The sequence below is a fragment of the Mobula birostris genome, chromosome 15 (assembly GCF_030028105.1).
Source record: "Mobula birostris isolate sMobBir1 chromosome 15, sMobBir1.hap1, whole genome shotgun sequence".
NCBI classification, from domain to species: Eukaryota; Metazoa; Chordata; class Chondrichthyes; order Myliobatiformes; family Myliobatidae; genus Mobula; species Mobula birostris.
This window is the reverse complement of record NC_092384.1, coordinates 51,002,574-51,069,253: the sequence shown is the minus strand read 5'-3', so window position 1 is coordinate 51,069,253 and position 66,680 is coordinate 51,002,574. Positions and strand designations below refer to the sequence as shown.

The 66,680-nt window shown below is 42.0% G+C and overlaps 1 protein-coding gene across 1 annotated transcript; it reads left to right on the top strand.

The window, feature by feature from the left end:
• Window positions 1–7,266: 7,266 nt before the first annotated feature.
• On the top strand, window positions 7,267–60,110 carry LOC140210632 (cadherin-1-like). Its single transcript, XM_072279764.1, has 15 exons — window positions 7,267–7,317; window positions 7,615–7,714; window positions 13,987–14,180; window positions 20,622–20,780; window positions 27,509–27,664; window positions 29,548–29,692; window positions 36,208–36,380; window positions 37,284–37,412; window positions 39,217–39,399; window positions 41,382–41,626; window positions 43,031–43,173; window positions 46,282–46,506; window positions 47,352–47,573; window positions 49,741–49,871; window positions 59,432–60,110. The coding sequence occupies exons 1-15, from the start codon at window positions 7,267–7,269 to the stop codon at window positions 59,450–59,452; spliced, it is 2,277 nt and encodes a 758-aa protein (XP_072135865.1). The 3' UTR covers window positions 59,453–60,110.
• The last annotated feature ends 6,570 nt before the right edge of the window (window positions 60,111–66,680 follow it).

The following is a 66,680-nucleotide window of genomic DNA, read 5'->3' as shown; positions in this document are numbered from 1 at the left end:
GAAAAAACATCAGATGACAAAGCAAAAATGGTTACCATTTCCCACCTAATATCTGGATAACTATAACATTGTCAGTACCTTTCACATGTTTGATTTTTAAGTCACCTTCCTGCAATATCAGACTCCAATTTAACAACCTTCTGTTCTTATCCTTCATCTTAGTTAGAAACACCAACGGATTATAACCCATGTAAACCACAAGTCGTCTCTGAGCAACAGAAAAGTTTTGAGGTCCCTGATCATAGGCCTCAAAATGTTGTAAAGCCAGAATAAGTGCTGGTAATTCCTTTCCAACAGTTGAATAATTTTTCTGGTGCACATTAAATTTCTTTGAGAAATAAGCTACTGGGTGTTCAATGTCATCCACTCCCTTCTGTAACAGTACTGCCCCAGCAGCTTCCTCACTAACACCTGTTATAGAAAATGGTTTTGAAAAATCAGGTGCTTTGAGCACAGGATGATAACAGAGGATGGTTTCCAGATGTCCAAATGCCTCCTGGTAAAGGTCACTCCACTCAAATCTTTCACTCTTCCCTAGGAGTTTTGTTAGGGGGAGAGCAATGTCAGCAAAGTTCTTATATCATTTTCTATAATACCCAACCATTCCTAAAACCCTTCTCAAAGCTTTCTTGTCGGTCAGAACAGGAACTTCAGCAATCGCTTGAACCTTGGCCTGTACCGAAGCCAGCTGGCCTTGGCCCACCCCAGGTATGTGACTGTGGCACGACCAAATTCACTTTTAGCAAGGTTCATCGTAAGACTGGCCTTAGACACTCTATCAAACAGTTTCTCTACCGCTGCAATATGTTCTTCCCATGTGTCACTCCAGACCACTAAATCATTGACATGAACTCCTGTGCTTCCTAACCCTCCAATCACAGAATTGATTATTCTTTGAAATGTTTCTGGAGGATTTTTCATCCTGAAGTGTAAAACATTGTATTCATACAGTCTAGACAGTGTCACAAATGCTGGTATCTCTTTAACCCTCCCTGTTAAAGGAACACCCTGGAATCCTTTTAACAAGTCAATCTTAATAAGGTACTTAGCTTTCCCCACTCTATCAATACAGTCATCCATTCTCTTTCCTTGTTCCTTCCTGTTTCTAATTCCTTGTTCAACCATTTTACTTTCCTCAAAGTTCACTCTGTGAAGATACCATTTCATAAGCCGGGGTAATTTCATAATGACGTGATGCCCTGCACCTGTGCACCATTTCAAAACACCAATTAGTCCTTTTACTTGTTTTTTTCGACTTTGGGTCCAACTGATGGACCTTATCAGTAATATTTTCCAAAACAATGGAATTCTGACATCTGGGTGAGTCTAGATTCAATGAGTAAACATGTTTTTCCATTCCATTATCAGATTTCACAACTCCATTTTGTTCTACAACCATTCTCCTAGCTGCAATTCTAGTAAACAAGTGTCTTATTTTGACTCGACCATTTTGTAAACTTCCCTTAGCAAAGTCAAAAAGCTTACTAAATCCCTTCCAGAGTTCTCTCAGTAGGGTCAAAGGTCCTTTTGGCCTGTAACTGAACACAGGTTCCAACAAATTACCCTTCACTACCTTCTGAATCGAATCTCCAACAATAAATAAAAGGAGGGGAACCCCCTCATTCTAATTTTCCTCACTTCTCACATAATGATGTCCACCCAAAGGCATACTGTAAGCCATGTTTAAAATTTCAGCCCTGTAACCTTTCAAAACCACCACATGACTTGCATGCACAGTGACTGGTCTCCAATTCCTCATCGACATCCCATTTTTAAGGTAATATTCCACTGACTCTCTCTGAACCTCCTCTCCTGTGAGAGCCACCTCCCTTAAAGCCACTATTTCAGAACCTCGCTTCTGTTCCTTGACTCATTCCTTTCTCAACAAAGACAAACCTTTCTTATACACCTTACCCTTATCAATAGTACTACTCTAAGTCCTGCTGAAATCTGGAGGATAGAAAAGTCTGTGACACATCATAATAACTTACCTTTGGTCTTCCCATCACAGGTCTCAATAGCAACTTTGCTCATTAGCTGATTTGCTGAAACACTCTTATCTTGGAGAGCTGTCAACATGCCTCCATTGTTTATTAAACTCAGTACCATCATCAGGCTGATCAGAATCATGTATACATTACGAAAGAGACCAAATAAACTACCCATCTGATTATGACCTATACTTCAACTTGTATCCATAGCAACTTCCACTCCAAAACCACAACAACTCTTCCTCCTCTCCATAATATCACTCTGAATAACAGCATGATCTTGCAGGTAACCAACAGGAATTCTGCAGATGCTGGAAATTCAAGCAACACACATAAAAGTTGCTGGTGAATGCAGCAGGCCAGGCAGCATCTCTAGGAAGAGGTACAGTCGACGTTTCAGGCTGAGACCCTTCGTCAGGACTAACTGAAGGAAGAGTGAGTAAGGGATTTGAAAGTTGGAGGGGGAGGGGGAGATCCAAAATGATAGGAGAAGACAGGAGGGGGAGGGATGGAGCCAAGAGCTGGACAGGTGATAGGCAAAAGGGATACGAGAGGATCATGGGACAGGAGGTCCGGGAAGAAAGACAGGGGGGGGGGGGAACCCAGAGGATGGGCAAGGGGTATATTCAGAGGGACAGAGGGAGAAAAAGGAGAGTGAGAGAAAGAATGTGTGTATAAAAATAAGTAACAGATGGGGTACGAGGGGGAGGTGGGGCATTAGCGGAAGTTAGAGAAGTCGATGCCATCAGGTTGGAGGCTACCCAGATGGAATATAAGGTGTTGTTCCTCCAACCTGAGTGTGGCTTCATCTTTACAGTAGAGGAGGCCGTGGATGGACATGTCAGAATGGGAATGGGATGTGGAATTAAAATGTGTGGCCACTGGGAGATCCTGCTTTCTCTGGCGGACAGAGCGTAGGTGTTCAGCAAAGCGGTCTCCCAGTCTGCGTCGGGTCTCGCCAATATATAAAAGGCCACATCGGGAGCACCGGACGCAGTATATCACCCCAGTCGACTCACAGGTGAAGTGTTGCCTCACCTGGTAGGACTGTTTGGGGCTCTGAATGGTGGTAAGGGAGGAAGTGTAAGGGCATGTGTAGCACTTGTTCCGCTTACACGGATAAGTGCCAGGAGGGAGATCAGTGGGGAGGGATGGGGGGGGACGAATGGACAAGGGAGTCGCGTAGGGAGCGATCCCTGCAGAATGCGGGGGGGTGGAGGGAAAGATGTGCTTAGTGGTGGGATCCCGTTGGAGGTGGCGTAAGTTACGGAGAATAATATGTTGGACCTGGAGGCTGGTGGGGTGGTAGGTGAGGACCAGGGGAACCCTATTCCTAGTGGGGTGGCGGGAGGATGGAGTGAGAGCAGATGTACGTGAAATGGGGGAGATGCGTTTAAGAGCAGAGTTGATAGTGGAGGAAGGGAAGCCCCTTTCTTTAAAAAAGGACATCTCCCTCGTCCTGCTACACAGTCTACTACAAATGACTGAGAATCCCCACATTCCACTGGTACCAAGGTTAACCCCTTACTCACTGAACCAAGGTCATCTGACACAAAAGGACTGCATTCCCTTTCAACCATGTCAGACACCTCAGACCCTAACTGAGTTTCAACACAAGGTTCAGTACCCCGTGAATCCACAGGTACTTCAACAACCTGAACACTTCCAATCGGAACAACTGCCTCTTCAGGGCTGTCATCACTTGTCCCAGTTTCAAATTCAAGGTAATCTCAAACCTCCCAGCTACTCTCTGGCAAACTCTCTTCTGGAGTTAACTCAACCTCATGGGTTAAAACTTCTTCGTCTGCTTTCTCAGCAGACCCCTGCAGGGTAGGGGCATCCTCTGCCACTGGATATGCCCTTACCTCATCAGGAACACAACTTTTAAATTCATCACACAAAACTAGCTCTTCCGAGCTGTAAACATCATCAGAGTCCAATTCTAAACCTCTTTGCTGCAACCTCTTCCTTTTAAACTGTCTCTGCCTTTCTGCCACGTGATCTTCACGTTGCCATTTCTCCCTCTCGAGCTGTCTCTGTCTTTCTGCCTCTCTAGCCTCATGGACCCTCTGTTTTTCTGCTTCTTCTCTCTGTTTCTCTGCCTCTCTGGCCTCTTTCTTGAGCTGTTTTAATCTCAATTCATGCTCCCTTCTTAATATTTCCAACAGAAGCTGAAGCTCATCCTTAGTAGGTTCACTTTCCACGAACACCTATAATGCCTCCTCATCAAATGTTCCATTTTCTATATAATATTCAACTATTTTCCTTTGAATTTCTACCTTACTCACACCCTTCTTTACCTCAATTCTCAATTCTTTAGCAATGTCCTGCAACTCACACTTTTTCGCAAATTTCAAAGTCACCAGGTCTGGTGATTTCAGAAAGTTTCTAACATCCATTTCTGCTGTTTTTCCACACAACCAAATCAAAAGTCCAAATTCAAAAGGGATTCTCCCCAATCAAATCAAACCAGCCTCCCGACCAATTTGTTCATATCCCAGACGAGCCCTCAATTAATGTCACGTACCCCATGATGGGGATAAAGAACCAGCAGAAATAGAAACCACTTTGGAGTCTCGTATTGCTATAACTAATAATATTTATTAGTAACTACGCAATACAGTAATATAAATGTAAATAAATCAAACAGGTTAGCAATGATTATATATAAAAGTAAGTATGGAATATATATGTATGAAAACCAAGCTTCTTTAAGTCTAGGGGTAAAAAGAAACAGTCTTAAGATGTTGAGTAAAGTTCAGTTCAGTTCAGTTCATGGTATTTAGTTGAGTAGTGATGGAGAGAGTGAGAGAGAGAGTTGAGTCCTCAGGTGAGCTGACGCCGTCAATCTTCTCATCGTCCTCCGAAATCCTTTACAAGTCACCGACTGTGACTTTAACCAGGGGGACCGGTCTTCTGTGGTGGAGCTATCACCCAGGCGAGGGTGGACACATAGACAACTCCCCACCAGTCAACCCCTTCTCCTCAAACTGGAATAGCAATTTGGATCGATCCGCCTGATCGATCCTCCAAAATCCACTTTCCCTGCAGGCACAACAATGCTCATTCAGTGTCCAGATCATGTGTCTGAGGTCTGTATCATCTGACCTCCTACTTATTTCACCAGGCTGAGCATAACCTGTCATTCAAAGAGTCGCTCCTTCCTTTGTCTGTAAAGGAAATGCACAAGCAGGCAACAAGTCCTTGAAGAAATATCAACAACCGGTTGAAAATCATAACATCGGGTGTCCATTAAATAACAAACACTGCCTTCGGTCACCATAGCAACTTACGAGCTGCTCGGTGCTGTCTCCAACTCCAAACTCAGTAAAAATCCAAAGTTACTTCCAATGCCTTAAAGTGACAGTCCAACCGTTAATCTTCAACTCTCTCTTTCTCTTTTCAAAAGCAACATATTGGTGGTAAATAACTCTGTCTCTCTCTCCTTTCCAAACAAACCATCAATGATAAATGTCTCTCTCTGTCTCTCTTCAATCAGTTAATAGGGGCACTCCTGGATCCCCTCACACATCCCACATCCCAAGGAAGCATGGGTTGGGAGGTGAATTGATATGGGAAATGGCTCCTTGTGTATGGGTCAATGGTAGAATCTGGGGAGAGTTGATAAGGAGAATAAAATGGGATGAGGGTAAATGGTACTTTCAGCATGGACTTCATGAGCCCAAGGGCTATTTCTGAGATGTGTGACTCTAAGATCTGTCCCCATTGAGACATAGAACATTCTTAAATGCTTGACCAGGGAAATGCAGAATGGATATTTGTTCAGCTAAAGAGTCACTGCAATGAGGAGAATTCTCTGAAAAGGTTTAGATATATGGAATTCCCTAGTTTAGACAGGGGTACACAAACAGTATTCCACAGACCCGTCAGTTAACGTTTAGGGTCCAAGGTATAAAAACAGTTGGGAATCCCTGCTCTAGATCATCAGGCATGATCAGTCATTACATTTAAAAAGGCAATCAATAGATTTATGAATACAAATATGAGTAAAATGGTGTTGTGATAGATCAGGCATGATTTTGTTAACTGATAGAGCAGATTCAAAGGAGCTACTCATATTCAATGAAGTCTTCTTCATTGCTCAGGAAAGTACTGAGGATTCCACAAGTTCTTCATTAAACAAAAAGTCCTACAGCACATGACAGTGTTGAACAGAACGACATCTTTATCTTATGCAATGGGTTTTGTTTGGTTGACCATAACTGTTTGCTTACTACAATCAGACATTAGCACTGTAAACATCTGTCATAAATTGGCTTCCTTCGATGCTTCAGTGCCTCAAACAAGGACCAAATGGTAAAATACAATAAAAACACATAGATATGAATCATTATGTCCAACCTCCCCCATCATTTAGTTCCCTCTTCAGGACTTCCCTGCTGGGCTGTAAAAGAGAGATTGCAGTTGTTGAGTGGATATCCCAAAGTGGCTAACTACTAATGAAATATTAACTCCGTTACTAATGTGATGCAAAAATATGCCAAAGAAATCCCCCCAAATAGTTTCCTAGAAGCTAGTGGATGTGTTTCAGTAGGCTCACAACGATGTAGGATTTTGTTTAGTTTATTCACTCCATGTGTAACTTCCCTCATTGGCTACCACTTGATTGCTGAATCAACTTGACTGAATGGCTAAAAATATGTGGAACCACATGTTTGTATTTGAATAGTTTGTCCACTGAAGGAAATGTTCAGATAAAGCGACAAACATCAGATATGAAGAAAAAAATGTGGATGTTAAAAATCTAAAAGGGAAACAGAAAAATGCTGGAAATACCCAGCAGGTCAGTTCACATCTGTTTCGTGTTGATGAGTTTTTGTCAGAAGTGGGTAGGAGAGAAATGAAGCTTGTTAAATCGCAGGAATGGTGTGGGGGTAGGGGGAATATGTCTGCTGAGGTAAAACCAGGGTAATCATGGGTTAGTATAAACAAGGTTACCCTGTCAATGAGTGAATGACAGAGGGTCTCTCTCGTCGACTATTTACTCTTTTCCATAGATGCTGCCTGGCCGACTGTGTTACTCCAGCACATTGTGTGCGTTGCTTTGGATTCCAAGCATCTACAGATTTTCTCCTGTCCTGGACAGAGGGAAACACCTCCTAAAGTTGAAGAATTACCGAATGTTTATCAGAAGAGGAAGTCTGGGTTAAGCAGCAGCGGGGAGAGGACACAGCGCAGCGAAAGCGGAGAGAAACCCGCAAATAAAACAGAGATCGGGCACAACCCGGATCCGTGGACAGTCACTTTGGCTCCGATGAGTAGTTTCACCTTCTGCTGCCTGGGAATCCTCGCCTTCCTGCTACAGGTGAGCCGCAGTCCCCAACACTGATCGTCTCCAACTCATCTGAGATGCCGCCGTGAGCTTTTTCATGTGTGATTGTTTTTTTCGCTCGGATCGCCAGGTGTGGGTGGGTCACTCTTGCCCCAACACCGGCTTCTGGTTTCCCGTCGCAATATATTCGCCCATCTTTTTAATCCAATTAAAACCGAGATTTTCGAGTGGGGTCTAATCCAGGCGGGTTAGACAGACCTCGAGGATCGGCTGTGCAGGCGATGAGCGGTTGCTTCACGTTATCTAACATGAAACGACTCTGTCCGACAGGTTTGCAGTGGCGAAGGATCACAGCGATGCGAGGGGTTCGATAAAGACTCCTACGTTTTCGAGGTGGAGTCTCTGGCGGTGGGTCAAGTACTTGGCAGAGGTGAGAACGAGGAAAACACCCGGGTCTCATCGGGGAATAACGTCGGGTGTATGGGAAAGGCAGAGCGAGTTTTAAGGCTCAGACTGCAATTCACAGAGACAGATCAGGCGGGAAAGGATGCAAAGTATCCGGGGAGTGGATATGAACTGCAAAAAAGGGGCTCTGATATCGGGGGGCGTGGGGTACAAAGTCGGTAGCTTTTCAATGTGCAAGGCACAACATTGCATAGTGAGAGTTTGATCACCGTTCCCTCTCTACGCTGTTCTGCAGATGTATCTGTCGTTCTCGGTTACGTTCCACTGAAAGTTCGGCATATCTGCGAATTATAACTGTGCACTTTATGCCCAAATTCAGAACATCTGCTCCAGATTAGCTAAGAACTGTGAATACTTTGGTGTTGTGTTTTCAGTCAATTTTCTGTTTTGTTTCCAGAACAGGTTCAGGTATGCCGTTCCATATTACCTGACAGATAGTAACCTTCAAGCGAATTTGCGTTTTGTGTACTAGACGTTTACAACTGCAACTAGCAACTTTAGTTTATGTTCCGTACATTTCAACTGCTTTTTGTGTGTTCGGTTTTGGATCAAGTTTATACGAGATGGATGAGATACCAATTTCAAAAACAGACTCCACCCACTTTGGGAAAAGTCTTCTGGCCGCACAAGATGTGTTCCTTCATTTTGTCGGAAAGTTATTTTATACTAAACGTTTTCTACTAAAATGCTGTACTTTCCTTGAGTTGGACTTGTGTCGCTTGAGCAGTCTTTGAGGAACTAATCCGATTGTCAAGTGTCTGAAACCTTCAGAGGAGGTTGTATAGTTTTTATTGATGGGATTGCCAACAACTTTGTATTGGTTAAAATGATGCCACATCAGTCACGAAATTCATGTAATGCAGCAACAGTCCAGTTTGTAGTTTCACTTTGCATCATTACAAATGCATGGATTTTCGGTATAGTTTCACCTTGCAGCAGTTCCCTCAGCAGTAGGGTGTCACTGAAGTTTACTGAGTCTACCTAGATTTGTTTGAAATACCCACTGTACGTTGTCCTGAATGATATTAAAAAGGGATCGATGAAGTGTTTCATTGTCAAGGTTTTAATTCTTGTGAGCAAAGAGGTTTAATTGCTGGAAAATTCAATAATATCCAGAAACTACGGCTGATCGCTTTCCTCCACCACCCCAGCTCAACCTCTACAACCTATTTGTCATTGTATTCATACTTCCACTTTGAGTAGGATGTGTACACCTATAGCGTACATTTGACGCAGAATTACAAATCAGCCTTAAGAGCAACGTAAAAAGCAACAGGAACAATCGTTATCGCAGTAGACTGATGGATACTAACCTTCCAGAGACGGGCCAGATGCCCATGTCCTGTACTGTAACAATTGTTTGCTTCTCAGCAGTGGACTGATTTTAATGGGGCAAGTGGTGATTCATTCATGTCTTCACTTATTGAAATTTAGCACCGAATATTGAAACTTCCTAGCATTCTCGTTTCTTTTGTGAATATCTGTCACAGTGGGGGGTGTTGGGAGCAAGTGTAGACCCAAACGCAAGACGCCTCTTGTGAGGTTAACTTAATTGAGTTTATTGCTCAATACAAGGAGAGCATATCAGAAGCAGGAATAACGTACTGGACAAGGACTCAGGCCTTGGACTAGGCTGAGACTAAGAGTCTGGGCTAGGACTCCGAATCACGCACCGCCGGAGCCAGGGCGTGGTACTTGGAGCCTCCGGGTAGTGGCGAACTCTAGGTTCGGCCCGGGAACAGTAAACAGCGGCTCTTGATTCCCTCCGCCGGGTTAACTAAAGTTTCAAATATTCTTTCCCTCCGCCACTCAGTTATCCAGTCGTTAACTCGAATAGCCAGATTAATCAGGATATCCAAACTATCCTGCTCGCCCCAGACAGATTCTCACACCGGACCCCCGCGTTCAGTCCACGCTGGATGGCAATGATGAGAGATCACTCATTCCAACCCGTCTCCTCTGCAAGTGTGGGGAATTTGAATGCATAGGCTCTCACTGTTCCTACCTTGGCGCAGGTCCAAGTTTGTGGGCAGCCTCTTGACCCCGTACTGGAAGGTCAAAAAATCTCCTTAACACCGCCACGAAATGTCAGCTTTCGAATAGGCTGAGTGGAGGTCCATCTAGGAGATTGACCATGCACGCCAGTTTTCGCGCATCCTCACATAAACGACCAAGATGTCGGCTCGCACTGGGTAATAAAATTCCTTCAGTCACCGGCATCATTAGAATATCTGCCAGATGGTGGAATACCCTGTTCCTGTGCAGTCGCGGGAGTCTGTGGGGGTCCGAAGGCGGGACTCAGTTCTGGTCCGGGAGCGGGAGTATTAGTAGCAGAGATTGTCGGGGCAGCAGAAGAAGAGAACCTGCGAGATGCTGGGAGTGGGACCTCTCATGATCCTCTCGTATCCCTTTTGCCAATCACCTGTCCAGCTCTTGGCTCCATCCCTCCCCCTCCTGTCTTCTCCTATCATTTTGGATCTCCCCCTCCCCCTCCAACTTTCAAATCTCTTACTAACTCTTCCTTCATTTAGTCCTGACCAAGGGTCTCGGCCCAAAACGTCGACTGTACCTCTTCCTAGAGATGCTGCCTGGCCTGCTGCGTTCACCAGCAACTTTGATGTGTGTTGCTTGAAATTCTAGCATCTGCAAATTTCCTCGTGTTTACGTGGTTAAACTAACTGTAGTGTTAACGTACTACTAAACATGAGCAAGGGCAACTGTCCTGATGAAATCTGAACATGGGAGATGAACAGTAATTGAAACCATACCAACATGTACCATATACACATTCTTTTTAAACCAGTTCTCTTTATGTTTTGTGATGAAAATCATACACATATATATGGCTAGTGTGCAACAGATTTCAAGATAATAGGAAACAGTATATATGTAAGTCAGGAGGAGCAGTACTTGGCAGATGCACGGACTGCACGCCCGAGGTGTGGATAGCAGTCAGCAGCATCCAGGGGGCATGTACTCAATACGGGAGAAGATAGGCCTGGCCCGGGCTACAACACTGCAGAATACCATGGCATAGTAAACATTTGTAACTCAAGTTTCAGGAACCAGTGACACAAATCACAGGCAACCCCTGTGAATCTTTACCCTTGTTTCCAGACTGGTCTGAATTCACTCTCCTCAGCAACTGATAGGAAGGGAAGGAGAGGCCAATATTAGTATCATGATGGAACAGTGCATGTTGAACAAAATGGCGTAACTGGGCACTGGATTTGGCTCAGGACTCATTCTTTTAATAATACAACCACAGGATAAGTAGCAGCAAAAAAAAGGCTATTTGGCTTCTCGTGCCTGCTCCACCATTCAATACGATAATGGTCCTTCCTATTACCTTTATTCTCATTGACATCCAAAAAGTATCAATCTTTGTCACTGATAGTGACTTTATTATGGTCACAGGCACTGAGATACAGTGAAAATCTGCTTGCATGCCATCACTATAGATCATTTCAGAACACAAGTACATCGAGGCAGTTGAAAGGGAAAAGCGCAAAAGAATGCAGAATTTAATGCAACAGTTTCAGGAAAAGTGCAGTTCAGGCAGACTAAAAGGGAACAAAGACCAGGTGGCAACTCCAGTGTACTGTGTGTGTTGCTTTGGATTTCCAGCATCTGCAGATTCATGTCTTTTTGAAGGGCTACAATGAGGTGGATTGTGAGATCAAAATAAGAGCCTTTTAGCAGCAAGATAAAAGCTGATCTTGAGCCTGGTGGCGAGTTTTCAAGATTTTGTATCTTCTAGCCAATGAACGAGGGGAGAAGAGAGAATGAGACAGGTAGGAGGCGTCTTTGATTATGCTGCTGCTTTCCTGAGGCAGTGGGAAGTGTCGACGTAGGCAATGAAGGGGAGGCTGGTTTTCATGAGGGACTGAGCTGTGTCCATAACTCTGCAATGTCTTGTGGTCTTGGCCAGAGTGGTTGTCATACCAACCTGTGATGCCTCCTGATAGAATGGTTCCTATGGTACATCTCTAACAACTGGTGAGGGCCAACTAGTTCATGCCAAATTTATTTAACTGGGGGGGGGGGTGCTTCCTTGGCCAGAGTGCTGATGTGATGGGACCAGGACAAGTTATGACCAAGATATTCAATACACAAGATAAATTATATACATAGATTGATTGTATATCCATAAAGTCACACTGAGATGCACACAAGATGACTGACAGGTAATAATAAAGTGGTGGTGGAATTAGTGGGTGGAGGTGATGATCAGCCTTACTGCTTGGGGAATTTAAATGTCTTTGTGTCTGGTAGTCCTGGCGTAGATGCTATGTAGCCTCCTCCCTGGTGGCAGTGGGAGAAGCAGTCCACGAGCAGGGTAGGTGGGATCCTTCATGATGTTATTGGCCATTTTCCAGCACTTTTCTCTACCTATGTCCTTGACATCTGAAATTTGACCAACTTCTATAGATATGTAGTGGAGAGTATATTGACTGATTTCATCACAGCCTGATACGAAAACTCCAAAACATTCAGAGGATTGACCATAAAAGAACAGCACACCCTCCCTACGTCACAGTTGAGTTTCTGTAATGATGACCAGTCAACTAATGGATGAGTATATAATGGCCGAGCATATGGAGGACACACCAGAAATGAACAGCATATTGATGATCTCAGATTTTTATGTGTATAGTTAGTTTAACCAGTTGTGTGGGAGTCTACATGCTTTCCTGTAATGTTACTTTTAATCCAACAAGCTGTCATTTCTATCACTTCTACGTAGAACATTAACTGTGTTGACAGCCTGACACCATGGTGCCAGGATAACAACCTCTCCCCCAGTGTCCACAAAACCATAAGATATAGGAGCAGAAGTAGGCCATTCAGCCCATAGAGTCTGCTCCGCCATTCAATCATGGGGTGATCCAATTCTTCCAGTCACCCCCACTCCCCTGCCTTCACCCCATACCTTTGATGCCCTGGCTAATGAAGAATCTATCTATCTCTGTCTTAAATACACCCAATGACTTGGCCTCCACAGCCACTCGTTGCTACATATTCCACAGATTTACCACCCTCTGACTAAAGTAATTTCTCTGCATCTCAGTTCTAAATGAATGTCCTTCAATCCTGAAGTCGTACCCTCTTGTCCTAGAATCCCCTACCGTGGGAAATAACTTTGCCATGTCTGATCTGTTCAGGTCTTTTAACATTCGGAATGTTTCTATGAGATCCCACCATCATGCTCCTGAACTCCAGGGAATACAGCCCAAGAACTGTCAGACGTTCCTCATACGGTAACCCTTTCATTCCTGGAATCATTCTCGTGAATCTTCTCTGAACCCTCTCCAATGTCAGTATATCCAAGAAACAAAAGGAGCTGATTGTGGATTACAGGAAGAAGGGCGTTAAGTTTGGCTCGATCATCATCAATGGGTCTGCAGTTGAGAGGGTGAGTAGTTTCAACTTCCTCGGAGTACACATTGCCGATGATCTCACCTCGACTGTATACGCCGGCTTTGTGGCAAAAAAATGCACAACAGCATCTCTTGCACATCAGGCAACTGAAGAAGTTCAGCATGAGCCCTCAAATCCTCAAGACTTTCTGCAGGGGCACCACTGAGGGCATCCTGACTGGCTATATCCCTGCCAGGTACGGAAACTGCACCAACCTTGATCGCTGGGCACAGCAGAGAGTGGTACAGACAGCCCAGCGTATCTGTGGATGTGAAATTTCCTCCATTGAGGACATTTATAGCAGCAGGTGCATAAAGAAGGCGTGGAAGATCATCGAGGAAACCAGTCACACCAACCATAAACGGTTACAGCTGCTTCCCCCGGCAAACACAACCGCAGCATTAAAGACAGGACCAACAGGCTACGGGACAGCTTCTTTCTACAAGCCATAAGACTTCTAAATTCACATGTCTGTACATTGCAACAGAGTCATTACACAGAGTTTTACTCCCTCACGTTGTGGGATGGATGTAAGATTTAAATAAATTCTAATTCTAATTCTAAAAAATAATTCTGATGAAAATTGTGGGAGGGTTAATCAACACAGTGAAACATGGGGAATGAGAAGGTAAATCTTTGTCCCTTGTGACATATGGTTAGAATGTGCAAAGTCCATTACACCCAAGCACAAAGTACATTGTTATAATACAACATTTGTAGTTTGTGTGAAGGTTTTTCTTCTGTAAAACCAATCAGTCAGGAATAGTGTTTGGATGATAATCTGCTTACGTGTTATTTTCCTTTTTATTTTTGTAGTTCACTTCAACTGCAGTGAACCGAATGGCCTGGAATTCCATACGGATGATCCCTCTTTCCAAGTGGAATCTGATGGAAGGGTTCTTGTTAGTGACATTCCATCAACAAACCAAACCAGCTTTATCATCGTTGCATTTAGCAAGGCAGAAGATACATGGAGAACAGTCGTTACCGTGCTAGTAAATGGTGACAAGGTACTTTAAACAGAGATTTTGGGATGAATGGATGAATAGTCATGACCAAAGTAAATGCCAAAGCATTGAAATGTTATGGAGCTTTTAAACAATTACTTTAATGAGTTTTGGTGAATTGATGAATGGGAAAATTCCCACCTGAATGAATGTTGTCATGAAATGCAGCATTCATGGTTTTTAATGCAGAAACACTTATTTCAAAGTTCAAAGTAACATTTATCATCAGAGAACATACATGTCAGCACCTAGAACCCTGAGATTCTTTTTCCTGCGGGCATACTCAGCAAATCTATAGAATTGTAACTGTAAACAGGATCAATAAAAGAGCAAGAGCATAGAAGACAATTGTGCAGCTGCAAATATAAATAAATAGCAATAAATAACGAGAGCATGAAATAACAAGATAATGAGTCCTTAAATTGAGATGATTGCTTGTGGGAACACCTCAATAGACGAGTGTAGTTATCCCCTTTTGTTCAAGAGTCTGATGGTGGAGGGGTAGTAATTGTTGTTGAACCTGGTGGTGTGAGTCCTGGGGCTCCGTTACCTTCTACTTGATGGCAGCAGTGAGATGAGAGCATGGTCTGGGGGATGAGGATCTTTGATGATGGATGCTGCTTTTTTACGGCAGTGTTTCATGTAGATGTGCTCAATGGTTGGGAGGGCTGAATCCACAACCTTTTGTAGGATTTAATGTTCAAAGGCATTAGTGTTCCCATACCAGGCTGATGTGGCCAGTCAGTACAATTTCCATTATACATCTATAGAAGTTTGTCGAGGTTTTTGATGACGTGTTGAATCCCCGCAGACTCCTGAGGAAGTAGAGGCACTGTTGTGCTTTCTTTGTAATTATATTTATATGATGGGTCCAGGACAGGTCTTCTGAGATAGTGACACACTGGGATTTAAAGCTACTGACCCTCTCCCTCTCTGATCTTCCAATGATGACAGGCTCACAGATCTCTGGATTCCCTCTCCTGAATTCTACAATCAGTTCCTTGATCTTGCTGACATTGAGTGAGAGGTTGTTGATATACAGCACTCAGCCAGATTTTCAATCTCCCTCCTCTCTGCTGGTTCATTACCACCTTTAATATGGCCCACAACAGAGGTGACATCAGTAAACTTGCATACGGTGTTGGAACTGTACTGAGCCACACAGTCACAGGTGTAAAGCAAGTAGAGCAGGGTCTAAGCACCAATGCTGATGGAGATTGTGGAGGAGGTGTTTTTACCAATCCGAACTGACTGAGGTTGGCACGAGAGCAAATGCAGGATCCCATTGCAGACGGGGTTATTGAGGCCCAGTTAGAAACATTTATGTCAAAGTTTAAAGTAAATTTATTATCAAAGTACATAAAGGTCATCATATACAACCCTGAGGTTCACCTTCTTGCAGGCGATCACAGGAAATAAAGGAGACACAATAGAGTCATTGAAAGACCACACCCAATCACTAATGTGAAAAAAACTGCAAATACAAAAAGACAGGGAAATAAATAAATAGATAGATAAATAAATAAATGAACAATAAATATTGAGAATTTAAGATGACGAGTCCTTGAAAGTGAGTCCAGTACAGTGGAAACAATTGATTGATGAGGCTAGTGAAGTTATCCCCTCTGGTTCAAGAGCCTGATGGTCGAGGGGTATTAACTGTTCCTGAACCTGCTGGTTTGGGTCCTGAGGCTTTGATACTTTCCTGATGGCAGCTGCAAGAAGAAAGCATGACTTGGATGGTGGAGGTTGTTGACAATGGATGCTGCTTTCCTATGACAGCTCAATGGTGGGAAGGGCTTTATCTGTGATGGATGGGCCATATCCAATATCTTTGTAGGTATTTCAGTACAAGGGCATTGCCCCTTCTAGACCAGGCTGTGATGCAGCCAGTCATTATACTCTCCACTACACATCTGTAGAAGTTTGTCAAAGTTTTAGAGGACATGCCAAATCTTTGCAAACTTTTAAGAAAGTAAAGTGGCTGCTCTGCTTTCTTCATCATGGCACTTACTTGGTGGACCCAGGACAGATCCATTGAAATGATAGTAACGAGGATTTAAAGCTACAGAAACTGTCCACCTCTGATTCCCTGATGAAGACTGGCTCATGGAACTCTGGTGTCCTCCTCCTGTAGTCAATAATTATCTCTGTGGTCTTACTGATACTGAGAAAGAGGTTGTTGTTGTGACACCACTCAGCCAGATTTTCAATCTCCCTCTATACCTTATACTTTATTATTGCCAAACAATTGATACTAGAATGTACAATCACCACAGCGATTTTTGATTCTGCGCTTCCTGCTCCCTGGCTTACAAATATTAAATATTAAAATATTAAAAATAGTAAAAAGTTGTAAATATTTAAAATTTAAATTATAAATCATAAATAGAAAATAGAAAAATGGAAAGTAAGGTAGTGCAAAAAATACTGAGAGGCAGGTCCAGATATTTGGAGGGTACGGCCCAGATCCGGGTCAGGATCCGTTCAGCAGTCTTATCACAGTTGGAAAGAAGCTGTTCCCAAATCTGACCGTACGAGTCTTCAAGCTCCTGAGCCTTCTCCCGGAGGGAAGAGGGATGAAAAGTGTGTTGGCTGGGTGGGTCGTGTCCTTGATTATCCTGGCAGCACTGCTCTGACAGCGTGCGGTGTAAAGTGAGTCCAAGGACAGAAGATTGGTTTGTGTGATGTGCTGCGCTGTGTTCATGATCTTCTGCAGCTTCTTTCGGTCTTGGACAGGACAACTTCCATACCAGGTTGTGGTGTGCCCTAGGAGAATGCTTTCTACGGTGCATCTATAAAAATTAGTGAGGGTTTTAGGGGACAGGCCAAATTTCTTCAGCTTTCTCAGGAAGTAAAGATGCTGGTGGGCCTTCTTGGCAGTGAACTCTGCTTGGTTGGTCCAAGTCAGGTCATTTGTGATATTGACCCCGAGGAACTTAGCTTTTGACCTGTTCCACTTGCACACCACCGATGTAAATTGGGTCGTGTGGTCTGCTACTCCTTCTGAAGCCAACAATCAATTCCTTTATCTTGCTGATGTTGAGGGATAGGTTATTGTCTTCGCACCATGCCACCAGGTTCTTAATTTCCTCTCTGTACTCAAATGCACCATTACCCGAGATACAGCCTACAATTGTGGTGTCATCAGCAAACTTATATATTGAGTTCGATGGGAACTTGGCTGCACAATCATGGGTGTACAGTGAGTACAGCAGGGAGATGAGTACACAGCCTTGTGGGGCACCGGTGCTCAGAGTGATTGTGGAGGAGAGCTGGGTTTTTTACAGCCCGGGTCCTGTCTGTGAGGAAGTTGAAGATCCAGCTGCAGATCTGAGTGCTAAGGCCCAGGTTCTGGAGCTTAGGAATCAGTTTATTTGGAATGATGGTATTAAAGGCAGAGCCGTAGTCAATGAAAAGGAGCCTTACGTATGTGTCTTTATTCTCTAGGTGTTCTAAGGAGGAATGTAGGGCCAGAGAGATGGCATCTGCCGTTGACCTGTTGCTCCGGTAGGTGAATTGCAAAGTGTTGAGGTTGACCGGTAGGCTGTAGTTGATGTGTGCCATAACCAATCGCTCGAAGCACTTCATAGCAATTGATGTCAGGGCCACAGATCGATAGTCATTCAGGCATGCCACCTTGCTCTTCTTCGGCACTGGGATTATCGTTGCCTTTTTAAAACATGAGGGGATCTTAGACTGAAGCAAGGAGCAGTTGAAGATGTCAGCAAACACTCCAGCTAGCTCGCTTGCACTGGCCTGGAGAACCCATCCTGGGACGCCATCTGGGCCCGTCACCTTCCTTGGATTTATCTTCAGGAAGACCCTTCTAACGTCCTCCTCGGTGATGATGAATCTTGATGCCACCAGGTCCGGTTCATCCGGAGGGAGCGGGACACTCCTCTTCTGTTCGAATCTTACGTAGAATATGTTAAGTTCATCAGGAAGAGAAGCACCACAGTTATTGATATTCCCAGCCTTTTCTTTGCGCCCAGTGATCTCATTTAGACCCTGCCATAGTCTACTGGCATCCCTCTGGTTAGCCTGGGCTTCCAACTTGGCTTGATATTGCCTTTTGGTGCCCTTAATGGCTTTCCGGAGTTCACGCCTGGATTCCGTGTAGTGACTAGTATCCCCGGACCTAAAAGCCGCAGCTCTAGCCTCCAAAAGGGACTTGACCTCATAATTCATCCAAGGTTTCCGGTTAGGGAATACCTGGATCGTCTTGTGAGACACAGAGTCCTCCGTGCATTTCCAAATAAAGTCCGTGACAGCTGAGGCATACTCATCGAGGTTAGCTGCCGAGTCCTTGAATACTAACCAGTCCACCGATTCAAAGCAGTCACGGAGGACCTCATCCGTTTCCTCCGTCCAACACGACACCACTTTTGACACCGTGACTTCCCGCTTCAGTTTCTGTTTGTAAGCCGGGAGGGGGAGTACGGCCTGATGGTCCGATTTTCCGAAGTGAGGTCATGGGACGGAACGGTAGGCATCCTTGACTGCTATGTAGCAGTGGTCAAGTATATTCGGGCCTCTGGTGAGGCAGGAGACATGTTGGTATAACTTTGGCAGCGCCTTTCTGAGGTAATAATACTAATATATACTAATTTGTCACCATCCTTGACTTGGGCTACGACAGTGGTGTCATTCGCAAATGTAAATATGGCTTTGAAGCTGTGCATAGCCTCACAGTCATAAGTATACAGTGGGGTTGGGGGGAGATGTAAACACACGGCCTTATAGCGCTTGTGCTGAGTGAGATTGTGGAGGAGATGTTAAGACCATAAGATATAGGAGTAGAAGTAGGCCATTCAGACCAATGAGTCTGCTCCGCCATTCAATTATGGGCTGATCGAATTCTTCCAGTCAAACCCACTCCCCTGCCTTCTCCCCATACCCTTTGATGCCCTGGCTAATCAAGAAGCTATCTATATCTGCCTTAAATACACCCAATGACTTGGCCTCCACTGCCACTCGTGGCAACAAATTCCACAGATTTACCACCGTCTGACGAAAGTAATTTCTCTGTATCTCTGTTCTAAATGGACGTCCTTCAAACCTGAAGTCGTGCCCTCTTGTCCAAGACTCCTCTACCATGGGAAATAACTTTCCATATCTAATCAGTTCAGGCCTTTTAACATTCGGAATGTTTCTATGAGATCCCCCCTCATTCTCCTGAACTCCGGGGAATACAGCCCAAGAGCTGCCAGAGGTTCCACATAATGTAACCCTTTCATCCTTGGAATCATTCTCGTGAATCTTCTCAGAATCCTCTCCAATGTCAGTATATCTTTTCTAAAATAAAGAGCCCAAAACTGCACACAATACTCCAAGTGTGGTCTCACGAGTGCCTTATAGAGCCTCAACATCACATCCCTGCTCTTATATTCTATACCTCTAGAAATGAATGCAAACATTGTATTTGCCTTCTTCAATACCGACTCAAACTGGACGTTAACCTTTAGAGTATCCTGCACAAAGACTCCCAAGTCCCTTTGCATCTCTGCATTTTGAATTCTTTCCCCATCTAAATAATAGTCTGCCCATTTATTTCTTCCACCAAAGTGCATGACCATACACTTTCCAACGTTGTATTTCATTTTCCACTTCTTTGCCCATTCCCCTAAACTATCTAAGTCTCTCTGTTTCCTCAATACTACCTGCTCCTCCACCTATCTTTGTATCATTGGCAAATTTAGTCACAGATTCATTAATCCCATAATCCAAATTTCTGACATACATCGTAAAAAGCAGTGGTCCCAACACCAACCCCTGTGGAACTCCACTGGTAACTGGCAGCCAGCCAGAATAGGATCCCTTTATTCCCACTCTCTGTTTTCTGTCAGTCAGCCAATGCTCCACCCATGCTAGTAACTTCCCTGTAATTCCATGGGCTCTTATCTTGCTAAGTAGCCTCATGTGTGGCACCTTGTCAAAGGCCTTCTGAAAATCCAAGTACACCACATCCACTGCAATTTTTCCTTTGTCCACCGTGCTTGTAATTTCCTCAAAAAAATTGCAGTAGATTAGTCAGGCAGGATTTTCCTTTCAGGAAATAATACTAGCTTTGGCCTGTCTTGACATGAGCCTCCCTGTATTTTATAATCTCATCCTTAGCAGTTGATTCCAAAAACTTCCCAACTACTGATGTTGTTGCCAATCCAAACTGACTGGGGTCTGCAAGTGAGGAAATGGAGGATCCAATTGCACAAGGAGGTTTTGAGGCCTAGGAATTGAAACTTATTGATTAGCTTTGAGGGGATGATAGTATTGAATGCTGAGCTGTGGACAATGAACAGCATCCTGATGTAGTATGCATCTTTGTTGTGCAGATGATCCAGGATTGAGTGAAGAGCCAATGAAATGAAATCTGCTGCTGACCTGTTATAGTAGACAAGTAGTAAACTTATTGTAACCTACCTTCTGATTTTTGAGCTACAGGTGAAAGGTTCTGCAGAGGACAAGTCAGATGTACCAGTGTTCATGTGGCCTTCACAGTTTTCTCATTCTGTGTTGAGACGAAGGAAACGAGATTGGGTGATTCCAGTTATCAAGCATCCAGAAAATGAGCGAGGCCCATTCCCGAAGTTCCTTGCACAGGTTTGTCTTATCGTTCAAATTGTAGTGGAATTCTGTTTTGGGATTGAATCAAACTGTTATCATTTTGATTCAGTTCAGGCTTCTGGTAACATTTGGAATAAAGAATAAGGAGTGTAGACATCAGAAGCAAGGAAGCAGCAAATGCAGTACTGTACTGTGAAATGTCTTAGGCACTTCTATTTAGCAAGGTAATGTCGGCGACTGTCTCTCTGCAAGATGCTCTGTGGTTGACCTGCAGTGATTTGACAATTTCAGATGGTTTTAAGCTGTTACTTTAAAAAAAAAATTCTTAGATATTGAATGACATGTAATTTAGATTTTACTGGTGCGACCTGATAGAGGTGTATTAGATGATGAGAAATATTGATTGTGTGGTATGCCAGAGGCTTTTTCCCAGGACTGAAATGGCTAACATAAGGTGCTTGGAAATAGGTACCGAGGGGATGTCAGGGGTAAGTATTTCACACAGAGAGTGTGGTGGGTTCGTGGAATGGGCTGCCAGCAAAGGTGGTAGAGGCGGATACAATGGGGTCTTTTAAGAGACTCTTCGATGGGTACATGGGAGCTAGGAAAAATAGGGCTATGCGATGGGGAAACTCTAAGTGGCTTTTAGAGTAGGTTACATAGTCAGCACAACATTGTGGGTTGATGGGCCTGTAATGTGCAATAGATTTCCTATGTTTCCATGGTTCTAGTGTGCTAAACTGCAATTACTGCTTAAAAACCATTCTGAGCCAATATACTGCTGCAGGCCTGACTCAGAGCTCACATGGATCCCTTGAAGCTCCAGACCCACTTTTTTCCAGACAGGAAAGGTTGGTCCTCTGCACCCACAGGTTGTCTGGAGAGGCAGTGCTGGGTCTGACAGTGACTTTAAGTCTGGGAGCCATGTGTGATGCCTGTGTGGGCTTGTGATTGCTGTCATGTTTTCTCCATGTAGTTCAATAGCTTATGATTATTCTTGTAGATTTAAAATGATTAAAAATGCAAAATGCAATGAATTGTTTTAGTTTTAAAGCATTAAAATATAATAATGTAAGCACTTGCCTACACTTGGGATTACCATTTCAGTGCCTGCCCTGTCTACCATATATTTAAGGGCCAAGGTGGTACTCAAAACATCACTTCTTTGCTCATGATTGCAGTGGCAGAGTGCACCCTCCGACGCACTGACATCCTGCCCAGGACTTACCTTTCACTGAGCATGCACACAAGTCTGAGATGTGTTGAGCGGCAAATGTCAGTTGTCAGTCAATGTCATTCAGATGTGTCGGTTGTCACTCAAATTCTCGTGCTTTTTAATAGTATATGACCTTTCCGTACCCTTGGCTTCATGTGCAAGGATCATTCTTCTTTTCGCTGTAAAGTGTTTTAAAAGTGGTGTAACGTGTTTTAATTATTTTTGAATTTTTGTCTTGTTATCTGCAAGATCTAGTCTATTATTTAACATTGTTATTGGATGTACAGATCTCTTAGAAGTGACGTCTGACAGCAATTCCAAAGTTAATTCATTATCAAAGCACGTATCCATGTACAACTTTGAGACTTGTCTTCTCCAGATAGCCACGAAACGAAGAAAGAACATGAGCGTCATTCAGTAAGCATCATCACCACCCCCACACACAAAACTGAACAAGAACATTGGCCCCCAAATGATCCCTCCTCCACATAAAAAACTAAGGGAATGCAACAAGAACAGTGCAGTTCGGGTCAGATCCTGCAACATACCTACAGGTCGTAGGGGTGCTTTTGTATGTCTTGGGCTAGTGAGGCTTCCAGGCCAGACCACAGCTGATGTCCTTCACTCGGAGGATCACCCTGGTCTTGAACATGTGGCTGCTGCAGTTCTTCAGGGAACTTATCCGCCCTGGCCAGTGACTTTGTCAACGAGGTCCTTCCCCCAGTGGTGCCCTGTTAACATAACGCAGGTGTACCAGGTTGTGACACTTAGAGGCAGACGTGAGAGATTTAGGAATTCAAATGAATTGAATTGACTTTATTACTTACAACGTTCATATACCTGAGGAGTAAAAATCCTTACGTTATGACTCCGTTTAGATGTGCAATTATAGTAATTTATAATAAATCGTAAGTACAACAGGACAGTTAATATAACATAGAAATGCAGTTGTCTCAGCATGAATTAATCAGTCTGATGGCCTGGTGATGAGAAGCTGTCCTGGAGCCTGTTGGTCCTGGCTTTTCGGCTATGGTACTGTTTCCCAAATGATAGTAGCTGGAACAGTTTGTGGTCGGGGTGACTCAGGTCCCGAATGATCCTTCAGGCCCTTTTTACACACCTGTCTTTGTAAATAAATGTTCTGAATAGAAGGATGTTCACATCTACAGATGCGCTGGGCTGTCCGCACCACTCTCTGCAGAGTCCTGCGATTGAGGGAAGTACAGTTCCCATCCCAGGCAGTGATGCACCAGTCAGGATGCTCTCAGTTGTGCCCCTGTAGAAAGTTCTTAGGATCTGGGGGCCCATACGTAACTTCCTCAACTGTCTGAGGTAAAAGAGGTGCTGTGGTGCTGTTTTCACCACACAGCCAGTATGTACAGACCATGTGAGATCCTTGGTGATGTTTATACTGAGGAACTTAAAGCTGTTCACTCTCTCAACCCCAGATCCATTGATGTCAATAGGGGTTAGCCTGTCTCCATTCCTCCTGTAGTCCACAACAAGCTCCTTTGTGTTTGTGACATTGAGGGAGAGGTTGTTTTCTTGACACCGCTGTGTCAGGCTGCTCTTCTTCTTTGTAGGCTGCCTCATTATTATTTGCGATAAGACCAAGCAGTGTAATGTCAGCAAATCTAATTAGCAGATTGGATCTGTGGGTGGCGCCATAGTCATGGGTATACGGAGAATAAAGAAAGGGGCTTAATACACAGCCCTGAGGGGCACCACTGTTGAGGGTCAGAGGGACAGAGGTGAGGGAGCCCACTTTTACCATCTGCCGGCAATCCGACAGGAGTTCCAGGATCCAGCTACACAAGACAAGATGAAGGCCGAGGTCTCTGAGGCTCTAGTCAAGCCTGGAGGGAGTTATGGTGTTGAATGATGAAACGTAGTCCAAGAACAGCATTCTCACATAAGCAACCTTCTTCTGCAGATGTGTCTGAGCGGTGTGTAGAGCTGTGGCTATTGCATCATCTGTCGATTGGTTTTGTCAGTAGGCAAATTGTAGGGGGTCCACTGTGGTTGGTAGCATGCTACAGATGTTGTCCTTGACCACCCTCAAAGCATTTGCTTAATATTGAGGTGAGTGTGACAGGACACCTGTTGCTCAGACACGTTACCTTGGTCTTTTTAGGTACAGGGACAATGGTGGATGTTTTGAAGCAGGAGGGCACTCTACACTGGGAGAGGGAGAGATTAAAAGTGTCTGTAAACCCACCTGCCAGTTATGCCACGCACACACTGAGTACCTGCCCTGGGATGCCATCTGGTCCCACAGCCTTGTGACTGTCCACATATTGGAAACACCTCCTTACTTCAGCCTCAGAGATGACCAAGCTGCTGGTTGCATCAGTGACTCTCTTCAGGGGCTCAATATTGCTGACATCGAATTGAGTGTAAAAGAGGTTTGGCTCATCTGGGAAGGAGGCAGCAATGTTGGAAACTCCACTGTGTTTAACTTTGAAGTCTGCGATGGTGTGCAGACCTTGCCATAAGCTGCATGCGTTGTTGGTGGAAAGTTGAGTCTGAATCCTGTCCCTGTGTTGTTCCATTACTTGAGCTCCTGTTGGTTATCGACAGCGTAAGCTGTGTCACACAGTAAGTGCTGCTCACATGGAACTGTTGGTCCAGGGTTTCTGGTTTGGACAGACGCTGACCAATTTCTCGGGGCAACATCCTCGATCCACTTCTGGATAAAACTCGTGACCCCCACCCGTGAACTCGGAGACAGCCTCATCATGGAAACATTCCAATCAACGTCATCGAGGCAGTCCTGCAGCATGGAGACCGATTGGTCGGACCAACAGTGGATGGTTTTAGCTATGGCCGCCTCTTGTTTCAGCTTCTGCCTGTACTTTGGCAGCAAGAAGATGGAGTAGTGATCTGATTTTTCAAATGGTGGGTGAAGGAGTGCTTTGTAAGCATTGCAGAAGGGAGAGTAGCAGTGGTCGAGTATGCTGTCTCCCCGTGTGCTCACCTGGATGTGTTGACAGAACTTCGGAGAGACTTTAGTCAGTGACGCTCTATGAAAGTCACCGGTGATGATGAAGGCAGCCTCTGGGTGTGCAGTCTCCAGGGTGCTGATGGTCTTGTACAGTTCCTCAAGACCCAGACCAGTATCAGCCTGCAGTGGAATATACACCGCTGTGATAATAACAGCCGTGAAGTCCCAAGGCAACCAGAAAGGTCTACACAGCAGCACCAGGTACTCCAGATCCAAAGAACAAAAGGATTTGAGGGCATGCATTTTCTGGGGCTTGCACCAAAGATTATTGAGCATGAAGCATACCCCTCCTTTACTCTTCCCAGAGAGGGTTTTGCACCTGTATGCCCGGAACAGGGATGTGGATGAGGACCAGTGATGCCTGTCCACCTTACAAGCTAGAGTGCAGCTGCCAGACATCAAAGCTACTACCTCTATCCAGCCCCCTACACCCTGCAACAAGAACATCAAACCCCCAAACGTCCTCCCCTTGCACAACAAAATGATAAAGGAATGGGCAAAAAAAACACACAATCTACAAACCATAAGCCTGGAAAAAGTCCACAGTCCATAAACGCAGTAGTCTAATCCATAATTGCAGAACCATGTTACCATCCTCCGACATCACCAACGTTCATCGAATGAGAGGGACAGCATACGAGACAGTGGCTTACCCGTCTGCCACAGTGAGCCAGACGGCGCCGACTGACAATAGTAAATGGGACATCTATATCAGAGATGGCATTAAGTCTTTACAATCTGCTTGCCTTACTGTTATCAATGAAGATCATCACTTTGCTGACCATAAAATCCACACTACTGTATTTAATTTCATACTTTGCAGTAATGTCAAATTTTGCTGAAGCCATATATTTCAGTTTATTTTCACTTGTGAGGCCCCAAGTAATTTAAACTGGTCCTCAGATTTTCTGCAAGTAAGTGGAATGAAAGTGTGGCTTTTCTGTGTTTCTACTTACCCTAAATCTGCATTTACAGTTTTACATTTGCACTTACGACGCTTTACCTAGGTTCAATTCCCATTGCTGTCTGAAAGGAGTTTGTCTGTTTTCCGCATGACTGTGTGGGTTTCCTCTGGGTGCTCTGGTTTCCTCCCACAGTCAAAAGACATACTATTTGGTTGGTTAATTGGTCATTGTAAGCTGTCCTATGATTGTGCTAGGTTAAATGTCAGGTTGCTGAGCACCATGGCTCAAAGTCCCAGAAGGACATATTCCACACTGTATCGCAATCAAAAAAATTCTTCACATGTACAGTGAGCCCAATCATTGTGTTCAGAGAGAATTATTCAGAGAGAAGTGTATTTGCTATATTTGAATTGGAATTGTCAATGACACAGATTTCCTGGGTGGCTTGCAAATAATTGGAAAACATTCTAATTATGTTAATCAAACAGTCCTGAAGAAGGATCTCAGTCCAAAATGTTAACTGTTGACTCTTCTCCATCGATCCTGCCTGACCTGCTGTGCTCCACCAGCATTTTGTGTGTTGATTAGGATTTCCAGCATTTTTGATACAAGTTTCTTTTGATATTTCTGTTTAAAAACTTCAGGGAAGTAATGGTTAGAAGACTGAGGTGCAGATGATCATACTTCTGAAGTCACGTTTCTTAGTTTTATGTACAGTATTCATACATATTTACATTACTGAGTAACTTAATTCTTTTTTCTTAGAATTACATTTGGGTGAAGTTAATTTCTATACATCTTGCAAGTTCTGTCTTAGTGCATCCTGTATATTTATAAAATTAGCTGTTTTTTGTAAATATTAAGAAAGGCTCTTTGTAGAGTGTTTTAATAGACCAGATTTCACTCTTGTTAAGCTCATTTTATCCCTTCATCTTTCTTTCTGTCTCTTCCACCTACCTTTTGAAACAACACATGAGTGATATAATGTTTGAAATCCTGGTTCCAAAATGAGGTTGCTATTAGCCAGCTGGTGCTTGGTGGGTCCAGCAATAAAGAACAAAAGTTATTCCCCTGAAGCTAAAATTTCAGAAGATGTTCTAATCTCTCCATTTAATCCTGCTCTCACTTGCTATCACAACTGTCACCTTTACCTCTGCTCCCAAATCTTGAAATTTTTCTTCGTCTTCTCGCCAGGAAACCCGTCACCTCTTTGTTCTCCCCAGTTTGCATCCTCTTGACTTGGATCCCCTGATATTCAGCCAGGGTTGTTGGAATATTTATGAGGAGATGATACCGTGCATATTTCCTTCACCTGGCTCTCTCAACCTAATTCAGGCAATTTAGAAAAAACATTGAATTAAATATGGGACTCCTTAACCTTAAGTGCTTTTCAGTGATACATTGAGGCAATTCACAATGAACATTACGTTAATGGGTCCTACCGAAATGTCAACTGTACTCTTTTCCATAGATGCTGCCTGGCCTGCTGAGTTCCTCCAGCATTCCTCCAGTGTGTTGTTTGGATTTCTAACATCTGCAGATTTTCTCTTGTTTGTCGATACATTAGTGAGTATTTTACTCTGACTTGTCACAATGTGCTTGTGAACATTATGCTGACATTTCTTTTTCCTCTGAACAGATCAAGTCCGATCGGCAAGAAGAAACACGAGTATTTTACACTATAACAGGCCCAGGAGCTGATCAGCCACCTGTCGGTGTTTTTACTATAAATAGAAACAACGGTATAATTTATGTACATAAACCTTCAGACAGAGAAGAAAGAGACAAATACAAAGTGAGTTTCATTAATTATAATCCTTCCTGTACCACAGTGATTTATAGTAGAAAGTTAACTTTGTTCTCAATTATTTCTCTGTACAAGACTGATTCTTGATTCACACAATGTTAGTATAATGTTGCTCAAATAACTGAGCTTAAAATTTGAGGGACAACACTTGTTTGGACAGATCACAGTATCAGATGGTTATTGCTGTAATTTGTTATCACAACCTTCTTGCCCTTTCCCATGCTAATTCATCAGCTCTATCATTGCATATTGGATAATAATGTTACACCCACCCATTCACCTCCCCCCTCACCTCCGTTCAGGACCCCAAACAGTCCTTCCAGATGAGGGCACACATCACCTGTAAATCTGTTGGAGTTGTTTATTGTACCTGGAGTTTCCAATGCGGTCTCCTCTACATTGGTCAGAACTGATGTAAGTAGGGGTTCCACTTTGGCAAGCAGCTTTGCTCGAAATGCTTTAATTCCTATCCTATTCCCGTTCTGATATTTCAGCCCATGGCCCCCTCTTCTACCACAATGAGGAAACTCTCGGTGTGGAGAGGCAACAGCTCATATTCCATCTGGGTAGCCTGCAACCTGATGACATGATTATTGATTTCTCCTTCTGGTAATTTTTCTTTTGCCCTCCCCCTACCCTCTTTTTCCCACTCTGACTTCTTACCACTTCTCCTTACCCCCTATATCTCTTCTGATGGCCCTCCTTCCCTTTCTACCATGGTCCACTCCTCTCCTGTCAGATTCCCTCTTCTCCAGCTCTTTACCTTTCCCACCCACCTGGCTTCACCTACCCTCTTCTAGATTGTCCTCCTTCCCCTAACTTTTTATTCTGGCATCTTCCCCCACACTATCTAGTCATGAAGAAGGATCTTGACTTGAAACATCGACTGTTAAATCAATTCAGTAGATGCTGCCTCCAGTATTTTGTGTGTGTTGCATTGGGTAAAAATGGTAGCTTTAGTAACATGAATGCATTAATATATTTGCAAAACAAAATACAATAAATGTCTAGTTCATATACCATTTTCTTTAACGCACCTAACCTTTTTTTGAAACGCGTAATTCATTAGAATAGCACTGAATGATTACAAAAGTCTTTAGGGTTCAGTGGTTTCATATTAACTCACTGGCCTGCATTTTATGGATGTAATAACTGCAGGAAAGTTCACAGTATTTGCAATTCGGTGGATACACAGTTTATCTCAATTTGCTGCTGGTGATCAGTGAGCTTCTCCACAAACAGCTGTTGACAGATTTCTCCAGTAGAATCAAGGGAAAAACTGGAGATATGTGTCAATTATAGAAGTTCATCAAAATTCTGTTTAGTGAAAGACAAGTGAGTTTGATTTAGCCATTCCTGCATTTGGTGAACTCTGCCGAAGTGTAATTGGTTTTAAGATGGAAACATTTGTTCATGGCATATTTCTGTTTATACTTCAACTGAAGCGTATAATGATTTCAATTTTGCACCACAACAGATTAATTTGTCTGTGTTTCTTTCTGATTTTCTCACTGTGAGGACACTTTAATGATTGCTGTTTGTTGGTGGAGAACTGATTTTGGGTAATCATGGTCAGAAAGGATCTAAATTCATGCTTCCGAATTAGGGATTTTTGTAATCATCTTTCACTGATCAGGGGAAAGTGCTATTCAGTGCAAAATCCAGACCTATGTCTTTGTGATAATAACTGACTTGTTAATAGTCAAGGTGAAATGGACATGGGTCTTTCAATCCATTGTGAACCAACTAACCAACACACAACTTTTATAAGGTCTTGGGTTTCTGGTTCAATATTGAATGAATGTTTCTTATTGCAGTACTTTTGAAGCTATTGTACCCTAACAACCAATATTCTTATCTCACTGAAATAGCTGTTAGCTCATGCACTAGATGAAAATGGGGTTCAACTTGAAGATGCAGTGGATGTTGTCATCGAAGTCATTGATATGAATGATAATAAGCCACAATTTGTTGATCCAACTTTCTATGGCAGGGTGGTAGAAGGAGCTACACCAGGTAAGGGGAACATTTTGTTTTGTCTTATTTCTGAATTGAGATTGAGACAATTAAATGACAGTGAATCTTGATTTTGTTCCTCAATATATTATTCCTACTCTTAATGTATGTTTGTTGATCCAGTGCGTTTGGATGAATCAAATGTTACAATTCTATTGTGCCTTGCTACCAAAAAAATTCACTTGTTTCAGTGAAGGGTCTTGTCTCCCAAGAACCACCATTTCAAATAAGCAGCCACATTGTTTAATTTTTGCAATGATTATTTGGACAAGTAGGCTAATGAGGAAGTTTCTGCATCCTGCAATACAGTTCCCACTACTTTTTCATCAGTTACACAATATCATCTATTCACAGGAATAAATTCACTTAATCTTCTTTTGGCCAGGAAAGTGACTAAATAAATTAATGAAACTGAAAACGGGCATTAATGTAACCTACTGTGTGCAGATTGCTACAAAGGAAAGGGCACATGACTGCTTCATCCAAAGGTGCCATACTTGCGTCTGATGGCTTTCATCACTAATTCTGACAGTGCAGTGGTCTCTCTATTTTCTTCGCCCCTGTGGAAAATCCTAAAGGGATTGGACAAGCTAGATGCAGGAAGGTTGTTCCCGATGTTGGGGAAGTCCAGAACGAGGGGTCACAGTTTGAGGATAAAGGGGAAGCCTTTTAGGACCGAGATTAGGAAAAACTTTTTCACACAGAGAGTGGTGAATCTGTGGAATTCTCTGCCACAGGAAACAATTGAGGCCAGTTCATTGGCTATATTTAAGAGGGAGTTAGATATGGTCCTTGTGGCTAAAGGGATCAGGGAAGGCTGGTACAGGGTTCTCAGTTGGATGATCATCCATGATCCTACTGAATGGCGGTGCAGGCTCGAAGGGCCGAGCGGCCTACTCCTGCACCTATTTTCTATGTTTCTATGTACTTTGTCTTAAACTCTCCAGTCTAGAGTTTGCTTTAGGGTGTTCATTCAGTGTGAGAACATATTTGCAAAGGGAACATTCTGATGGGCTTCAACAGGATAGATACTTTTACTACAGCTTATACACCTTATCTGAAAATCCAAAATCAGAAAATCTTCAAAATCTGAAATTTTTTTGAGTGCTGACATGACGTCACATTTGGAAAATTCAGCAAGGCACGCGGAAAGCTCCCAGGTGAAGTGCAGGTGATGAGAGTGAGGAGATCATCGATCAGAGTCACAGGGAAGTAGTCACCCCTAAGCTGCAGGAGGCGAGTAGCTGGGTGACTGTCAGGAGAAATGGAAATGTGAATAGACAGTTAGCGCAGAGCACCCCTGTGGCCATTCTCCTTAATAATAAGTATACCGTTTTGGATACTGTTGTGGGGGTGACCTCCCAGGGGATTGCTACGGAGACCAGGTTATTGGCACTGAGCATGGGTCTGTGGTGCAGAGGAGGGGAGCGGTAATGATAGAGGACTCAGTAGTTAGTGGAACAGACAGGAGATTCTGTGGACGTGAACTGGACACCCAGATGTCATGTTGCCACCCAGGCACCAGGGTCAGGGATGTTTCAGATCGTGTCCACAGGATTTTGGAGGGGGATGGAGAGCAGCCTGATGTAACCCAGGTTTACCAAACCCAAGATGTAACGTTAGAAGGTGTCACCTGCAGAAGGATGAAAATGAGGTTTACCGATTTTTTTTTTTTTTAAAAAGAGAGAATTTGGAAAAAAAATGCAACGTGAGGGCTGGGCGGGCTAGACACAGAATGGACAAGGAAAGAAATGCAGCAACGATTAGAACTTGAAGACATGAACTGTTAAGAGTGGAGTTAGTAGTGAGTATCTTTACCGTACTAACTTGAATATCTCAGCGTGAAACCCCTGGAAGAAAGACAATAGCAATAAAAGATTTATTGAAGCTACAGCTATAACAAGACAATATTGGCAGAGACCAGTGTCCAAAATCCCTACTGTGTAGTCGGGAATGAGTTCTGCAAAGTCATACCAAGGCATTTGGTCAAGTTTTTGGGCAAGGTTGTGAATTGACTTTCCGAGGATGATAAACTATTTCATTCCAATGAACCCATTGACAAGATGGCGAGCTACCCAAGATGGAGAACCAGCTCAGGAACAAAATGTGTAATGACGCAGAGGATTTAATACAGTTGGATATACAAGTTATTTTCCTTTGAAGAATCTGAATTTGATTTTCTGCAAGAACTGAATATTTTTGCAAAGACTTTGATAAGTTACAGAATCAGATTTACTTTGTTTAAAAGTTGTGATGTTGGAAAATTGTCGTGAAAGGAGCTAAAATGTGTATATATAATTTTTGAATTTGAATTTAAACTTGTACATATAAGCCTGGAACTGAAATTGAAGTTAACTATAATACTTAAGAATAGGGATTGTATTTGGTTTTCTAACTAACTAGGGATAAGTAAAAAGGAAAGTTTAGTCTGTAAATTTTTAAATAGGGAATAACACTAGATCTAATTAGTTAGAGATTAGATTAATAAAGGAATCTCACTGATTCTAATTAAAAAGGAATTTGTTTTGGTTTGATATCAAGGATTTAGAACCTAAATAGAATGTTGGAATTTTGAATTGTTCTTGCTTATGTAAATATTTTGTACAGTTGTTTTTGCCTATAAACAAACCTTACTTCCAGAAGTGTGTGGTTTCTATTCACTGCCTCCTACCGATACCTAGAACCTTCTAATGGCCTATTAGCACCAAGTGTAATTTGATTTTCTCGGAGTGCGGCAACCAGTCACATGCGATAAGACCGGTGCTACTCAGGTGTTACACAGATATCTTGGTATATATTGGTACCAATGACATAGGAAGGAAAAGCAAATAAATCATGATGAGAGAATTTAGAGAGCTGGGCCGAAAGCTGAGAAGTACGACCCCCAGAGTAGTAATCTCTGAGGGTAGAAACAGGATGATTTGGCAGATCAATGCGTGGCTGAGAAGCTGGTGCAGGGGGCAGAGCTTCAAGTTCTTGGATCATTGGGCTCTCTTCTGGGGAAGATATGACTTGTACGAAAGGGACGGGTTGCACCTGAACCCGAAGGGACAAATATTCTTGCGGGCAGGTTTGGCAGAGCTGTTGAGGAGGCAGGGGCGAGGGAACCGGAGTGAAGGGACTCAGGACAGGACGGATGGTAAAATAGCAAAGATAGCCTGCAGTCAGGCTGCCAGGAATTGCAGGCAGATGATAGGTCAAAATTTCAGCCAGCAGGGTGAGTATCAGTGCTTTAGGGATGCAGAATCATATCGTTGAATCACTGAATCATGGCTGGGGTTGGTTGTAGTTGGGAGCTGAATGTCCAAGTTTACACATTGTATTGGAGGGGTAGGAAATTAGGCAGAGGGGATGGTGTGGCTCTGCTGGTAAAGAATGGCATCAAATCATTACAACAATGTGACGTAGGATCGGAAGATGTTGAATCCTTGTGGGTTGGGTTAAGAAACAGCAAGGGTAAAAGGATCCTTATGGCAGTTATATACAGACCGCCCAACTGTAGCTGGGATGTGGACTACAGATTACACCGGGACATAGAAAAGCCATGTCAAAAAGGCATGGCTATGATAGTCATGGGAAGTTTTAACATGCAGGTTATTTGGCGAAATCAGGTTGGTAATGGATCTCAAGGGAATGAATTTGCTGAATGCCTACAAGATGACCTTTTAGAGCAGTTTGTCATTATACCTACCAGGAGATCAGCTATACTGGATTGGGTGTTATGTAATGACCTAGAGATGATTAGGGAGTTTAAGGTAAAGGAACCCGTGGGAGCCAGTGATCGCAATGATTGAATTCACCTTGAAATTCGATAAGGAGAAATTGATGTCTGACAAAGCAGTGTTTCAGTGGTGTAATGGAAATTACAGTGGTATGAGAGAGGATTTAGCCAAAGTAAATTGGAAGGAGATGCTGGCCGGGATAATAACAGAGCAGTAATTGCTTGAGCTTCTAGGAAAAATGAAGAAGGTGCAGGATCGATGAATTCCAAAAACAAAGAAATACTCAAATGGGAAAATAGTACAACCGTGGCTGACAAGGGAAATCAAAGCTAATTTAAAAGCAAAAGAGGGGGCATAGCGCAAAGCAAAACTTAGCTGGAAGATAGAGGATTGGGAAGCTTTTAAAAACTTGCAGAACACAACTAAAATAATCCTTAGGAGGGAAAAAATGAAATATGAAAGCGAACTAGCAAACAATATCAGAGTGGATAGTAAAAGCTTTTTCAAGAATGTAAAAAATAAAAGAGAGATGAAAGTGGATATAGGACCCCTAAAAATGAGGCCGGAGAAATAACAACAGGGGACAAGGAGATGGCAGATGAACTAAATATTTTACATCAGTCTTCACTGTGAACTGCACCGTAGGGTTCTGAAAGAGATGGCAGTAGAGATTGTGAAAGCATTAGTAATGATCTTTTTCAAGAACCATTAGACTCTGGTATTGCTCCAGATGACTGGAGAATTGCAAATGTCACTCCTCTGTTTAAGAAAGGAGGGAGGCAGCAGAAAGGAAATTATAGACCAGTTAACCTGATCTCAGTGGTTGGGAAAATGTTGGTTAATTGAGGTTATGGAGTACTTGGTGACACAGGACAAGACAGGACAAAGTCAGCATTTTCCTTCAGGTAAAATCTTGCCTGTCAAACCTGTCGGAATTCTTTGAGGAGATTACAAGTAGGACAGATAAAGAGTATGCAGTGGATGTTGCGTGTTCGGATTTTCAGAAGGCCTTTGACAAGGTGCCACACATGAGGCTGCTTACCAAGTTAAGAGCCCATGATATTATAGGAAAGTTACTGGCATGGTTAGAGCATTGGTTCTCACTGCTTTTGCTACTAATGAGCATTCAAGAACTACAGTTTGTACCCCTTATCTGAAAATCCAAAATCCAGAAGTTTTTTGAGTGCTGACATGATGTTACAAATTGAAAATTCTTCAACCCAAGGAAAATCCCAGGCGATGCGCTGGGCTCTGTACTACAGACAGTTCTGAGAAGTAAGCTTACAAATTTAATGAGAAGAAGGTAATTAAAAATAGAAAAACACTGCATAAAGGGAAAAGTGAAGATCTCGATCATGATTTGAAAGAGAGTCAGCATCAGAGTGTATGTATGCCGCTTAACACTATGCTGATCATGAAACAAGCAAAGATCTGTCATGACAAACTGAAAATTGAAGGTAATTGTGAATATTCAGCAAGCTGGTGAGAGAAATTTAAGAAAAGACACAGCATTAAATTTTCAAAGTGTCTGCTGAACACAAAGCAGGAGAGAAATTTACTGATGAGTTTGCCAAGATTGCCACTATTGAAAATCTAACACCTGAACAAGTCAACACTGCTGATTGTTTTTATACCTTACATAAAACCTAATTAAAAAGTCAAATACAAATACAGTGTACTGTCATTTTCTAATCAAAACACACCATCGTAGGTGGAGTCTGAAAGCCTGCCATTGTTTGTTGTTGTTCTCTCCCGATGTGCCTGTGCTGCTGCTGTTGCCTTGCACACATTATATTTTCATTATAGTAATGTTATGGAATAATTTTCACTGTTACGTACGTAATGTGTGACGAACAAGGGTATGACAAAGACTGCTTACCTTTCGCACATAAATTCAAAGTTGGAAATGATGACGATCCCAAGCTGTCTAATTATATATTCCAAAATACAAAATGTGTAAGATCTGAAACACTTCCAGCCCCAAGCATTTTGGATAAGGGTTGCTCAAACTGTGCTAGATATGAAATCAGCCACTTATGATCTGATGAGGGAGAATTGCTTTTAACAGTTGCAATTAAAGTTTATGTGATTATCTTGGGATAGCTGGAAAAGAGGTTATTGGTTGGGCGAGTGAATTTCTGATAATCCATGCCATTTTATGCTGGAGCAGGCTCGACCTCCTCCTTCAATTTCTCTGGCTGTAGTGAGATTTATGAAGTCCTGTTCTTTACTTTTTTCATCTTGTTCTATCTGAGTGTTTCATTTAGTTAAATATTTATGCATTCAAAATACAAGCAATCCCTTTCAATAGAGTATTATTTTATGTACAATTGCTAAAATTACCCATTGTTTGTTCAATGGTAAAAAGTGTTGTTAATGAGAGTGGGGAGGCTAATGTTGTGTATTTAATATTTGAGTAATCTTGTATCTATGATTAAGCATTCTTGTTCGTTTAAATAATCATTGAGTTAAATGTACAAGTACGTGAATTGCATACGTTATCACGCTACCATGTGATATGTGTGCACCTCACTAAAATAAACACTAAGATAGACTTGCATTTTGATCTCCCATGCCTTCCTTTGAATTAGTTTAATGTTTTGAAGTTACAAAACATAAAAACTGATATTGCAGTAGGTCTGATTTATGAAAATCAATGTCTTGGCTGCATCTCAGAAGATGCAAAGTTATGTGATGAAATTGATCCAATTAAACCTATTACTTTCCATGGATTTGGGGCAAGAGAACATTTATGAAGCTGTCGGTGTAATTTTAATGTACATTTGTCAATAGGTACTGCATTCATGAATGTGACAGCCACAGATGCAGATGAGAAAGACAATTCTAATTCCATACTCAAATACTCCATTGACAGTCAAGATCCAGCCAATCCTAATTCACAGATGTTTACAATTAGTTCAACAAGTGGACTGATCAGTGTGCTGCATGCAGGTCTGGACCGGGAGGTAAGTGGGCAGAGATATGTCCGTGCACATAGTTGAAAAGTTTGTTGCTGAAATTTTTATTCCTATTTGTAGCATCTTTTATGCTGCTTTACCCTGCTTTAGTAAGTAATTACTTTCGTGTATAATGGTAAATCTCTTTTAAAATGTAATTCAATTCCAATTGAAGTATGCTCGAGGGTGCCCATGATGAATATTCTGTGCTTGCTTGCCCTTCAATAAAGTAAATATTCTTGACTTTTGCTCTATACTTTGTTACTCACCAATTCGTAGGAGAAGCATTTTTAATGGAAAGAAAGAAAGAAAGATGGAAAACATTCACAAATTAATATGACAGAAACATTGTCAAATTGCAACCACAGATACTGGGAAAGATTGTACTATAAAATAAATATTGAACATAAATAGTATGTCTGGTAGTATTGAAATTATTTTAAAAAATGATTTAGTCAATTGTAAAAAAAAATCTTATTTGAATTATACTCATCATTCCAAGAAAAATCCTGCTCAAATTTCTGTACATGTTGCAGGAGACACAATCTCTTATCTGTTAATGCCCTATGAGATGGCATTCATTGCCATTTCAACAAAAGGTACTTTATCTGTAGTTTGAAGTTGTCCAGTAGAAGAATTAGAGGGAAGTTGAGGAAAAAGATTTGCACTTTAAAAAATGGGTAACTGGAGTGATTGGCCTGGATACATGGAGAAAGTGACAACCCTTTTTACACTTAAGATATTCAGATGAGGCATTGACAATGGTCCTACAGACCATGGACTGAGAAATGAGAAGTGAATGTGACCTTTTCTGACCAGTATACATGAACATGGTAGACAGAACGTGTTGTTTCTGATGATGTGAAAATTGCACGTCATACAAGTTCTTTGATTCTTTTAATCTTGTTTCAGAAAATGGATAAATACACGCTTATTGTTCGGGCAGCAGACTTGGAAGGTGAAGGATTGATGACCACTGCCACAGCAATAATCACAATCACCGACGCAAATGATAATGCCCCAAAATTTGTGACTTCATCGGTAAAGATTTCATTAAACATATTTAAACATTTCCATTTGAATATGATAAACTGATCCTTAAATTCAAAATGAAATTATTTCTTTTAATTGTTTTGAAAAAGTATTTGAAGCATTGTGTAATCAAAAGTATACCATGCTCACTTTCATCTTGTCTTGATCGTGATGAAAATGTTGTCTTCTCACTTTGTTGGGGTAAAAGAGCTTACATCTTGGACGCTTAAGGAAATCAACTGTCCCAGATCACCATTGCTTAGTGCCTGGTCAGCATTATTGAGTTGTTATTCAGACAAAAGCTCCCACTGCCTCTATTTGATGAAAGGTCACTATAAACAAAGTTTCGGAGGCCTTTGGGAACTATTCTGCAGTAATTTGTTAGTAGCTTCAAGAGGATAGATTTGTTAAGAATTGGGTAGCTGGAAGGAGGGAAAGAATTTAGTCACAGAAAAATACCGCTCAGAAGCAGGCCCTTCAGCCCGTCTAGTCCATGCGAACCATTTAAAATGCCTAGTTCCATTGAGCTGCACTGGACCATAGCCCTCCATACCCCTCTCATCCCATGTACCTATCCAAACTTCACTTAAACTTGAGAATCAAGCTTGTATTCACCACTTGCTCATTCCACTCTCACCACCTTCTGACTGAAGAAGATTCTCTGCATGTTCCTCTTAAACGTTTCACCTTTCGCTCTTAAGCCATGACCTCTCAATGTAGTCCCACCCAATTTCAGTGGAGAACACCCACTTGCATTTACCCTATCTGTACCCCTCGATTTTTGTACACCTCTATGAAATCTCCTCTCAATCTTGTATGTTCTAGGGAATAAAATCCTAACCTATTCATATTTCATTATAACTCAGATCCTCCAATCCTGGTAACATCCTTGTAAATTTTCTCTGTACACTTTCAACTTTATTTACATTTTTTCTGTAGGTCAGTGACGATAAATACACACAATACTCCAAATTAGGCCTCAGCAATATCTTTTACAACTTTAACATAACATCCCTCCCACTATGCCCAATACTTTGATTTATGAATGCCAATTTGCGAAAAGCTTTCTTAATGAACCTATCTATGTGTGACACCACTTCCAATGCATTATGGACTGTTTTCCCGGGTCCCTTTGTTCTACTGTACTCCTCTGTTCCTGACTGTTCACTGTGTTAGGCCTTGCCCTGGTTGGCCCGACCTCACACTTGTCTACATTAAATTCCATCTGCCGCTCTTCAGCCCATTTTTCCAGCTGGTCCAGATGCCACTACAAACACTGATAGTCTTCTTCGCTGTCCACTGCAAAGCCAATCGTGGTGTCATCGCAAATTTGCTGATCCAATTTACCACATTATCATCCAGGACATTGATATAGATGACAAACAACAACTGATCCCTGCAGCACTCCGTGAGTCACAGGGCTCCAGTCAGAGGCAACCACCTACTACCACTCCCTGGCTTCTCCCACACAGCCAAAGTCTAATCCAAACGACTACCTCATCTTGAAAGCCAAGTGACTGAACCTTCCTAGCTAATCTCCCATGCAGGACCTTGTCAAATGCCTTGCAGAAGTCCATGAAGACAACAGTCACTGCCTTGGCTTCATCAACATTCCTGGTTACTTCCTTGAAAAACTCTGTAAGATTTGTTAGACATGACCTACAATGCACGAAGCCGTGCGGACTACCCCTAATCAGTTCCCGTCTATACAAATACTCATACTGCATCAACCCTAGTTGAATTTGAGCTTTGGTGTTGATCAGGAACGTCTGCAACTCTGTAAAGGTAAATTACTGCACATTTCTAATTGCAGATTACTGTCGAAGTCCCTGAAAATGAAGTGGATTATGATGTGTCAAGACACCCTGTAACTGATGATGACCTGCCTTATACACCGGCCTGGAAAGCAAATTTCAGTATAACCTTTGGAAATGAGAGAAATCAGTTCACAATGATTACTGACCCACAGAATAATGGAGTTCTTAGAATTGCGAAGGTATGGCAGTCTACCAGTAGATTTTTGTAGTCATTTTAATATTTACTAGTAAATGATTTGGGCTTTTTCCACAACTTTGGCATCTATTTCATAACTGAACATTTTTTGGAGATGTCCTGCCCACAAAAGGCTGGATGTATTTGTGCGACCAACTACTCAGTTGGTCTGCCCTCAATAATGAGCAAAGGATGAACATTACCCAATGTTGATAACTTGCCAATAAGCTGCTCACTGAAGATCAGTCTTCAGTAGATCGCTTGTAGATCAGTAGATCAATCTGTAGATCTCTTGAAAGATTGACAAAGTGTGAATCACTGCACGTGAAATTTGATGGAGAATGGTATCAAAGAGTTTTAAGGAATTGATGGCAAGCCTCTTTATTGGCACAAGTTGTACTTTATTCACATAAGGAAGATGGTTGGGGCTGATGGTTGAAATCCCACCTTCCATGCCCATTTATTAATCCTGGGCTGCTGCTGAAATTCCTTGGTACCCTGGGATCAGACATAATGAGCTGTAAATAAAAGCTCACGTGGGAAGATTCATTTATGTTTCCCTGTCAAGGAATGTTCAATTCTTTCTGTAGCATCTCAAAGTAAAATGGACCAGTTTGAGCTTGCATGTGGCAGGAACCGGGCTGCAAAATTGGAAGGATCATTCATTTCGTATACATGCAAAGTGACTAAAAAGAAACTCTTAACACCTCATGACATTTCCACAAATTTGTCAGCAAGTTCCTGGGACAGCCTTTATCAGAAACTTAACTGGACCAATCATGATTCAAGTCAATGGTTGTATCATCTCATTTCTAGTTTGACTCTTCACTTGCCTGCATGCACATGATTTAAACAAGTCAAACCCGATCCGATACAGAAAGACTTCACTGGATTAGTGCCCTGCCTGCCACTCCTCCACCACTAGCTGATTTTTTTTTGCTGCAAAATGCACTGTAATTACTCACGAAAGCTTCTCCAAAGTTACCTCCCAAACCCACAACTTCTACCACCAGGGAAGACAAGGACAACAGACACTTAGGAACTCCCTCCATCTGCAGGTTCCCTTCCAAGTTACACGGATCCTGATTAGAAAAGGTGTATTAACATTCCTCCACTCTCAGTGGATTTAAGAATCCTGAAACTATTAGCCTAACAACACTGAGAATATCTTCACTAGAAAGGCTGCAGGAGCTCACCAATGTTTTCCTCGGGCAGTCAGGGATGGCGATAAACATTGACTTTGTCAGTGATACCCATATCCTGCAAATAAAGTGAAATCTGGAGAGATGTGTGAGTTTGATTCTCATTTCTCTGTTGGTCATGCAAACAACGTAGAAGGTGGAGCAGTACGGAACAAGAACAGGCTCTTTGATCCAGAACAGTTGTTACAAGGACCAGATATTTACTCTGAGAATTTGATTCCTCTCCTGAGGCCAGGTATCTATTATTGGGAATGTACCTGGCTGTGTAGTGCACATGGATCAATATTGTGTATCATTAAGATAGGAAAAAAGCTAATTTGGAAGATAATGCATTCAAATTTAATATAAATTGAAAACTCACAAGTTTCAATTTTGACAAATGTTTAGCTTGCTTTTCGTTATGCATAATGTAAGGAAAAGTCAAAGATATGGGATGTAAACAGAATATATGTTCTCAGAGTTAAGACAAAACTTGCCATAGCTCAACAGACAGAAAAGTCGGTACTCCTTTGCATGTTAATGTGGAACACTGCTATAATTGAGGCAATGTTTGTCATTGTGAAAATACCGACATGGATTTGATTTTGTGGTGAAATGGTTCATTTAGGGATACAAAGAAACATCTTGCTAAGCTTTTCCCTTAAAAATAGGGAAACCTTGTCTTTTGTTTATTCTAAATAAACTACCAATCAATGTGATACTACATGTCATGTGCACTTTAGTTAACATTTTCTGTTTTCATGAAGAAAAACTTCACTGTATTACTTTGAACTTTTTACTGCAGCCTTTGGACTTTGAGAAGAGCAAACAACATGTGGTGATAATTGAAGTAAAGAATGAGATACCATTCACCGTTACCATGCCACTGTCTTCAGCTACAGTAACCATCAACGTGCATGATGTCAACGAAGCTCCAATATTTAATCCAGAAACGAAGACCGAAAAGCAGCCTGAGAATCTACCAGTTGGGAGTACAGTAACTACATGTAAGGCAAAGGACCCTGACACGGCTCAGGAGCAAACCATCAGGTATGAGATGGATTTGTGGGAGCACTTTTAAGTTAGCAGTATGTTCTCCTCCTCAAGGGTACAGAGAAGATATTTGTGCCTACAAAGAAGAACTATTAATTGAGAACTGCAAGGGGCATATTTGGGAATAGTCAATGTGATTGGAATGCTGGAGCCTTGAGTTAGATCCTAGAAAAAAAATTGGGAGCAACAAATGCAATAGAGCAGATTGTAGACGGTGCCTCATGTGGAAGGGCTGTTTGGAGGACATAAAGAAACAAGTTTTTGTACCTCTTACAGCTGCAAAGGAAGGTACGAGGAGAACAAAGGTTTGGTGGGAAGGGAGGAGCAAACCAGGCAGTCACCAAGAGTGGCCTCTGCAGAGAGTGGAAGGAGGAGAGTAGAAGATGTGGTTGGTGCTGCAATCTCTTTGGAGCTCACAGAAATGGTGAATGACTTGGTTGTTATTGAGGCTACTGAGGTGCAAGGTGAGGGCCAGGGAAATTAACTCCCCCTTCCCCTCCTGGACGGTGAGATCAGATGTGAAGGAAAGGGAAGGAGTGCATGGCAGGGCTCCATCAGCAGGGAGAAGTAATGTTCCTGAAGGAGGAGGAAGAAAGGGGAAATCTTTCTGTTTTACTTTTTTTCTTGGTCAGTTGTAATCCTCCTCCTATACCCAATGCAGACTTTAAGCTATTGCCTGTGACTTATTTGCAATGCTTTCCATTGTCTCTTCTCTTTTTAAGGAAGCTGATATTGATAGTATTTATTCTATGAATATATTATCGTTCACTCACTTCCCCCGTACCTCTTAGACTGAAGATAACCTGTTTCATTATCTCCTACTGCCATAACTGTTCTTTTTAATAATTTCTGTATCATACAGCTCCTTCCCTTCTCTGACTTGCTCTCACTATTGACGTCATTTATTCATGCCTTCAACATATTTGTTTCCTGGACAAAAGGCTTTGATCTCATTTGCTATCATTTGTTTTTCCTTCTTAAAAATGGTACAGTTGAAACAATAGTTTGCACAGCTGTGACAGAGTTTCTGTCCATTCATCATCTGCCAAATAACGAGTAGCAATGAGACATTAGACCAATTTATATTATCCATTGTAGCAATTCGTTTGCACGTAAAACCAATGTGTTAAAGGACGACTAGATCACCAAAATGTTTGGTATATGTAAAGTACTTTAAAATTAGCTAATGTCTCTGCTTTACTTCCTGAAAGAACTGCATCTCACAATTACATTGGGTAAGGAGCTTATTAAAGTTACTAACTCGGTGATGGAACATCTGATAATCCATTATGGCAGCACTTAGAGATACATTATATTTTAAGTGGAAACTAGTTTTGTTCATTTTCTTTGATTTTGGGATTTGTGGTTAATAATTTATTTGTGTTGCTGCATGTATTCCAGATACCGGATGGGAAGTGACCCAGCAAACTGGTTTGACATTGAGGCGGAGACTGGCATCGTTAAACTCATCAGCCTTATGGATCGAGAGTCAGAATTTGTTAAAGATAGTATTTATATCGCAACAGTCCTTGCTTCTGATAATGGTGAGACCCTGTGGATCTACAAGGCACATGCTGTTATATTTTAGCCGCCTTCATCAGTGATTCATGTTTCAGTATTATTCTGTCCAGTGGTTCAGGAGAAGGTACGGTAGTATAGTGTTTAGCAGAAAGCTTTTCAGTACCAGCAAACTGGGTTCAATTCCTACTGCTGTCGGTAGGTTTGTACGTTCTCCCCGTGACTGTGATTCTTCCAGATGCTCCAGTTTCCTCTCACAGTCCAGAGATGTGCTGATTGGTTGGTTAATTGATCATTGTAACTTGTCTGATGATTCGGCTGGGGTTAAACTGGGGGATTGCTGGGTGGCGCAGCTTTAAGGTCCGGGAGGGCCTGTTGTGTGCTCCATCTCAAGAGACAAATCGGTAAGTGTGATTAATTTTGGTGAATTTGTCTCTTAATATAAAAGTGGGAATACATTTTGATAGGATTTATCTAACCCCTCCTGGATTTGACCTTTGAAGCATAATTTTCAAATCCCCTTTGTGTATCTCAAGTGTTTCTTCAGTACCAATACACATTAGTGATGAGAAAAATCTAAAAAAACACCTTCAGATTAGAGATTTTATTTGAAATCTCCATGTGTTAAAAGTGTCTTCTGGTGGGGAAGGCGATGAAAATTTGGACCAGTATCTCCCACTTCCTTGTTTACAGCACTGAAGGAGGCTGTTCAGCCCCTTGGTCCATGCCAGCTCACAGAGGGGCAATCTTAACAGTTCCATTCTCTTTTCCAATATCCCTATAAACCCACCATTGATTGTCTCTCAGAAGCCCATCAGCTTCCCTCTGGTATGACTTCAGCCATCTACATTAAGGAGTAATTCACAGTACTGACTTAATATATCTGGAGTAGCAAACAGCAGCTCACATGGTCAAAGAGAGGACAAATACACTTCACACTGACAGCACCTGAGGGCAGAATTGAACATAGTTTTTCAACTAAATTGTCATGGAACCTATTATAAATTGGTGAAATATGGGTGAGACTTGGGCATCAGATCCACATTCTAATGGGCAGGGATATAGTGAACCTCCTTTGAGTGCTACTCTTGTCTACCCCAAGTCCACCAGTGAAGATAGATGTTGAAGAAAGTCTAATGCATGTAGTTTCAAAATGTATTGGTGAATTGAGTTGTAAATGATAAAAAGTAGCTAGAACCAATTTCAAAATAAATTGCGATGGGATTGGTTCTGCAATGTTGTAAGTAGTTTGTGTTTCCTTTAATCCAACCATCTTCTGTATTGTTTAAATGATTCAGCTGAACCAATCAGAAAATCACCTTTGGTGCTTCAGAAAAGTTGTGCAATCCACTGTTTATCTCTGACAGTTGTGTACTTGTACCCAGCATTTACAATACAGGTACACTGATTTGGCTGGTAACGGGGAGTAATCTGTTATTACCATAATATCACCAGTACGAAAATAGAGAGGACCTCACCGGTCCATATCAGAGTGTTCCTTGCCTATTAGGCATCATGGAACATGTAGTAAATGGTATATTGGACAAGTTAAAGTCGATTAAGTCCATGGTGATAATTGTATATTTCAATGAAAAGGTTTTCAACTTTGAACGAAGCAATCTTATAAACGTGGAAATACACTCAGTGGCCACCTGAGTGTACCTCCTGTACCTAATAATGTGGCCACTGTGTGCATGTTCATGATCTTAGAAACATAGAAAACCTACAGCACAATACAGGCCCTTCGGCCCACAAAGCTGTGTCGAACATGTCCCAAACCTTAGAACCACCTAGACTTACCCATAGCCCTCTATTTTTCTAAGCTCCATGTACCTATCCAGGAGCCTCTTAAAAGACCCTATCGTATCCGCCTCCACCACCATCACTGGCAGCCCATTCCACACACTCACCACTCTCTGCGTAAAAAACATACCCCTGACATCTCCTCTGTACCTACTTTCAAGCACCGTAAAACTGTGCCCTCTTGTGCTAGTCATTTCAGCCCTGGGAAAAAGCCTCTGACTGTCCACACAATCAATGCTTCTCATTATCTTGTCCACCTCTATCAGGTCACCTCTCATCCTCCGTCGCTCTGAGGAGAGAAGGCCGAGTTCACTCAACCTATTCTCGTAAGGCATGCTCCCCAGTCCAGAGAACATCCTTGTAAATCTCCTCTACACCCTTTCTACAATTTCCACATCCTTCCTGTAGTGAGGTGACCAGAACTGAGCATAGTACTCCAAGTGGGTTCTGACCAGAGTCCTATATAGCTGCAACATTACCTCTCAGCTCTTAAACTCAATCCCAATTTGATGAAGGCCAATACACCGTATACCTTCTCAACCACAGAGTCAACCTACGTCTTCTGTTGCTGTAGCCCATCCACTTAAATTTTCAATGTGCTGTGCATTTAGTGATGTTCTTCTGCACACCACTATTGTAACACATGGTTATTTGAGTTACTGTCAGCTTGATCCGGTCTGGTCATTCTCCTCTGACCTCTCTCATTAACAAGGCACTTTTGACCACAAGTTCCACTCACTGGATGTTTTTTGTTCATCACCCCATTCTAGAGACTGTTGTACATGAAAATCCCTAGAGATCAGTAGTTTCTGAGGTACCCCAAACACCCCTTCTGGCACCAATAATTATTCCACACCAAAGTCATTTAGATCATATTTCTTCCTCATTTTGAAATTTTGTCTGAACAATAACTGAACCTCCTGACCATGTCTGCATGCTTTTATGCATTGACTTGCAGCCACATGATTGGCTGATTAGATATTTGCATTAATGAGAAGGTGTACAGGTGTACCTAATAAAGTGGCCACTGAGTGTACATCAAATTTAATAGGTAAAACCGGAATGTTTTCATTATGAGACGGTGTCAAAAGAATAGAGGTTTAAAATTAATAAAAGTTTAAGTTTGAAGAAAACTTGCCTCATAATTGGAATGAGTATGCCTTGAAAGAAATGTTAAGATGATGAGACTCTAATGTTCCTTCGGATGAATGAATTAAAATGGTCATTGTCAACCTTTTTCCAAGTGTTTATATAAAAAAGGCTGTCAACTTATTAACTTTTTCTCCCTAAGTTTTGCTATTGGATTCAGAGTTTCATTTTTGTGTTTGCAGGGAGTCCACCTGCCACTGGTACTGGGACCATTCTTCTGCAGCTTGAAGATATCAATGATAATCCACCCATTGCTACTACACTTATTAACTGTGTGTGCAGTGAAGATCCTGTCCCTGTGAATGTGACCATTATAGACAAAGACATCCCACCCAACACTTCTCCTTTTGTGGTTATGCTGGTTCATGGAGCTGAGAGAAACTGGACAATTGAATCAACAGAGAATTGTAAGCTTATTATATTTAAAATAGAGTTACAAACCTTAACAATAAATTTAATTTTCTCTTCTACCTCCATTTTTCCCTAGTAATTATTTATTTCTCTCTACAATTTGATGCCTGCTTCCTGGATATAGCACACTTTGGAAGAAGGTCGAAAGTATTTAGCTGTAGGAATCCCAAATAAATATACCTTTACTCTCACTTTGTCTTGATACCACTTTCCCATGTTGTACTTACATCCTGCCCTTGCTTGTCATCCCAACATGCCTCCAATGTTATGAAGTATTGCAAGGTGTTAGACAAAGAGGTTCAAGGAAACCAACATCAAGGCAAGAAAATGGGAGAAATGATGGTCTGATGGAACAGGTGGACCTGTAGATCAGCAACATGAACGGATGGTCGTGGCGTTTGGGGTTGGGGAGGGAGACGTGGTGATGGGGGAAGTGAAGATTTAGAAGCCTGTGGAGCCACATTCCTAGAGAATGTGTTTCTGTTGCTGTAACCTCTCCCAGCCCCCCACCATCACCCCCTCCAAAACAATCAAGTGCAATATGAAGTTCTTTAATAGGATGGTTAAAATGGCTGCAGCTGGTGTGTCAGTGCCAATGGGACTAAGATCAGTATGCCCAGCATATACTGGGTGCAGAATGGCAAATGCCATTGGACTAAGGAAATGAAGATATGGGCCAGATCAAAGTGTAGATTGCAGTGAGGCTAATAATCTCGGGTGATGAGAATTAACACAAGGGACAACTGTCCTGCTGTCTGCAAACTGACACCCAGACATGTTCCAAGTTAAGCAATGCTTTCTTGTGTAGAATTTACAAAATGACATGTTTTCTTTTATTTAGCTCACGTGAAGCTATTAAAGCTGAGGAATAAAATTGAACCTAATACGTATGAAGTCCCTCTGAAAGTGACAGACGGTGGGACACCACAACTCTCTCAGGTTACAGGATTGCGAGTGGAGGTGTGTGACTGTGAACATGGTGCTTGTAGCCAGAAGATTGCTGCTCGCGCCTTTGGCTTCCTCGACTCTTTGGCTATTCTGGGTGCTATCTTGGCTTTGTTCAGTGAGTATCATTTGCATACAATTTAAAACAATAGATCTTAATCCCCTTTAGCTTTATGGAAAATTAGGATGTGGATTAAGTTTAAAGAGTATTCCTACTATTCAATTCTCACACAATAAAAGACCCCACTTGGAGTACTGTGCTCAGTTCTGGTCACCTCACTACAGGAAGGATGTGGATACTATAGAGAGAGGGCAGAGGAGATTTACAAGGATGTTGCCTGGATTGGAGGGTGTACCTTATAAGACCAGGTTGAGTATACTTGGCCTTTTCTCCTTGCAGTGACAGAGAATGAGAGGTAACCTGATTAAGGTGTATAAGATGATGAGGGGCATTGATTGTGTGGGTAGCCAGAGGCTTTTTCCCAGAGCTGAAATGGCTAACACGAGGGGGCATAGTTTTAAGGTGCTTGGAAATAGGTACCGAGGGGATGTCAGGGGTAAGTATTTCACACAGAGAGTGTGGTGGGTTCGTGGAATGCACTGCCAGCAAAGATGGTAGAGGCGGATACAATAGGGTATTTTAAGAGACTCTTAGGTACGTGGAGCTTAGAAAAATGGCTATGTGGTAGGGAAATTCTAGGCAGTTTCTAGAGTAGGTTACATGGTTGGCACAACATTGTGGGCTGAAGGGCCTGTAATGTGCTGTAGATTTCTATGTTTCTAATTAGTCTCACCTTTTTTCTGTTTTTTTTAAACTTTCCCCCATTTGATTTTATGTTTGATATAATCAAATATATTATTGATTACACGTCAATCACTTTATTTAAAATGACTTGCTGTGTTTTTAATAAAAAGAGATCTCATTTTCTCTGGTTCTTTTGTCAATTACATAATATTGTCCAGTTGTCCCTTATTTACTTAATTAACACCTTCATGATTTTGAATTCTAATGAACAATCTCCTTCAAAGGAAAGCAATCCCTGATTGCACAGATGAGTTTTATTCCATTCATACCTCCACCCCATTTCTCTTGTGATCAACATGAGTTGTTTAAAATTTCCATGACATTTATCTGGTGACAGCCACCAAACACTGCACTTTCCACCATAGTAAGCTACTTGGTTCATTTGCAGATCTCCTTTTAAAGATCTCCATTCCTGCCTGGCCATTTTGCTATGAGTTGTGTCCATGTACCTTATATAATGTACATTCATATCTACAAAAGTATAAGTCTGTATAAAGTAGTTAAATTTCCAATTGCAGATTTTACATACGGAGTTTAATTTCCATAAAATTTAGTACCTTTTTTTTAATAACCAAAATCAGGAATAATATCACCAGCATATGTTGTGAAATTTGTTAACTTAGCAGCAGTAATACAATGCAATACATGATAAGTGTAGAAAAAAACTGAATTACAGTTAGTATATACAGTATATGTCTATTAAATAGTTAAGTTAGAAATAAGTAGTTCCACAAAACAGAAATTAAAAAAAGTAGTGAGGTCATCTTCGTGGGTTCACTGTCCATTCAGGAATCAAATAGCAGAGGGGAAGAAACTGTTCCTGAATCTCTGGGTGTGTGCCTTTAGTCTTCTGTACCTCCTTTCTGATGGTAACAATGAGAAGAGGGCATGTACTGGGGTTCCTTAATAATGGATGCTGTCTTTCTGAGGCACTGCTCCTTGAAGGTGTCTTGGATACTGTGGAGGCTAGCACCCATGATGGAGCTGTCTAATTTTTCTGTGGCTTCTTTCAATCCTGTACAGTAGCCCCCCTCCCCCCCCATACCAGATGGTGATGCAGCTGTCAGAATGTTCTCCACGCTACACCTGTGGAAGTTTGAGTGCTTTAGGTGACAAACCAAATCCCCTCAAACTGCTAATGAGATATAGCTGCTGGCTTGCCTTCTTTATGGCTGCATTGTTATGTTGGGACCAGGTTAGAGATCTTGATACCCAGGAACATGAAATTGCACACTCTCTCTGCTTCTGATTTCTGAGGCCCGGTTTGTGTTCTCTTGTCTTACCCTTTCTGAAGTTCCCATTAAGTTCTTTGGTCTTACTGACACTGAGTGCAAAGTTGTTGCTGTGACACCACACAGCTAGTCAGTAAATCTTGCTCCTGGTGTGTCTCCAACTGGGATTCTGCCAACACTGTATTATCAGCAAATTTATAGATGGCATTTGAGCTATGCATATTCACACATAATTGTATTTCATTCAGTTTTAGTCTTCCTGCTCCTGCTTTACATAAGAAAGAAGCGAAGTGTCAATGAGAAGTCATTTTTGCCCAAAGAGGACATTGGAGACAATATTTACCAGAATGATGAAGAGGGTGGTGGTGAAGAAGACAAGGTCAGTTCTAGTCATCATCATCATCAGGTGCCGTGCCCAGCTTGAGCTTTGACTACCATGGCCCACACACTCCTGTTTCAGGTCAAGTGGATCAATTTATTGGTATTCATTTCCAGTTCTCTGGCTGCTGTCTCCATCATCCTTTGTCTTTGTCTTCCTCTTGCTTTCTTCCCTTCAATCTTTCCCATAATTACCATGCATTCTAACTCCTCTTTCCTAATCACATGTCCAATGAAGTTACGTTGCCTTTTCATGATCTCAGACGTTACTTCTCTTTTTGTGCTTGCTCTGTTCATGACATCCTCATTAGATATTCATTTCGTCCATGATATTCTTTGCATCCTCCTCAAAAATCACACCTCTACTGCTTCAATTCGTTTCCACACGTTACTAGATATTGTCCAATATCCTGAGCCATATAACATAACTGAATAAACGTAACATTTCAGTACCCTGAGGCGGGTTGTCATGCCTAGTTTAGTGTTGGCCAGTATATTCTTCATTCTCGTAAAGGTATCTTTTGCCATCCCTATTCTTCTTTTGAAGTCCATGTCGCACCTGCCATCTGATGTCACCCAGCTTCCTAAGTAGCAAAAGTTCTGTACTTGTTTTATGTCTTCCCCATTTATTTTCAGCCTGCAAATAGGATTCTCCTCCTTTTTTGATATCACCATACAGTCCTGGTAGCACAGTTTAAATTTTGCTTTTTTGAGGATCAGTTATCTAGGATTCTAAAGAAGTTGATTGTTTACTTTTGCGAGATCTGTAATTTACACAGGGAAGTGTGCTGAGCATGAATTCTAAAGTGGTGTTTAAGCCTACGGCCATTATGCCTGTTAGAGCCAGACCTCTGTCTGCATTCACCAGCTTGACCAGTCCTCCTCCAAGTAGAAGCATTCAGCATGAGCTCTGCTATGGGAGACGGTAATATGGGCACTTACTAAATGCCTTATAAGTATTATCTGAATGAAACAGTTAAAGACCATAAATCACTGGTCATGAAAGAATTGATACAAAATTAAGAAAACATTATTTAAATTACCAAAACACTTAGCAGGTTGAGAAACATACTCATTTCCTCACTTTCCCATCTCTGATGTACAGTCCCTGAACCAAACATTGACTTTCCCTCCCTACTGTTAATACACTGAGTGCTCCTAGCATTCATTGTCCATTTGATGTTTTAAGTTTCCTTTATCTCAACTTTTCTCCTCCAATTACCATTCATTTACTCGGATCTGTCAGGTTATCGATTTCCACATCCATTTATGGTGCAAAAACTTGGGCTCCTGTGAAATGAATTGAAGAACATTCCTTGCATTACAAATCACATGTAGATACATATTTTTGAAATTGACATTTTGCGTGGGAATGTATTTTGAAGTGTGAAGAAAATATGTCCACAGATTTGATATCAATGGTATACAGGATGAGCAAAATCTGTATGATATAGTATCTTAAATCCAAACTTGTTATGAATACATCAGAAATGTGACCATGGGGTGGAAAGACAGCTGGTTATATTGCTTCACAACTAATTAATGACTGCTATGGACTCTGAGGCAAGCTGACGTCTAGCCAGATCCCATTATGAATGACTACTCATGATCAGATTCCATTACCATCTTTTGGCCTCCCCACCTGGCTGCAGTGGAGTCCAGATCCTACAGAGGATTTGAAAGCTGCATGGTTTCTACACGTGTGACACGTGTTGCTTTCAGCTGCTATTTCAGGCACCGAACAACGCCCTGCTTTTGAGCTGTTTTTGCAAGGACTAGACACGATGCCATCCCACCCACTTCTCAGTCCCGACTTGGCCAGCCAGTTGTGGCCCACATCAGCTTTCACTGAGCAATCAGTATGTTCATTTAGAACAAAACAGGAGGCATATTTCATCCTGCTACGATGTCTACTATCAATTGCTTGAGTCTCACTGATTCATCTGGGCAGTTGGCAGATTGAGAAATAAAACCTGTATTAAATCTCCACTCAATATTGTGATATCAGACCATAAGACCATAAGACAAAGGAGCAGAAGTAGGCCATTCGGCCCATTAAGTCTGCTCCGCCATCTTATCATGAGCTGATCCATTTTCTCCTATTTAGTCCCACTCCCCTGCCTTCTTACCATAACTTTTGATGCCCTGCCTACTCAAACACCTATCAATCTCTGCCTTAAATACACCCAATGACTTGGCCTCCACTGCTGCCCGTGGCAACAAATTCCATAGATTCACCACCCTCTGACTAAAAAAATTTCTTCGCATTTCTGTTCTGAAAGGGCGCCCTTCAATCCTTAAGTCATGCCCTCTCGTACTAGACTCCCCCATCATGGGAAACAACTTTGCCACATCCATGCCTTTCAACATTCAAAATGTTTCTATGAGGTCTCCCCTCATTCTTCTAATCTCCAAGGAATACAGTCCAAGAGCGGACAAACGTTCCTCATATGTTAACCCTCTCATTCCTGGAATCATTCTAGTGAATCTTCTCTGTACCCTCTCCAACGTCAGCACATCCCTTCTTAAATAAGGAGACCAAAACTGCCTACAGTACTCCAAGTGAGGTCTCACCAGCGCCTTATAGAGCCTCAACATCACATCCTGCTCCTATACTCTATTCCTCTAGAAATGAATGCCAACATTGCATTTGCCTTCTTCACTACTGACTCAACCTGGAGGTTAACTTTAAGGGTATCCTGTACGAGGACTCCCAAGTCCCGTTGCATCTCAGAACTTTGAATTCTTTCCCCATTTAAATAATAGTCTGCCCATTTATTTTTTCTGCCAAAGTTCATAACCATACACTTTCCAACATTGTACTTCATTTGCCACTTCTCTGCCCATTCTTCCAATCTATCCAAGTCTCTCTGCAGACTGTCCGTTTCCTCAGCACTACCTATCTTCGTATCGTCAGCAAACTTAGCCACAAAGCCATCTATTCCATAATCCAAATTGTTGATGTACAATGTAAAAAGAAGCGGCCCCAACACTGATCCCTGCGGAATACCACTGGTAACCGGCAGCCAACCAGAATAGGATCCCTTTATTCCCACTCTCTGTTTCCTGCCAATCAGCCAACGCTCTATCCATGTATGTAACTTTCCCGTAATTCCATGGGCTCTTATCTTGTTAAGTAGCCTCATGTGTGGCACCTTGTCAAAGGCCTTCTGAAAATCCAAATACACAACATCCACTGCATCTCCCTTGTCTAGCCTACTGGTAATTTCCTCAAAAAATTGCAATAGGTTTGTCAGGCAGGATTTTCCTTTAAGGAAACCATGCTGAGTTCTGCCTATCTTGTTATATGCCTCCAGGTACTCTGTAACCTCATCCTTGACAATCGACTCCAACAACTTCCCAATCACGGATGTCAAGCTAGCAGGTCTATAATTTCCTTTTTGCTTCCTTGCCCCCTTCTTAAATAGCGGAGTGACATTTGCAATCTTCTAGTCCTCCGGAACCATGCCAGAATCTATCGACTTTTGAAAGATCATCACTAATGCCTCTGCAATCTCCACAGCTACTTCCTTCAGAACACGAGGGTGCATTCCATCTGGTCCAGGAGATTTATCTACCTTTAGACTATTCAGCTTCCTGAGTACTTTCTCTGTCGTAATTGTGACTGCACACACTTCTCTTCCCTGCCACCCTTGAATGTCCGGTATCCTGCTGTCTTCCACAGTGAAGACTGATGCAAAATACTTGTTCAGTTCCTCTGCCATCTCCTCATCTCCCATTACAATTTCTCCAGCATCATTTTCTATTGGTCCTATATCTACTCTCACCTGTCTTTTAATCTTTATATAGTTGAAAAAGCTTTTAGTATCCTCTTCGATATTATTTGCTAGCTTCCTTTCATAGTTAATCTTTTCTCTCTTAATGACCTTTTTGGTTTCCTCTTTTAAGGTTTTAAAAACACCCAATCCTCTCTCTTCCCATTAATTTTTGCTTCCTTGTATGCCCTCTCTTTTGCTTTAACTTTGGCTTTGACTTCACTTGTCAACCACGGTTGCATCCTTTTTCCACTCGAAAATTTCTTCTTTTTTGGAATATACCTGTCTTGCCCATTCCTCATTTCTCGCATAAACTCCAGCCACTGCTGCTCTGCTGTCTTTCCCGTCAGTGTCTCTTTCCAGTCAACTTTGGCCAGTTCCTCTCTTATGCCACTGTAATTTCCTTTACTCCACTGACATACCGACACATCAGATTTCGGCTTCTCTTTTTCTAATTTCACAGTGAACTCAATCATGTTATGATCACTGCCTCCTAAGGGTTCCTTCACCTCAATCTCTCTAATCAACTCCAGTTCATTACACAATACCCAATCCAGTACAGCCGATCCCCTAGTGGGCCCAACAACAAGCTGTTCTAAAAAGCCATCTCGCAGACATTCTACAAATTCTCTCTCTTGAGATCCAGTGCCAACCTGATTTTCCCAATCTACTCGCATGTTAAAATCCTCCACAATTATCGTAACACTGCCCTTCTGACAAGCCTTTTCTATTTCCTGTTGTAATTTGTAGTCCACATCCCTGCAGCTGTTTGGAGGCCTATAAATAACTGCCATCAGGGTCCTTTTACCCCTGCGATTTCTTAGCTCAACCCATAAAGATTCTGCACCTTCCGATCCTATATCACCTCTTTCTAATGATTTAATATCATTTCTTACCAATAAAGCCACACCTCCCCCTCTGCCTACCTTCCTATCCTTCCGATACACCGTGTATCCTTGGATGTTGAGCTCCCAGAGACATGCATCCTTTAGCCACATCTCAGTGATGGCCACAATATCATACCTGCCAATCTGTAGCTGTACAACAAAATCATCCACCTTATTCCTTATGCTGCGTGCATTTAAGTACAACACCTTAAGACCAGTATTTGATACTTTTTGCTTTGATTTCTCTGCAACTTTATTGCACTGCAACTCATCCCAATGGCTACACATTTGCCCCATCACCTGCCTGTCTTTCCTGACATCTTTACTGCTCACTATCTTAGATTTATTTCTGTTTTCCCCTTCCTCTGCTCTATCATTCCGGTTCCCATCCCCCTGCCAAATTAGTCTAAACCCTCCCTAACAGCTCTATTAAACTTTCCCGCCAGGATATTGGTCCCCTTCGGGTTCAGGTGTAACCTGTCCTTTTTGAACAGGTCATACTTCCCCCAGAAGAGATCCCAATTATCCAAGAATCTGAAGCCCTGCCCCCTACACCAGTCTCTCAGCCACGCATTCATCTGCCTGATCCGACTGCTCTTGCCCTCACTAGCACGTGGCACAGGTAGCAATCCCGAGATTACTACCCTGGAGGTCCTGCTTCTCAGCTTCCTTCCTAACTCCCAGAAATCTCTCTTCAGGACCTCCTCCTTTGTCCTATCTATGTCATTGGTACCAACATGTACCAAGACAACTGGCTGCTCACCCTCCCCCTTTAGAATATTCAGGACCCGATCCGAGACATCCCGTACCCTGGCACCTGGGAGGCAACACACCATGTGGGTATCTCTGTCAGGCTCACAGAATCTCCTGTCTGTTCCCCTGACTATGGAATCCCCCACGACTACCGCATTCCTCTTCTCCCTCCTTCTCTCCTGCACAACAGCGCCAGGCTCAGTGCCAGAGACCCGGTCACCGTGGGCGTCCCCCGTCAGGTCATGCCCCTCAACAGCATCCAGAACAAGATATTTGTTGCTGAGGGGGACAGCCACAGGGGTGCTCTCCACTATCCAGTCATTTCCCTTCCCTCTCTTGACAGTGACCCAGTTTTCTGACCCCTGTAGCCTAGGGATGACTACCTCCCTGTAGATCCTGTCTATCACCTCTTCACTTTCCCTGATAAGCAGTAGGTCATCAAGCTGCAGCTCCAGATCCCTAACACGGTCTCTGAGGAGCTGCATCTCGGTGCACCTGGCACAGATGTGGCCATCAGGGAGGCTGGAGGTCTCCCAGGATTCCCACATCTGACACCCTGAACAAAGCACTAACACTGCAGGCATGCTATCTAATTCTACAGGCATGAAACAGGAAAAATAAGTCTACTCACCCACTTACCTCGCCAAACAGACGAACTTTTAAAATCGTTAGCTCGTACCGTTAGCTGTGAGAGCTCTGCTGTTCCTGTCTGTCCGGGCCGATTTGCGAAAGGGGTGGGGGGGGATGAAAAAAAAAAGAGTTGGCGCTTCGCTCTTGCCGCTTCCCGTTTACCGCCGAAGCCCATATATAACTCTGCTTTTACAGGATTATGATCTCAGTCAACTGCACTGGGGCCTGGATGCCAGACCCAGTCATAGTCATACTTTATTGACCCCGAGGGAAATTGTGTTTCATTACAGTTGCACCAACCAAGAATAGAGTATAGATATAGCAATATAAATTCATAAATAATTAAATAATAATATGTAAATTATGCCAGGAAATAAGTCCAGAACCAGCCTATTGGCTCAGGGTGTCTGACCCTCCAAGGGAGGAGCTATAAAGTTTGATGGCCACAGGCAGGAATGACTTCCTATGATGCTCTGTGTTGCATCTCGGTGGAATGAGTCTCTGGCTGAATGTACTCCTGTGCCCAACTGGTACATAATGTAGTGGATGGGAGACATTGTCCAAGATGGCATGCAACTTGGACAGCATCCTCTTTTCAGACACCACCGTGAGAGAGTCCAGTTCCATCCCCACAATATCACTGGCCTTATGAATGAGTTTGTTGATTCTGTTGGTATCTGCTACCCTCAGCCTGCTGCCCCAGCACACAACAGCAAACATGATAGCACTGGCCACCACAGACTCGTAGAACATCCTCAGCATTGTCCGGCAGATGTTAAAGGACCTCAGTCTCCTCAGGAAATAGAGACGGCTCTGACCCTTCTTGTAGACAGTCTCAGTGTCTACTGAAGTTGTACGTAATGATGTGGCTCCTGTACTCATAGCACCACAATATCTGCTGCGCTCTGCAAACCCAGATGAGGTCGGCAACTTTATTGAGGAGGTAGGATATTGACCGTTACTAACATAGCCATAGTCTTGGGAAATATTTGACACAAAAGTCTGCAATTGGCAACATTCACAGTTTTGTTTGTACTATTGATATATCTCAGCATATCCAGGAAAATGAAAAATTCAGATTATTGAAATTGTTATAGGGTCATAGAACATTACTGCACAAAAACAGGCCATTCAGCCCATCTAGTAGGTGGTAAACTATTATTCTGTCAATTATTCTTCCGATCTGCACCCAGACCATAGCCCTTCATACCCCTCTCAACAAGTGTACCCATCCTAATTTCTCTTAAAAGTTTGAATTGAGCCCACATCCACCACTTCCACTGGCAGCACATTTCACTCTCACCATCCTCTGATTGAAGAAGTTTCCCCCCCTCATGTTGCCCTTTCCTCATTTCACCTTTTACCCTTCACCCATGAGCTCTAGTTCTTGTCTCACCCAACTTCAATGGGAATAACCTACTTGTATTTCTCCTGTCTATACCCCTCACAATTTCGTGTACCTCTATCAAATCTCCCCTCATTCTCCTATGGTCTAGGGAATAAAGCCCAAACTTACTCAACTTTTCCTTATAAATCAGGTCCTCAAGTCCGGATAACATCTTTGTAAGTTTGCTCTGAACTCTTTCAATGTTATTGATATCCTTCCCCTAGGTAGGTGACCTGAACTGCAGGAAAGATATCAATAAGGTTGAGAGCATTCAGATTCCATAGTATACCAATTAGGCTCACCAACGATTTATACAGCTTCAATATAACATCCCAACTACTGTGCTCAATACTTTGATTTATTAAGGACAAGGTGCAAAAAGCTATATATGACCCAATCTACATGTGATGCCATTTTCATGGAATTATAAATCTGTATTCTTGTATCCTTTTGTTCTACTGCACTCCTCAGATCCCTAGCATTCACTGTATATGTCCTACCCTGGTTTGTCCTCTGAAAACACAACTTCTAACTTGTCTGCATTAAATTCCATCTGCCAATTTTGAATGAACTTCTTGATCAACCTCCAATGAAGACTTTATCAGAAGCCTTGCTAAAGTCAATAAAGTCAACATCACTGTCTTTCCTTTATCAACTTTCCTGGTAACTTCCTCAAAACTATTTAAGATTGGTCAGACATGACCTAACATGACTACCTGAATCAGTTCCTGTCTATCCAAATCCAATCCCATAGAATACCTTACAATAATTTACCCACTCACAAGGTTGATAAATTACTGGAAGATATTCTAAGGGACCAGATCTAAAAGTCAGACTCACCAGCCCATAATTTCCTGGCTTATTTGTATAGCCTTTCTTGAGCAATGGAACAATATTAGTTCGAGAAAATCTGCAGATGCCGGAAATCCAAGCAACACACAGAAAATGTGGAGGAACTCAGCAGGCCAGGCAGCATCAATGGAATAGAGTAAACGGTTGATGTTTTGGGCCTATACCCTTCATCAGGACTGGAAAAAAAGATGAAGAGTCAGAGTCTGATGTCATCCTTTTTCCCAGTCCATAAGAGAATAACTACAGTCATGCTATTTCTGGTGTTCCCGTAACTGACCGTCTCACTTTAAGGACTCATATCTTGTTATTCCATAGTTGTTATTTATTGCTATTTACTTATATTTGCATTTGCACAGTTTGTTGTTCATCGATCCTGTTTAACAGTTACTGTTCTATAGATGTGCTGAGTACGCCCGCAGGAAAAAGAATATCAGGGTTATATGTGCTGACATGTCTGTACTCTGATTATAAATTTTACTTTGAACTTTGATCTTTGTGTGCATTGTTTGAACAACATTAGCTAACTGGTTGGAATCTCAATGCATTAATTAAGGAAATTCTCCTGAACAGATTTGACAAACTCTACCCCATTCAGCCTTTTTATAGTGTATAAATCCCAGACAATATGTGGAAAATTAAAATCACCTACTACCACAAACTTGTGTTTCTTGCAACTCTCTACAAATTTGCCTCTCTAAATCCTGCTGACTATTGGGTGGTCAGTAATATAATCCCATTAATGTGATCATCCTTTTGTTGTTCCTCAGTTCCACTCGAGTGGCCTGAGTAGATGAGTGCTCCAGTCTGTTCTGTCTCAGTACTGCCGTGACTTTTTCCCTGACTAGTAATGCACTCCCTCCAGCTCTATCATGAAATTGATGCAACTCTGAATATTATTCCCACCAGGCTCACCCTTTTCGATCTCCATCTTTGTATGCAGGTTTAACATCTTTTCCCACAACCACTCCACTGTCTGTCCTGGTGCTCTGGGTCCCATCTCCCTGCAACTCTAATTGAATTAAATTAATTAGCAGCCATCATATTAATACAAAATCATTAACAACCCTGCTACTGGCACTGTTGCTATCATGATCAGAATCACAGGTTACCAGAGTTTTACTTATTTTCCCTTGGTCATATCACCACAGAACATGCTGACAATGATTCCATTGCTCCCCCCGCCCCCATGGCTCTCTCTTGGTGTCTGATTATGAAGGTGGTGGTTCAGAGGCAGAATCTTTAAATCCAGTGAATTTATCCAATAACTTTGTTGCAGACCAAGATTACAACTAATTGATTGAATGGGGCCCACGCTTCCAGAAACTTGCTGAAATGTATGGTGATGGCGAGGACTGAGGAGTTGAAAATAAGCCGAGATTTTCGAGACTTGTGTTTCTAACCAATTAATGATTGGCAAACGGAGTGCTATTAGTTGAGAAGGTGAATTGAAATTATATTCCAGTTGATCTTGCATTTGAACTTGAAGTTACTAAATTGTTTGGATGAAAAATAAGCTTTTCCTGAGCTAACTGCAATAAATTATCGCTCAGAGTTTTATTTTCATTTATTTTGTCTTTTCAATTTTCCCAAAGTTTAAATGAGGCAAAGTTTATTCAGTTTTATATTTTTTTTCCTACTAGGCTCTTACTGCAATATTCTACTGCTCAAATAACCTTTGCCTGTATCCCTTTGAGAAATTTGGGAAAGTTAGTGAAGTTACGATTTAAGTATAAAATGTTTTATAAGGTAGTATTGCTTTTGAATAATTAACAATTCCATATGCAGAGTTTAAAACATAATGCTTCTACAGCTACTGGCCAAAAAACTGCTTTACATTGACAACGTATGAATTCTCAGGAAATACTAATTTCGGGGCTTTTATAGAAAATTCAAAAAGAAAAAGAAATAGGATTATCTCCCTGTTTATGTGCTACTGACTGAGTAAATAAAATATTTTTTAATTTTGCTATTTGCTGAAACTTGGTTTTATGATTGGCAGGTATATTTTAAATGCATAACAGGATCCTTGCATCATATGAAATTAACTGTTGTATAATTTTATATTGATTGTAAATCATTGCAGTGGTTATGGGTTTTTTTTGTAGCATGTTCTGAATTTGTCACTGAAAATGACTTTGTCAGAGAACATAATGTGGGGATTTCTAAATCCACTTTCATCTTTGTTCCACTGTATATAGTGGTGGAGGTAAAAAGAAAATCCGTAGAATTAAATAACAAGTCTATTCGACAAAGTTCGCTAGAACTAGAAATAAATTCCTAATGTTAGTCACAATACATTATCTTTCATGACCCTTCTCATTTCATCCCACACTTCGCAAAATGCCATGAATTCACACCTGAACTGTTCAATACATGCAAAGATTTGGTTAGGAAAATAAACAGACTTGCATCATAACAGCAATACAAACATTTGGCACTTTCTGTGCTCCTTCCATTTCTCTTCCACTCACATGTCTGGGCAATTTGGATTTGGGCTCGTACCTGCAGTTGTCACTGTGTGTGAAATGTGCTGTCTGGTTGACAACATTCATGAAAGAGCTTAATATCATAGCTTAGAAATGTCTTAAGTTACAAAAGGCTTTTTCCTACTGCAACATTTTATAATTGTTAACTTGTCTTTAGTTGAACATAAAATGTTCGATTTTCATTTGAAATGCAGACATTTAGATCCTGGTGATGGAGTGAAGTCAGTAACAGCAGTCTTTTTATGTTTCCATTTTTAAAAATTTGACAACTGAAGCAGGAGTCTATTTTTGTTTAAAGTTGCCTGTAAATTGTCTAGTTATCTTTTATATTAGTTTTATACTTGGCAGGTGAAATTTAATTGAGCTTTCACTGTTCAAATGTATGTGTTTTAATAAATTTTCTTAGCAAATAATGCTTACCTCTGATCCTGTAGACTTTGATTGTGGTTTTTAATAAGGTGCTTTTAAAACTGAGCTGTTTTCATACAAGTCATGAAGAAACTGAATTGCCTTTTTAATATCTTCCTCATCTTAGTTGGTGTGGACATTTTCCTCTTCTGTGTTTATGTCAGCATCGAGCTGACCTGACCAAATGTATCCTAAGACATTGCGAGTAGCAATGGAAAAATCTGTAGAAGCTCTGGCAAATATTTGCATAGTCTTTAGCTGCAGGTGAGGAACCAAATGTTAATGAGGGCTGCAAGGAAAGATTAAGGATGGTCAACATGGCTTAGTGAGTGGGAAAATAGTGTCTCACAGAATGGATAATTTTTCTCATGAAGGCAGGTTGATGGACATTATCTACATGGACTTTAGGAAGGCCTTTGCTAGGGTGGGGACATTAGTTCCTTCATCCCCTCCCACCGACCTAATGGAGAGCTGGGCTTCAATAGTACTTACACCAGCAATAGCAGTGGAAAACAGAACAACTTCAGGGCAAAAGTTTCTGAACACAGACTCATAATGTACAGCAAAAATCTGTTCATTTGTAACCAAGGATTCATCTCCAAGCAAGCTTATCCAAATATCACCAACACTGAGTATGGCAAACTTCAAAGCATATCTAGAACAGATAATACTTAGCGATCACAATGTTCGAGTAATAGAATCAAGTAATCCATGGTTCTGGATTAATACACTAACCAACCAATATTATTTAAGCAAGACTGGAAAGAGATATTCACCTTGGGATTGCTCCTTTCACATTGAAGAAACAGGTGAAGGAAAAGTTTGATAAATGAGAAGAGTGGCTTTCTAGGAAAGACGTTGGAGTGAATAGATGACAATCTTGTGTAAAGCAGGCAAAACTTTTCAGTAATGTGGTGATTATAAGGTGATATTGAACCAAACAGTGAACAATGGACAGTGTTCCTTGTCTACTTCACAAGATTGCTGCCAGGCAAACTAGACTGGAGACAAACAAGCACATACAAAAAAAAAAGAAAATTGTTACAAAATGATACTAGAATGATTTAAAATGATGGATGCGCTAGATTAGATAACTACCCAGATGAAGATATAAGACTCTGCAGTAACTGACAGAGTTGACAGTCGACAACCACACTGATTTGACATGAAGTTACAGAGCAGTTAACTTTTAGAAGAGTTTCACACTTAATATTCTGATATTGTGAGTACTTTGCCAAAAGTTAGCCATTTGTTGTTTGGCCTCAATCAGTAAAAGATCTTGAAGAACTAATATACATATTTACTATATCAGGATTGCAGATACAAACTGTAGTGATTAGAAAGTGGCCAAGAACTTTCCAAAGAGTACATAATGATTAATATGAGAATGGAGCAGATAACAATATTCATGATGGTCACTTTAATGGATAGAAATGAAATCTGTTAAACTCTCTACAACAATGGACCACATCAATGAAGAACTGAGTTCTATTCAATACTATTATTACAAGCAAACTCACCACCAAACACTGAACCCTGGGACCCTGGGAGTTAATACCTCTCTGCAACTGGACCCTTGACCTTCTGACTAACAGACTGCAATCAGTAAGGATTGCAGCAACACATTCTCCATGATTATTCTAAATACTGATGCTCCACAAGGTTGCATCCTCAGCCCCTACTCTACTCCCTGTTCACTCATGACTGCAAGGCTAGATACTACTCTAAATTCAGCAAGGGACTTGTGCGTATACTTGTCCATTGACACATTCTGCTTCCTGATTCACAGTGTAGTTTCTGTCCATCTAGATAAGACCATAAGACAAAAGAGCAGAAGTTGGCCATTCGGCCCATCAAGTCTGCTCTGCCATTTTATCATGAGCTGACCCATTCTCCCATTTAGTCCTACTCCCCTGCCTTCTCACCATAACCTTTGATGCCCTGGCTACTCAGATACCTATCAATCTCTGCCTTAAATACACCCAATGACTTGGCCTCCACTGCTGCCTGTGGTAACAAATTCCAGAGATTCACCACCCTCTGACTGAAAAAATTTCTTCGCATCTCTGTTCTGAATGGGTGCCCTTGAATCCTTAAGTCATGCCCTCTCGTACTAGACTCCCCCATCATGGGAAACAACTTTGTCACATCCATGCCTTTCAACATTCAAAATGTTTCTATGAGGTCTCCTCTCATTCTTCTAAACTCCAAGGAATACAGTCCAAGAGCAGACAAACGTTCCTCATATGTTAACCCCCTCATTCCCGGAATCATTCTGGTGAATCTTCTCTGTACCCTCTCCACATCCTTTCTTAAATAAGGAGACCAATACTGCCCACAGTACTCCAATTGAGGTCTTACCAGTGCCTTATAGAGCCTCAACATCACATCCTTGCTCCTATACTCCATTCCTCTAGAAATGAATGCCAACATTGCATTCGCCGCCTTCACCACTGACTCAACCTGGAGGTTAACCTTAAGGATATCCTGCACAAGGATTCCCAAGTCCTGTTGTATCTCAGAACTTTGAATTCTCTCCCCATTTAAATAATAGTCTGCCCATTTATTTCTTCTGCCAAAGTTCATAACCATACACTTTCCAACATTGTATTTCATTTGCCACTTCTTTGCCCATTCTTCCAATCTATCCAAGTCTCTCTGCAGACTCTCTGTTTTCTCAGCACTACCGGCCCTTCCACCTATCTTTGTATCATCAGCAAACTTAGCCACAAAGCCATCTATTCCATAATCCAAATCGTTGATGTACAACGTAAAAAAAAAAAACGGCCCCAACGCGGACCCCTGTGGAACACCACTGGTAACCAGCAGCCAACCAGAATAGGATCCAACGCTATCCACGTATGTAACTTTCCTGTAATTCCATGGGCTCTAATCTTGTTAAGTAGCCTCATGTGTGGCACCTTGTCAAAGGCCTTCTGAAAATCCAAATATATGACATCCACAGCATCTCCCTTGTCTAGCCTACTTGTAATTTCCTCAAAAAATTGTAAATGGTTTGTCAGGCATGATTTTCCTTTAAGGAAACCATGCTGAGTTCTGCCTATCTTGTCATATGCCTCCAGGTACTCCATAACCCCATCCTTGACAATTGACTCCAACAACTTCCCAACCACCGTTGTCAAGCTAACATGTCTATAATTTCCTTTTTGTTTCCTTGCCCCCTTCTTAAATAGCGGAGTGACATTTGCAATCTTCCAGTCCTCCGGAACTATGCCAGAATCTATTGACTTTTGAAAGATCATCGCTAATGCCTCCGCAATCTCCACAGCTACTTCCTTCAGAACACGAGGGTGCATTCCATCTGGTCCAGGAGATTTATCTACCTTTAGACTATTCAGCTTCCTGAGTACTTTCTCTGTCGTAATTGTGACTGCGCACACTTCTCTTCCCTGCCACCCTTGAGTGTCCGGTATCCTGCTGTCTTCCTCAGTGAAGACTGATGCAAAATACTTGTTCAGTTCGTCTGCCATCTCCTTATCTCCCATTACAATTTCTCCAGCATCATTTTCTATCGGTCCTATATCTACCCTCACCTGTCTTTTACTCTTTATATACTTGAAAAAGCTTTTAGTATCCTCTTTGATATTATTTGCTAGCTTCCTTTCATAGTTCGTCTTTTCCCTCTTAATGACCTTCTTAGTTTCCTTTTGTAAGCTTTTAAAAACTTCCCAATCCTCTGTCTTCCCACTAATTTTTGCTTCCTTGTATGCCCTCTCCTTTGCTTTAACTTTGGCTTTGACTTCTCTTGTCAGCCACGGTTGCATCCTTTTCCCATTCGACAATTTCTTCTTTTTTGGAATATACCTGTCTTGCACCTTCTTCACTTCTCACATAAACTCCAGCCACTGCTGCTCTGCCGTCCTTTCCACCAGTGTCTCTTTCCAGTCAATTTTGGCCAGTTCCTCTCTCATGTCACTATAATTTCCTTTACCCCACTGAAATACCGACACATCGGATTTCGGCTTCTCTTTTTCAAATTTCACAGTGAGCTCAATCATGTTATGATCACTGCCTCCTAAGGGTTCCTTCACCTCAATCTCTCCAATCACCTCTGGTTCATTACACAATACCCAATCCAGCACAGCCGATCCCCTAGTGGGCTCAACAGCAAGCTGTTCTAAAAAGCCATCTTGTAGACATTCTACAAATTCTCTCTCGAGATCCAGTGCCGACCTGATTTTTCCAATCCACTCACATGTTAAAGTCCTCCACAATTATCATAACATTGCCCTTCTGACAAGCCTTTTCTATTTCCTGTTGTAATTTGTAGTCCACATCACTGCAGCTGTTAGGAGGCCTGTATATAACTGCCATCAGGGTCCTTTTACCCCTGTGATTTCGTAGCTCAGCCCATAAAGATTCTGCACCTTCCGATCCTATGTCACCCCTTTCTAATGATTTGATATCATTTCTTACCAATAAGGCCACGCCACCCTCTCTGCCTACCTTCCTATCCTTCCAATACACCGTGTATCCTTGGATGTTCAGCTCCCAGAGACATGCATTCTTTAGCCACGTCTCAGTGATGGCCACAATATCATACCTGCCAATCTGTAGCTGTACGACAAGATCATCCACCTTATTCCTTATGCTGCGTGCATTTAAGTATAACACCTTAAGACAAGTATTTGGTACTTTTCGCTTTGACTGCACTGCAACTCATCCCAATGGCTACAAATTTGCCCCATCACCTGCCTGTCTTTCCTGACATCTTTACTGCTCACTATCTTAGATTTATTTCTGTTTTCCCCTTCCTCCGCTCTATCATTCCGGTTCCCATCCCCCTGCCAAATTAGTTTAAACCCTCCCTAACAGCTCTATTAAACCTTCCCGCCAGGATATTGGTCCAGGTGTAACCTGTCCTTTTTGAACAGGTCATACTTCCCCCAGAAGAGATCCCAATTATCCAAGAATCTGAAGCCCTGCCCCCTACACCAGTCTCTCAGCCATGCATTCATCTGCCAGATCCTACTGTTCTTGCCCTCGCTAGCACGTGGCACAGGTAGCAATCCCGAGATTACTACCCTGGAGGTCCTGCTTCTCAGCTTCCTTCCTAACTCCCAGAAATCTCTCTTCAGGACTTCCTCGCTTTTCCTATCTATGTCATTGGTACCAACACGTACCAAGACAACTGGCTGCTCGCCCACCCCACCTTCAGAATATTCTGGACCTGATCTGAGACATCCTGTACCCTGGCACCTGGGAGGCAACACACCATGCGTACATTTTTTTCACAGCACAGTAGTTATTGGAAGAAATGCTGTAAATAAGGGCAATCCTTGTATTTGGCTTTCATAGAATTAGTAGGGACATTTGATACAGTAGACTGTCAAGCTCCCTGGCGTGTACTATAAAGACATGGCTGTCCTGACAAGTACTTACAGATACTGAAACTATTGCGTGACGGTATGTCAGCCACAGTATTAGTAACAGTGGCACTGAATCAGAACCCCTCACTGTGAAGACAGAAGTCAAACAGACTGTATCATGGCACACTCCCTATTTGCCATTTTTATTGCTGCCATCATCTCATTGGCCAAGACCTGCCACAGGGAATCCCAATCATGTATAGAATGGACAGCAGTGTTTTCAAAATCAATGGGTTTAATG

Bases quoted from the DNA above. Each gene is read 5' to 3' on its own strand.
- LOC140210632 (XM_072279764.1), top strand. From the start codon at position 7,267: ATGAGTAGTTTCACCTTCTGCTGCCTGGGAATCCTCGCCTTCCTGCTA. The intron at 7,715-13,986 runs GTGAGAACGAGG...TTATTTTTGTAG, and splicing joins GGGTCAAGTACTTGGCAGAG to TTCACTTCAACTGCAGTGAA. The intron at 47,574-49,740 runs GTGAGTATCATT...TATTTCATTCAG, and splicing joins TGCTATCTTGGCTTTGTTCA to TTTTAGTCTTCCTGCTCCTG.